We start from the raw sequence: 72,089 nt of genomic DNA on the forward strand, positions 1-72,089 counted from the left end.
ATGTATAAGTAGGGGCATAGCGAGCAGATCGAGGGATGTGATCGTTCCCCTCTATTCGACATTGATGAGGCCTCATCTGGAGTACTGTGTCCAGTTTTGGGCCCCACACTACAAGAAGGATGTGGATAAATTGGAGAGAGTCCAGCGAAGGGCAACAAAAATGATTAGGGGTCTGGAACACATGACTTCTGAGGAGAGGCTGAGGGCACTGGGATTGTTTAGTCTGCAGAAGAGAAGAATGAGGGGGGATTTGATAGCTGCTTTCAACTACCTGAGAGGTGGTTCCAGAGAGGATGGTTCTAGACTATTCTCAGTGGTAGCAGAGGACAGGACAAGGAGTAATGGTCTCAAGTTGCAGTGCGGGAGGTTTAGGTTGGATATTAGGAAAAACTTTTTCACTAGGAGGGTGGTGAAACACTGGAATGCGTTACCTAGGGAGGTGGTAGAATCTCCTTCCTTAGAAGTTTTTAAGGTCAGGCTTGACAAAGTCCTGGCTGGATGATTTAATTGGGGATTGGTCCTGCTTTGAGCAGGGGGTTGGACTAGATGACCTCCTGAGGTCCCTTCCAGCCCTGATATTCTATGATTCTATGAAATAGCGGGGTTTCCCAAGGATCTGCACTGGGACCAGTGCTGTTCAACATATTCATAAAATGATCTGGAAAAAGGGGTAAACAGTACGGTGGCAAAGTTTGCAGAAGATACAAGATTACTCAAGATAGTTAAGTCCAAAGCAGACTGCGAAGAGTTACAAAGGGATCTCACAAAACTGGGTGTCTGGGCAACCACACGGCAGGTGAAATTCAATGTTCAAAAGTGCAAAGTAAGGCACGTTGGAAACCAAAATCCCAACTATACATCCAAAATTAGCTGTTACCGCTCAAGATCTTGGAGTCAGCATAGATAGTTGTCTGAAAACATCTGCTCAGTGTGCAGGGGCAGTCAAAAAAGCTAACAGAACATTAGGACCCATTAGGAAAGGAAGAGAGAAGGCAGAAAATATCAGGATGCCACCATATAAATCCATGGTACACCACACCTTGAATACTGTGTGCAGTTCTGGTCACCATTTCTCCAAAAAGATATATTAGAATTGGAAAAGGTACAAAGAAGGGCAGCAAGAATGATTAAAAGTATGGAACAGCTTTCATATGAGGAAAGATTAAAAGACTGGGGCTGTTCATCTTGGAAAAGAAATGACTAAGGGGGGATATGATGGGGAGGTATATAAAATCATGAATGATGTGAAGAAAAAGTGTTTTTTACCCCTTTACATAACACAAGAACCAGAGGTCACCCAATGAAATTAATAAGCAGCAGGCTTAAAAACACAAATAAATGCATAGTTAACCTGTGGAACTCATTGCCAGGGGATGCTGAAAAGGCCAAAAGTACAACTGGGTTAAAAAAAGAATTAGCCCTGGTCTACACTAGGACTTTAGGTCGAATTTAGCAGCATTAAATCGATGTAAACCTGCACCCGTCCACACGATGAAGCCCTTTATTTCGACTTAAAGGGCTCTTAAAATCGATTTCCTTACTCCACCCCTGACAAGTGGATTAGCGCTTAAATCGGCTTTGCCAGGTCGAATTTGGGGTACTGTGGACACAATTCGACGGTATTGGCCTCCGGGAGCTATCCCAGAGAGCTCCATTTTGACCGCTCTGGACAGCACTCTCAACTCAGATGCACTGGCCAGGTAGACAGGAAAAGAACCGCGAACTTTTGAATCTCATTTCCTGTTTGGCCAGCGTGGCAAGCTGCAGGTGACCATGCAGAGCTCATCAGCAGAGGTGACCATGATGGAGTCTCAGAATCGCAAAAGAGCTCCAGCATGGACCGAACGGGAGGTACGGGATCTGATCGCTGTATGGGGAGAGGAATCCGTGCTATCAGAACTCCGTTCCAGTTTTCGAAATGCCAAAACCTTTGTCAAAATCTCCCAGGGCATGAAGGACAGAGGCCATAACAGGGACCCGAAGCAGTGCCGCGTGAAACTGAAGGAGCTGAGGCAAGCCTACCAGAAAACCAGAGAGGCGAACGGCCGCTCCGGGTCAGAGCCCCAAACATGCCGCTTCTATGATGAGCTGCATGCCATTTTAGGGGTTCAGCCACCACTACCCCAGCCGTGTTGTTTGACTCCTTCAATGGAGATGGAGACAATACGGAAGCAGGTTTTGGGGACGAAGAAGATGATGATGATGACGAGGTTGTAGATAGCTCACAGCAAGCAAGCGGAGAAACCGGTTTTCCCGACAGCCAGGAACTGTTTCTCACCCTGGACCTGGAGCCAGTACCCCCTGAACCCACCCAAGGCTGCCTCCTGGACCCAGCAGGTAGAGAAGGGACCTCCGGTGAGTGTACCTTTTAAAATACTATACGTGGTTTAAAAGGAAGCATGTGAAAGGATTAATTTGCCCTGGCATTCGTGGCTGTCCTGGATGTACTCCCAAAGCCTTTGCAAAAGGTTTCTGGGGAGGGCAGCCTTATTGCATCCTCCATGGTAGGACACTTTACCACTCCAGGCCAGTAGCACGTACTCAGGAATCATTGTACAACAAAGCATTGCAGTGTATGTTTGCTGGCGTTCAAGCAACATCCGTTCGTGTGTTATCCTCAGGAGAGTGATATCATTCATGGTCACCTGGTTGAAATAGGGTGCTTTTCTTCAGGGGACACTCAGAGGAGCCCATTCCTGCTGGGCTGTTTGCCTGCGGCTGAACAGAAATGTTCCCCGCTGTTAGCCACAGGGAGGGGGGAGGGTTGAGGGGGTAGCCACGCGGTGGGGGGAGGCAAAATGCGACCTTGTAACGAAAGCACATGTGCTATGTATGTAATGTTAACAGCAAGGTTTACCCTGAAAGAGTGTAGCCAGTGTTTTATAAAATGTGTCTTTTTAAATACCGCTGTCCCTTTTCTTTTCTCCACCAGCTGCATGTGTTTCAATGATCACAGGATCTTCTCCTTCCCAGAGGCTAGTGAAGATTAGAAAGAAAAAAAACGCACTCGAGATGAAATGTTCTCCGAGCTCATGCTGTGCTCCCACACTGACAGAGCACAGACGAATGCGTGGAGGCAAATAATGTCAGAGTGCAGGGAAGCACAAAATGACCAGGAGGAGAGGTGGCGGGCTGAAGAGAGTAAGTGGAGGGCTGAAGAGAGTAAGTGGCGGGCTGAAGAGAGGACTGAAGCTCGAATGTGGTGGCAGCGTGATGATTCAATGCTGAGGCTTCTGGAGGACCAAACCAGTATGCTCCAGTGTATGGTTGAGCTGCAGCAAAGGCAGCTGGAGCACAGACCGCCACTACAGCCCCTGTGTAACCAACCACCCTCCTCCCCAAGTTCCATAGCCTCCACACCCAGACGCCCAAGAACGCGGTGGGGGGGCCACCGGCCAACCAGCCACTCCACCACAGAGGATTGCCCCAAAAAAAGAAGGCTGTCATTCAATAAATTTTAAAGTTGTAAACTTTTAAAGTGCTGTGTGGCATTTTCCTTCCCTCCTCCACCACCCCTCCTGGGCTACCTTGGTAGTCATCCCCCTATTTGTGTGATGAATGAATAAAGAATGCATGAATGTGAAGCAACAATGACTTTATTGCCTCTGCAAGCGGTGATCAAAGGGAGGAGGGGAGGGTGGTTAGCTTACAGGGAAGTAGAGTGAACCAAGGGGCGGGGGGTTTCATCAAGGAGAAACAAACAGAACTTTCACACCGTAGCCTGGCCAGTCATGAAATTGGTTTTCAAAGCCTCTCTGATGCGTACCGCACCCTCCTGTGCTCTTCTAACCGCCCTGGTGTCTGCCTGCGCGTAACCAGCAGCCAGGCGATTTGCCTCAACCTCCCACCCCGCCATAAACGTCTCCCCCTTACTCTCACAGATATTGTGGAGCACACAGCAAGCAGTAATAACAGTGGGAATATTGGTTTTGCTGAGGTCTAAGCGAGTCAGTAAACTGCGCCAGCGCGCCTTTAAACGTCCAAATGCACATTCTACCACCATTCTGCACTTGCTCAGCCTGTAGTTGAACAGCTCCTGACTACTGTCCAGGCTGCCTGTGTACGGCTTCATGAGCCATGGCATTAAGGGGTAGGCTGGGTCCCCAAGGATACATATAGGCATTTCAACATCACCAACAGTTATTTTCTGGTCTGGGAATAAAGTCCCTTCCTGCAGCTTTTGAAACAGACCAGAGTTCCTGAAGATGCGAGCGTCATGTACCTTTCCCTGCTATCCCACGTTGATGTTGGTGAAACGTCCCTTGTGATCCACCAGAGCTTGCAGCACTAGTGAAAAGTACCCCTTGCGGTTTATGTACTCGCCGGCTTGGTGCTCCGGTGCCAAGATAGGGATATGGGTTCCGTCTACGGCCCCACCACAGTTAGGGAATCCCATTGCAGCAAAGCCATCCACTATGACCTGCACATTTCCCAGGGTCACTATCCTTGATATCAGCAGATCTTTGATTGCGTGGGCTACTTGCATCACAGCAGCCCCCACAGTAGATTTGCCCACTCCAAATTGATTCCCAACTGACCGGTATCTGTCTGGCGTTGCAAGCTTCCACAGGGCTATCGCCACTCACTTCTCAACTGTGAGGGCTGCTCTCATCTTCATGCTCTCATGCGCTTCAGGGCAGGGGAAAGCAAGTCACAAAGTTCCATGAAAGTGCCCTTACGCATGCGAAAGTTTCGCAGCCACTGGGAATCGTCCCAGACCTGCAACACTATGCAGTCCCACCAGTCTGTACTTGTTTCCCGAGCCCAGAATCGGCGTTCCACAGCATGAACCTGCCCCATTAGCACCATGATGCATGCATTGGCAGGGCCCATGCTTTCAGAGAAATCTGTGTCCATGTCCTGATCATTCACGTGACCGCGCTGACGTCGCCTCCTCGCCCGGTATCGCTTTGCCAGGTTCTGGTGCTGCATATACTGCTGGATAATGCGTGTGGTGTTTAATGTGCTCCTAATTGCCAAAGTGAGCTGAGCGGACTCCATGCTTGCCTTGGTATGGCGTCCGCACAGAAAAAAGGCGCGGAATGATTGTCTGCCGTTGCTCTGACAGAGGGAGGGGCGACTGACGACACGGCTTACAGGGTTGGCTTCAGGGGGCTAAAATCCACAAAGGGGGTGGCTTTACATCAAGGAGTAGTTCAGGCAGGACTTCACGGAGGGTTCCAATAAGAAATGGTGCACCTAAGTTACTGTTCTTATTGGAACAAGGAGGTTAGCCTGGCCTCTGATTGATACATGGCTAGATTTACCTCGCTGCACCTTCTCTGTGCGTGACTGCAGTGTGACCTAGAGGAATGAGTCCCCTAGACAGGGGAGGAGGCAAATGAGTACAAAACAAATCTGGTCTATTTCTTGTTTTGATCCACTCCATCTATCTTTTACATCTTTGGCTGGCAGCAGACGGTGCAGAAGGACATATTGCCTGCCTGCTCACCATAAGACGGTTCAATAGGACTGACTGCCGGACTTAAGAGAATGACCTGGTCAAGTCACTAAAAATTTAGTCCCTGCGCCCATGTCTGCCCAGGTGCTCCTGATCGACCTCACACAGGCGACCAGGAGCACCTCAGACATGACGAGGACAGCTACCAGTCGTATTGTACCGTCTGCTGCCACAAGGCAATGGGTTGCTGCTACTGTGTAGCAATGCCGTGCCACGTCTGCCAGCACCCAGGAGACATACGGTGACGGTTACCTGAGTGGGCTCCATGCTTGCCGTGGTATGGCGTCCGCACAGGTAACTCAGGAAAAAAGGCGCGAAACGATTGTCTGCCCTTGCTTTCACGGAGGGAGGGAGGGAAGGGGTGACTGACGATATGTACCCAGAACCACCCGCGACAATGTTTCAGCCCCATCAGGCATTGGGATCTCAACCCAGAATTCCAATGGGCAGCGGAGACTGCGGGAACTGTGGGATAGCTACCCACAGTGCAACGCTCCGGAAGTCGACTCTAGCCTCGGTACTGTGGAAGCACTCCGCCGAGTTAATGCACTTAATGCACTTCTGTGGGGACACACAAACTCGAATATATAAAACCGATTTCTAAAAAAACGACTTCTATAAATTCAACCTTATTCCGTAGTGTAGACATACCCTTAGATAAGTTCATGGAGGATAGGTCCATACATGGCTATTAGCCAAGATGGTCAGGGACACAACCCCATGCTCTGGGTGCTCCATAACTTCTGACTGCCAGAAGCTGGGACTGGTTTACAGGGGATGGATCACGTGATAAATTGCCCTATTCTGTTCATTCCCTCTGAAGCACCTGGCACTAGCTGCGGTCAGCAGGCAGATACTGGGCTAGATATATCATTGGTCATACCTAGCAGGACCATTATTATATTCTTATCCTACAGAGGCAACATTTCACTGGTAAGAAATCACAGAAGGAAACTGGGACCTTTGTATATTAATTATGTGGAGGTTCAATCCTTATCCTTTGACTCACACACCATGAACATGAACAATTGCCAATGATCTTTCAACATTCATCATATTGATTAGTATCATGCGTGGGCAACTCCAATGCTAATCTGTCTTGATGCAATTTGGATTTTGATTGTGTCTTTTCCTCCTTGAATGGCGTGCCAGCTTTCTTTAACCAGGATCTTAAAACTCCTGAGGAAACAGGCAGCCTTGTAGGCAGTGGTGGTGTAGTCGTGTCAGTCCCAGGGTATTAGAGAGACAAGGTGGCTGAGGTAATACCTTTCATTGGACCAACTTCTGGTGGTGAGAGAGACAAGTTTTTGAGACACACAGAGCTCTTCTTCAGGCTGAATACCCTGGCATTGCAGATTCTCACTGGCAGATGCTGCTCAGTATAGCTGGCATAACTGCTGAGTGACACAGGGCCACAAGCACAGAGTGATGGGACCACATCACCACGCAGACCTGGGGTGACCAGCAGTGGGTCCAGAGCTTTCACGGGTAGAGAGCAACAATTTTGGAGCTTTGTGAGCAGCTTTCCCCCACCCTCCAGCATAAAGACATGAGGTCACCTTTGCCCATCCAGAAGCTGGTTGCTGTAACTGTCTGGACTTGACTACCACAGACTGCCACAGGTCTGCTGCCAGTTTGGGATTGGAAAGTTGACTGTGGGTAGAGGGGTGGCAGAGGTAACCAAGGAAATCAGGATTGTGGGTTACCCTAAGGTGGCGGGTATTAAAGATATTCCAGAGGTGATTGCTGGCTTTAAAAGAATGGGGTTTCCTAACTGCAGCAGTGCTACTGATGGGATTTGTGTGCCCATAGTTTACCCTCCTCCAAGAGCACACGTGTATATAAACTGCAAAGGGCACTACTCCATTGTTGTGCAAGCACCAGGGGACCACAGAGGCAAATTTATGGACATTAATGGGGGCTGCACAGGAAAAGTTCATGATGCAAGCGTTTTCCACCACTCAGCAGGCTACATTCATGTACAGGCTCGGACACTATTCCCACCAAATGACAGACATGAACAGTGTTACTGTCCCCAGTTTTTCTGGGGAACCCTATGGTACACAGAGCCTTGGCTTATGAAACTGTATTCTGATTTCAAGGGCCCTGGCAAAAACAAAAAAGTTTAATTACACTCTCAGCTGGTGTAGAATGGTTGTTCAATGTGCTTTTGGCAGATTGAAATACATTGTTGTCTACAAACCCATTTGGATGCCAAGGTCAATGCTGTCCACGTTACCGGGGCTTGCTGTGCTCTTCACACCCTTTGTGAAGACAGAGGTGAGCCATTATCCCCTGACTGGCCCTATGACAGTGAGGGGAGGCTGGATCAGTACCCTAAGCCAGAGTGCGCAGCTACCACCATGGGAAGTGGTTACAGCAGAAATAAGGGATGCTTTGTTCTCTCACAGTAGGAACTTGCATGGCAAGCTGCGCAGCCTTTACTTGCCCTGCCCATGAGTTGGGAATGCACGGGCCACCCTGACATGGAGTTGTCCAAGCTACTGCTGGGCTGAGGGTACATTGTTGGGGCATCATGCCATGGTGTGGGAGAGGCAGGAGAGGCTGGTGCTCTTGCAGCCATGATAGAGAGCGGTTGCCGGAACAGTTCTCTGGGGAGCTCTGCCCTCCTCCCTTAGCCACCGTTCCAGCAGCTGCTTGCATGTCTTGATCACCATGCACGGCAAGTGAGGACATGATGAAAAGTGAGTTTTGTTGTGGTCGGGGGGCTAGAGCTAGGTAAAGAGAGGAATGCTCTTTGCTTTGTAATGCTCAATTTACTCCTTAACATGTTTTAGCTTTATTACCTCAAACCAGGATTGTATGAGGCAATGCACTGATAGCACTAAGCTTTCTTGAAAAGATAGCATGCTTTATTTGTAAGCAGGTCTTAAAACAGTTAGCCACTCTCAGCCTTGGGTAAGCCAGCTGCCTTTAGAAAACCACACCTCCCACAAAAGAAAACTATTTCCTGCTCTAATACCCAACACAATCCTCCAGTCACTGCATGTCCCCACGTTCTCCTTTCCCTTCTTTAGCCCTTAGTGATGGGAGGGAAAAGGTTTCCACCAGAGAGGGGAGGAAGAAGGCAAGCTGCGCAGCCTTTACTTGCCCTGCCCATGAGTTGGGAATGCACGGGCCACCCTGACATGGAGTTGTCCAAGCTACTGCTGGGCTGAGGGTACATTGTTGGGGCATCATGCCATGGTGTGGGAGAGGCAGGAGAGGCTGGTGCTCTTGCAGCCATGATAGAGAGCGGTTGCCGGAACAGTTCTCTGGGGAGCTCTGCCCTCCTCCCTTAGCCACCGTTCCAGCAGCTGCTTTGCAAGTGCCATCTCCCTCACTGAATCCCTGTCCTCCACCTGGGCAGTGAGCCTCAGCTTCTCCACCTGTCTGTCAGCCTGCCATTGTCCAAGTCTGTCACCTCTCTTTTGATACTGAACCTGGTGGTCTGCCCTCTCACGAGCATCAACCATAACTTCATCATGGGAACACTTCCTTTTGGAATGGTCTGCGAGGAATGACCAAGGCTCTGAAGAACAGCAGGCGGTATAGGGACAAGAACAGACACAGGAACAGGACAAGAACAGACCTGTCATTGTTTAAATTAGCTCTGTGGAGGAACACAGAATTAATAACGGTGGAATATCAAGGACAAAGGGTAACAGCTCTGAAGTGAACCTACACATGCTGTGAAAGGAGCCTTCAGTCCTCCCACAGCCTTGTTAGTCATAGTTACAGAAATGCAGAGGCAATGGTAAATTTAAAATGAAACCCTTAACGCCGCTTCATAAAAAAATCATAACAGATTGCCGTACGGAGGGGGTGTGTTCTACGTGCACTGCAAAAGGCTTTTTCTGCCATTTCAGGCCTTTCATGTTTTGGAAGACATAATAATTCTTGTGGTGCCCTATTGGCGCAAGATGTTATTCCAAACAGCTAAAGGGAAAGCTGCCGTGGATGCAGCAGGAGTATTCAAACACATAGTGACCAAATAGCACCTGTGCGAGTGGAGAGGACCAGGCAGTGGTACGGGGGAGGGGCCTGGAAAATCCAATCTTCCCTGCAATGTGACAAACGATCTGGAGTTCCTGCTTCAGGAAAAGTTTGCATCTATCAGCAGCCAGGATTGGGTCAGAATCCATGTGGGAATTAACATGATGCTGTGTTAGCTCACACATGGCTTTCCTTGTTACTGCTGCAAGCAAAACTCTGAAATCTGCTGCTTTACTCCATCCCTGCATGGATTATCCCTAGCTGAAATGGACTAGATTTGAAAATATAGAATACAATTTCCCAAACACACATTCAGATTACTGTTTACAGGCAAAGGCCCAGGAGGCATGATTGCAGTGTGGCAAATTTCTGATTACTGAAAGGAAAAGGACCATAGCAAATGGATACTTAACAGTTAAAATAAATACGGCTGTGTATGAAAGTTTGAAAATTCCAAGTTGCCATTTTAAATGACGTGGTAGGAGGTGGGACACCTCCATGCTGTGATACAGCCAGGGCTTACCATTTTTTTGATTGCTTTCTTAAAGCAGAAATCCCTCCCATTACTGTAATAAACTTTCATTTAGAATCATACACTTACCAGACTCTGGGGCAGCTTTTATCTCCACCAGGTTCTCTGTAGGGTTGGCAGCAGGCTGTTCCTCAAGGGTGAGGGGCTCAAATCTGTCTTCTGATTAGGGACCAAGAATTGGCTGTTGATCCTGGTCCACAGCCTGCTCTGGGACTGGTTCCATTAAAAGTCACTTCATGATCCAGGCTGCGAGCCTGCTGCTGGCTGAAAGCAATCCCCATGCTGGATTCAGGAGCCAGCAGGGCTCCATCGCACTCACCAGGTCATCATGAAGCATGGTTGGCCCTGTGCTGGGCACAGGAGGCAGTCAAAGTAATGTCATTGGTGAGTTGCCCAAGGTGAGACTTTTATCCCTGGTCTTCCTGTATTCACACTTTAGCCTCTTAATTTGATCCCTGAACTGATTACCTATCCAGAAAGTCAGCTAAAAAGCTGGCAGCTCTGCAATCTGCTGGTACTCATGGTCATTCCTGGTGCTTTTGCTGAAGTCCAGTTTTACTAGCCTCACACTACAGAGTCACCAAAATCTGTGTGTGCCTGCGTGACCAGGAAGCAGCTGACTTTGCAAAAAGTTTGATTGGATCAGTCTCCATTTGCAAAGCCTGGAGGTTCTCTGATACTGGGCTTGCAGATCAGTGAACAGAAGACAATGGATTAATGCTGATCGGAGCTGCTGCCATTCACAAAAGAGGGAAGGGGCCGGGAGGGTCCACTTGCAATAGAGCACATTGCAGATTGTTGGCCTAGAGAACGCTAAGGAAGTTGCCCTAAGGAGCTCTGGGATACATCCTGATGACTCCTGGGACCTAAGTCAAGCCAGGGCCACATCTACACTGCAAAGCAATAGGACTTGGGCCCTAGGTTCTGGCTTGACCCAAGCTCGGACCCTCCAGCCCTGCAGGGTCCTGGGAACCTGGGTTAGCACAATTGCAGGGTGGATTCAATGGGGGTTTGCCTTGAGCCGAGGCTTAAAATTGCTGTGTCAACATACCCAGAGTGCTTACCTGGGGGCGTTGCTGTGTTTACTGGATCTATGAAGATAGGTATGGTGATAATGGATTTTTGTACATAGCTCTCTGTTGGGTTTACTGTTGAAGCTGATTGTGGTGTCTAGGAAGTTGATACTGTTGGGAGAGTGTTCAAAAAGCGATCACTTTACATCTGACCTCTCAGTCTTCATCCTCAAAGAAAACCTGCATGCCACCTTCAAAAGCTGAGCCTGGAAGCTTAAATTCGTTCCTCTGTTAGACACTAAAAAAATTAATAAATCATAGACTGAATAGAGACAGTGGATTTATGGTTTATTACAGCAATTTATACCCCACTAATCCGCTTTTCGTGCTATGATTACAGGGGTAGTAACAGACCACTTTCCCTTGAATGGTCCCTTAGTTTAGCATAAGCCATTACAACAAGTACTGTGTGATCTTGTATTTAGCAGTGACACTGGGAAAGCTACTCACACCTGAAGAGCTCTGTGTAGCTCAAAAGCTTGTTTCTCTCATCAGCAGAAAGTTGGTCCAGTAAGAGATTACCTCACCCACCTTGTCTCTCAGGGAGCCTTTCAGACAACTAGACATTCCGCCATTCCAGCAACAAAATATGGATACATCACACAACAGGATGGGCTGGCTATCTTCTATTTCACCCGTTTTATGACAATACAGTTGCAAAGAACAAACTGAAGTGACAATACCTGAAGCAAGAATAGTGGGTAGAGGAAACATGTAAGTCAGATCAAATTAACCAGAACTCCAATGCATACTGAACACCCTAGACAAGGATGAAAATATTAATTACGATTACATATGAGTTCAAGTTTCATATATGATGTCCACATTTTATATACACTCTGCTCTTGAACATCCCCAGCTGTTTTACAAAATTCATAGTATTTTTCTTTACGTGCCTGCTGAATGAGGCAATTTACAGTGAGGAACGTGTAACAAAGGTGGAGAAGTGGGTTCTGTTCTGCAGAGCCCATCACCTGTATAGGACCCTTTCAAAGCTATCGATCTGATGGTGCTCAGTTGGCAATTGTGTGAAGACTTGGAGGTCTAAGTCGAGTTCCTAGTGGTCATGGTACTGCATCACAATTGTTAGGAAATGATTGAATGGATATGAAGAATTAGCTTCCCATTGACTACAAAGGTCTACAGAGAGCTCCCGCTGCCAGGGGAGACGGGGGAACGTTACATTGACATAGTTAGTCTCTATCTGCCTTGTAGATAAATAGGAAACATCAGTACGCTGTGCAATTGATGGAGTTTAATTTGTGACCCCCTGAAAATTCACTCCAGGGTTTAAAAGGAGGGCGTGTCATTTAGCAAGCCCGCCTTGTTTCTAGGGTCTCTCCAAGGCATCGCGGACGTTCTGAAGGCAGGCTTTTTTTTTTTTTTTGGCAGTGTGGTCTGGTGGACTAGAAGTCAGGAGACCTGGGTTCTGTCTCCATTTCTGACAACTGTTTGCTTTGTGACCTTGTGCAAGTCACTTCCTGCCCCAGGCCGGTATGTCTGCTTCCATTTTTATTACGGTTTCAGACTGCAAGCTCAACAGTAGAGAGACCATCTCATGTTGTAGCTGTAGAGAACCGAGTGCAATGGGGTGGTCCCAATCCCGGGTAGGGTCTCTAGCTTCTACAAGAACAGCCAACATTATGCAGCTGCTCTTTTTCTACTACTAAGATAAAAAATCTGTTTTTAAACAAAATGTACCATACATGTATTGTCCCAATCTGGAGGTACCACACAACTTTGTCCTTCTAATTAAAGTCGGAGCGAACAAGACTCTTCATAGTCTAGTTCTCTGATGCAGTTAGGCATATAATTGCAAAATTGGGCACTATTTGGAAAAGGAATCTTTTCTTCATAAGCAAATGAGTGTTTAAAAAACCACCCAGAATTTGAGACTTTAACAAAGTTTTCATTGCTGTAATAAGGCAATTAGTGGGGCAAGACTAAAATTTATTTGTTTGAATTTAGTAAGTTTAAACAGAAAAGCTTGGATTTCAATAGGGGCCCCTGTTTACAGGCATTTGTAACACTTGTTTCTCCAAACATTTGAGGATCACTGGTTCCCAGTCACAGTCTAGTGCATTATATTGAAAAGGGAGAAACCAGATGCTGTACATTCTAACTGTGTTTCAAGTCTGAGGCTTGGTGATCTAGGCAAATCCCACATCACCTGTAGGCTCACCAAATTCTTTCCATGAGTGTAAGCAATTTTTGTTTTAATCAGAGCAAAAATATGTACAGAAGTCATTGTTTTATAAACTGTACTTGAGAAAAGTCATAGGAAGATATACACTTGGTCATGTAATCCATCAGGGCTTATCCACAGTCAGTGACCGTGCAGCAGGCCAGTGTGTGAATCCAGAGCACACTATCCTGCCATGCACTAAGTGGCAGTGTGGCCCCGACTACTGCACACTAAAAGCTCCTTAGTGCACTTGGATATATGGCTATTCTAAATGTCTGGTATAATTTTAAAAGCATCAAAGTGATGAGGTTTCCACTACTTTCCTTGGGAGACAGCTCTACCTTCCAAGACAGAAGGAAAGTGACAAGCAGATTTTCCCGATTGCCAGTTTAAATGTCCTTCTACCTCATGACTCCTAAATTATAATCTCACATAATAGATACATTATATCATCTCCCAGCTGGTGTGTTTACCTTCAAATATTTGTAAACTGTTTTAAATATCTGTCCTTTTATTCACCCCTTAGCCAAGCTACATGGAGTATATTTAGTTCTTTACATCTTCTCTCAGATATCAACCCCTTCATAGTCCAATTTCATTTTTAAGTACTCTATGAAGGCCTTCCCATTTATCTTTCTAATAAGAAGGTAGCCAGAATGGTATCCAATATTCTAGACGCAGTTGCACCAGAGATAGTGGCTCTGTTACCTTTCTGTTCTGCAATGTGGTGGTTCTGGATGGATTTTTATATAGATATGTCAGGAAAATGAGCACTTTCACAACTGAACCGTAAATTCTCTGATGCAAGGAATGTCTCTTAAGTTGTGCTAGACATATATATGCACCCAAACCTGCATTTTTGTTGCTCTACCACAATGCAGACTAAAATAGGCCCTGATCCTGTAAAGGATCAAGTGAATCAATCCTCATGTATTGAAAGTTAAGAAGGTGCATAACTTTCCAGGACTGGGAGTTCACTGTCTACTATGTCCCCTACATACACCTTTGGATTTCTCTTCCTCTACTTGTATTAGCTTGCATTCCCCCCACCCCACCAAGATCATAATTTTCAGTCATATTTCTAATTTCTCTAGGACACTTTGTATGCACTGGTTTTCATAACTGATCCCAATTTAGCATCATCTGTGAATTTCACTACCATGCTAATTACTCCCGCTTCCATATGAAGTGAAAGTTCTTGCAGTATCCCACCAGTGTCCCCCCTCAGTTTAATGTACTTTTTCCCTATTACTATTGGTTTACACGTCTTCTACCACTTTCCAAACACTAGTGTAAACTTATATTTGCTAATTCCTAGAGGCCACAATCAAGATCAGGGTCATAGAGTTTGTACAGCATCTAGCACAGCTTAAGAGACATTCCTTGCATCAGAGAAGGTACAGTGCAGCTGTGAATGTGCTCCTTTTCCTGACATTGTGAAGCACATTTGCACCATCCCCATAAGCAATGAAGCATTAGGTAGAACTGTATGATGCACCATGTTACAGAGCTGGAATCCCTGCGTGGCAAGGCCTGGAGATGGGCAATAGTGACCTCACAACAAGATACTAGTCAGTGGGACAAGGAAGAAGGCTGCTCACATGCAGTTGGGATGGTAATCAGGATTCAGTCTCAGATATAAGCCCCAAGATCCTGAGCATCTGAGATCACCAAACAAAGCCCTTTTTTCCAGTAGAGGAATCTGTCCTGGCGTTCTGGCCAGATTTCAATGTTGCCTATCTGAACCTCCAATCCAGCTTCATAAAAGAATTGTTACTATGAGTCGGGTGAAAAGCTGGGCCTTACATTTCCTTCTGCTTTAAATTTCATTTGTAATCTGAAGCGACTCCTGCAAGAGGCTTTGTGGTGTTCTCTATTTATTACTTCTCACTCCATAAGCAATGTCTATTTACAAATAAAGTTGTGTGGGTTTTTTTGTTTGTTTTTTGTACTTAGCTGCCAACCTTGCACATACTCCCTGGGATCTGAAAGTCAAACATTCACTCTCACGCATCATCCACAGTTATCCTAACCCAAATAAGGTGTCTGTCATTCAGGTGAAACTGACATGCGTGCTGGTGAGATTGCCCGGAAGCCCTTCATTTTATTTGTGAAGGCAGGAATCATTTGCCTTTTTAAACCCGCTTTCCCTCTGCCTGCCCCTTTTTGACTTAAGAAATATACTGTCTCTTTTGATTATTGGGACAAGCAGGGAGTTCATCCAGTTTCCTTGGATGCTTAGAGGAATATTTTTAGGATAGTAGAGGATTGGCATTGGAGTAGGTCACAGGCAATGAGACTGGTTCTTCCCCTTCTGGAGAGCAGATCTGTAGCATGATGCACTAAGCACATGGCAGTTCTGAACCTGGATACCACTAGGCAGTGCACGGAGACATTACTGTTCCCTACTATTCTTGTGCTGGCCAACAGCTATGAGAGTCTCATCAGAATTTACAGTCATATAAAACAATGGCCATTTAGTTTACAGCACACCAGTGGGAAGTTTAAAAGGATACTTGGAGAGTTTTTGTAGGAGGAAAGGAGAGTGGTGATTGAAATCACTCCATTTTGTGGGAAATGAGCCATTAGATACAGTGCCAAGGGTAATAAAATTTATCCCCCACCTTGCTTGATTTTCAGTTGAAAGACATTAAGGGCCCAGATCCTCAGCTGATGTAAATCAAAGTGAATGGCCCTAAATCCTCTCTGCTAACTTCCTTTCAGAGATGAGGGGCTAATGCTCAAATATTACTGATTAGACCTATTAGGGACACACTACCTATAAATATATCCCCCTCTCCCCAACAGATGCAGAGATGTAAGTCAATGCAGTGCTGAGCATATTATGATCTCCTCCTCCCCCCATTCCCACTTTTGGGGGTTATTTTAACATTTGCAAGCCTCTGTGATCTAGCTTCCTAAAGGAACTTTCTTTTCCTCTTAATCATTAGAGCTGTCCAAATAATATCCACCAAATACATTTGTGTCTGAGAGGGTTGCAGGGTGGGGCAGATTAAAAAAATCACATTTTAAAAAAAACTGAATTTCAAAATGTTCAGCTATCTCTACAGGCGGTCAAAAACCAGGGGCAGTGTGGGGGATGGGTGGTGCTGATGTTTCATCATGTGTTTTTGTTGTATTAATGTCAAAGCTTGAAATTAATTCCCACTGCAGACCTAATACACCAATATACTTCCTACATGTAAGTCAGGAGTTTCTCCAGCCAGTGGAGACCCATTTGCGTAAAACCAGCATAAAAGGAGAAACGTTCTCCCGTGGCCAACTAAGCCAGCAGCTCCGGCCCTGTTCCTCCCTGCGAATGGGAGAGATGATGCTTGCTGCTATTTAGATTCTCTGCGTTATCACACCTAGAGAATAACTCTTCTCCTTGCAGAAAGGAAGTCAATCTGCAGAGCCACCTTCACTCTGAAGCTGAAAATATTTATAGATCTAGCTTCTGAAGAAGAGTCTGCAGCAGACATTGAAAAATGGTTAATGCCAGTTGGTAACAAACAAGGTTGCCAATGGTTTCTAAGGATGCTCTTTGCAGCACACAGTAGGCTAAAATAAATTGATCAGTTTGTAAGGATCTTCTGAAGTCTCTCTCCAACACTGGGGCCAAATTCTCTGATGGTGCAAACACACTTCCAATGTACAGCTGGATTGGATTAATATTACCTGTGACTATTGTTGCAGCGTTTCCCTTTTGATTCATTCAATTTCAAAGATAGCTCAGATAATTAAGTCTTGCTGACCCCAGAACTTATAGGATCAGGGTACAGTCCAAAGCAGGTTATTGACTTGGGGTAGCATCCATGGATACATTATTGCTAGCAGCCAGATGTGCAATTGCTCATTTTTTAAAATGGACGTATTCTCCAAATACTAGAGATCTGGCGAAATAAGGTATGGGAAATCCAGATGTAGATTTCATAATCCTCAGTTCTAGAATTTGAGCAAGATAAGTACACAGATGACAAGTTGACTGAACAAATGTGTCCTGTAAAGTTAACATGTTATTCATAACACTTGATAGTACTTTTATGGAAAGTTCATGAGTGTTAATGATAAAAAAAGTTTTAAAAAAATCAGTTCCTTTGAGTGGACATTGGTTCTTCGCAAAGAATTGAGATATTAAAGAACTCTCAGGTCTATTTTTAAAAAGTTTATTCTATGACTATGGAGTAAAATCTTTACTCCATATTATTTAATAGTCTGACCTTAAAACAGGGCGACCTTAAAACAGCTAACTTACTTTCTTTTGGACCTGTGAGATTATTTCCATTAGTTCTAGATTTCACCCAGAACCTTTAGCACAAGATACAGACCTCTAGCATTTGAGCTAATGGTAATCCCATTAGCTGGAAGCAGTAACTGGCAGTTATGTTCTGTAGCTGATTTACAGAAAGGAATGCATGACTTGCAATTTTGTTACAAGTATTTCTATAGTAAGCCATAATGTCTCCCGAACTTCTATCACAGCTATGGTATTTTAAATTTTTAAACCTGCCCTAAGCTATTGTATAAATCAGGTTGAGAAACCAACATTTGACGTTAAACCCCCAATACAATACATTCAGCATTCTGTAGTTACGTCTATCAGCAGCATCAAAACTGACGGATAAACCAGGGATTGATTCAAAAGGTAGGATTGTGTGCCTTTCAGAATCACCATTCTATCTGAGATCGCTTTCATACCCCCCCTTACTTCTTTACACGCCTACTCAGTTAGCTATCCGGTCCTAATAGGAACCAACCTTTTGGGGATTGCTCTAAGTCAACCCATTGGGTGTTACACCGACACAGAGCTGCACAAAAATCTTCTGAAGAAAGTTTTTTGGGGGGGCATTAAAAACTCAGATTCAGCACCACTGAAACATTTCATGAATTCATGCCAATTTGGCAAAATTGACAAATTTAGGATTGGCATCAAACCAAAAAGCTTAAGCACCAAGCTCAAGATACATGTTTTAATTACACATTCTATGGATTTAGGTGTATCATTTGGTAAAGAGTTTACACAGGTTCCCCCCCCCCCCAAAAAAAAAAAAGCCATAAACAAGCCTAGAAGAAGGCCTTTGGGCAGAAAACAAAAAGTTAATTTGATGTACTATGCCTTTTCCCGAGTTCCTCCCACTGCCTACCCCTGGCTATAAGGTGCACACATTGTTAATGTCTCAAACCAGTCATGAGCAAAGTGGAGTAGAAGAAAATATTTAATCATAAAAATATGAATGATAATTAGGAATTTGTTAAGAATGCTTTATTAGATGCGCCAAACTCCCATAATTCTGCAGTTATGCAAGACGACTTTTCATTAAAACCCATCATGTTTAAGAAGGGATGTGAAAGAAGCAATAAAATTAAAACATAACATGTAACAAATGAAAAAAACCAAAGAGGCTGATAGCAATGAGTACAAGTCAGCAACTAGGAAATGCAGACAATTGACAAAGAAAAGCTAGAAGTATCAGTCAAGAGTCTCCAGCCAATTGAGTTAAAAACAATAAAGAAATTTTAATACACATCATGAACAAATGAAATCCTAGCAATGGTTTTGGTCAATAATAGACAAGGATAGTGAAATTATCAATTGTAATGCAGTAAAAGCAGAAGTATTCAGTAAATTTTTGTTTCATTCAGAAAGATGTATTCATATCTAACAGATATAATGAAACTTTCTATGCTTCAGCATCTAGGGAGGATGCTAAACCGCAACTGTTATAGTTCAATAGTTTTAAATCTGCAGGACTGGATAACTTGCACCCAAGAGTACTAAAAGAATTGGCCAAGGAAATATCTGAACCATTAATGTTGATTTTTAACCAATCCTGGAACATTGGGACAGCTCAAGGACTGGAGAAAAGCTCGTATTTCACCAATATTTAAAAGTGGTAAGTGGAATGACTTAAGCAATGATATATTAATTAGCCTAAAATTGACCCAAGGCAAAATCATGGAAAGGCTTATATTGGACTCAGTCAAAAAAAGAATTAAAGGACCATGTCAGACTCACCATCCTGGAGGCTCCCTTTCATGCCAAGACCTGTCTCCTCCTTCAGGCTTCTGTGTGGTAACTTGGTTACTCCAGAAGGGGGAGTAGATCCAAGTGTGACCGGGCCAAAGTCCAAACCAAATAAGGCCCCACAAAGCAAACAGGATACATTCAAGCTCTTCCAACCCACCTGGTCTCATCTTCAGCTGCACTTTCCAAAGTAAACACAACAGAATAAATTCTACAACCTTTCTTGGGCTCAGTTCTCTACAGACTCTTCACCCCATATCTGGGCTCTGCAGAGTTCTTTCCTGTTCTTTTTATAGAGCACTCTTAGGGCTCTCCCCTTGGACACTCACCTCCCAGGGTTGCCAACCCTCAGGGCTTCTTCCCTGGAGTTCTTCCCCTGTCTCCCTCTTCCCAGGCTAGATTCTTATCCCATCTGTCTGGCTGGGTTTTTCCCTTTTCCAAGGCCTGCCTCAGAGCCTTTTCTTTTCCCTCCCCCATGCTGCCTTCAGGGCCAGCCACAAATTGAAAACCAGACACCTGGCAATCCTATCAGAACTCCCGGTCAAAAAGGGACCCCAGCAGCTCTGGTTAGCACTGCCAACCAAGCTGTTAAAGGTCCGGTCAGCGGCGCGGTGGGGCTAAGGCAGGTTCCCTGCCTGCCGTGACTCCACAAGGCTCCCTGAAGCAGTGGCATGTCCCCCCTCTGGCTACTACATGAGGGGGCAGCCAGGGGACTCCGCATGCTCCCCTGCCCCAAGCGCCGGCCCTGCAGTTCCCATTGTCTGGAAACCACAGACAATGGGAGCTGCAGGGGTGGTGCCGGCAAACAGGGCAGCATGCAGAGCCACCTGGCTGTGCCTCAGCATAGGAGCTGGAGACGGGACATGTTGCTGCTTCCAGGAGCTCCTTGAGGTAAGCGCCTCCTGGAGCCTGCATCACTGACCCAACTGACTCCATGCCCCAACCCCCTGCCCCAGCTCTGATCCCCCTCACGCCCTCAAAACCTCTCAGTCCCAGCCCAGAGCACCCTCCTGCACCTGAAACCCCTCATCCCCAGCCCCACCCCAGAGTCTGCATCCCCAGCAAGAGCCCTCACACCTCCACCCCATGCCCCAACCCTCTGCCCCAGCCCTGATCCCTCTCCCGCCCTCCAAACCCCTCCGTCCCAGCCTGTAGCACCCTTCTGCACCCCAAGCCCCTCAAGCCCAGCCCCACCCTAATGCCCGCACCCCCAGCCAGAGCCCTCACACCTCTTCCCCATGCCCCAACACTTTGCCCCAGCCCTGATCCCCCTCCCTCCCTCCCTCCAAACCCCTCGGTCCCAGCCCAGATCACCCTCCTGCACCCCAAACCCCTCATCCCCAGCCCCACCCCAGAGCCTGCATCCCCAGCAAAAGCCCTCACACCTCCCCCACATGCCCCAACCCTCTGCCCCAGCCCTGATCCCCCTCCCGCCCTCTGAACCCCTCAGTTCCAGCCTGGAGCACCCTCCTGCACCCCGTATCCCTCATCCCTGGCCCCACCCCAAGCCCACCCCCCCAGGTGGAGGCCTCACACCCCAACCCCCTGCCCCAGCCCCAAGCCCCCTCCCGCACCCTGAACCCCTCATTTCTGGCCCCACCCCAGAACCCACGCCCCCAGCCCAGAGCCCATATCTCTTCCCACACCCCAAGCCCCTGCCTCAGCCCGGAGCCCCTTCCCATACTCCAAACCCCTTGGCTCCATCCCTCAGCCTGGAGCCCCCTCCTGCACCCCAAACCCCTCATCCCTGTCCCCACCTCACAGCCCGCATCCCCAGCCAGAGCCCTCACCTGCTCCCGCACCACAAACTCCTGAGCCAGCCCAGTGAAAAGGAGCAGCTAAGTGAGGGTGGCGAGAGCGAGCAACAGAGGGAGGGGGGATGGAGTGAGCCGAGGTAGGGCCTCAGATGCAGGGCAGGGCAACGATGTTTGGTTTTGTGCGAGTAAAAAGTTGGCAATCCTAGGCACAGGAAACACCCTCCCTCGGCCTAGCTACCTGTCAGATGAGCCCTCTCTTGAAGCTCTCCTTCAGCAAAACTCTGTTCAGGTTTTAGGGAAATCACAACTGATTGCCCCAAACCACATAATCCCCGGCTGATAAGAATTGACTGTGGGAGCTGATCCATCACAGGCATGGTTGAGCCCAACTGCCCTTTGAGGGCCAGTGGGCCTGACACCTCCCACCTCAAGAATATTGCCCTGCCCTAGGAGAAGGGCAGGGTCCAGATCAGTGCAGTCAGTCCCTTTCCAGGAAGGCCTGACACAACTCCCCGGGTACCTCTTTGCTATGGCAATTAGGCCCCTCGCATTCATACCCTCCAGTGACACATAGCTTCCTTTTCCACTCATGCCAGGTGCTGCCATAACCGCAGAGTTGGTCTTTTCCTCAGTGCTTACCCAGCTTCACCCTGGTTAGTCTTAGCAGTAGCAATCCCCTTCTCCCAGTTTCTTCAGCCACCTGCCAGCGAGGTCTGCTGAGTAGCTGTATGGGGCACCACCATCATCACCACTTCCATTTTGCATGCCACTGCTGCTTGTGTGGCCTTGTCCCCACCCCTCGTGAGTTACCCCAGGTTTGCCTAACCCAGAGGCTCCAGCCATTCTGCTCAGTTCATTTTCTTGAAATGGCACTGCCTTTTCAAGTGCCCTGCTCGCCCACAAACTGTGTCACCTCACCCCTACTGTGGCACTAGGCAGAAAATCACCAAGGGCCTCTGCACTTGTGTTTGTGCCCCGATTCCCAGAGCACCTTTACCCCTTACACGTCCAGCTCTCCAGCAGACATGACACACCAGCAGCCAAGCCTTAGGCCTTCTAGTGTCCACACACCTCTTTCCCTCTTCATACCAGGCCACTGATCGTTATCTGCAGGATCTCCAGCAAATGTCGCTGCTACCCCGCTGCTGCCAATCACCCCGACAGAGCCAGCTGTGCCTCCAGCTGCCTTAATAGGTTCCCTACCAGTTGCAGGAGAGCCTGGGTCTGCTTCTAGTCCTCCATCCACCAGCCTGGGAAGTCAGACATCTCAAAGCCAAAGAAGGCCTTGGCTGCATCTCACCAAAGAATCTCAAAAGCTCACAGCCAGTCTCACTCTCCCCTTCTTCTCAAGGGTCTATCATCATGCCCACTGTTTCTGCCACATGAAACAGACTCACCATCCCCTCTCACAAGCTCTGCAGAATTCTCCCATTCCTCTTACAGATGTAAGGGGACGGTTGCCCCCTTACTAACATTCAGTGGGGGTGTTTTAGTTGCTAGCTCCCAGTACTAAAAGGGGGAAGGGTCGATGGGGAATCAGCACCCTGTGGCTGACAGTCCCCAGGAACAATGGGGAGAGGCCAATGCTCCAGGTCAGCCTGAATGACAGGGCGGGCAGGCTAATCAGGGAGTCAGGAGGCCAGGGAGGTTCCTTCCTCCGTGTGAGCTGGACTTGCCTGGGTCAGACAGAGCGGGGCCCAGCTAAGGAGAGAAGCAGGGGCCCAAGCTGAGCTGAGGAGCAGAGCCGTGCCAGATCCAGAGAGAGCAGATCCTGTCCTGGGAGCAGAGCTGAAGCCCCAAAGCCAGAGGCACAGCCCAGAGAGAGCAGACTTGCCCTGGGAGCAGAGCTGCAGCAACCAGAGCCCGAGGGGCCAGAGAAGCAGCCCAGGGAGCTGAAGGCAGAGCAGCAGCAGCCCGGCAGAGACCGAGTGGTGCAGCTGGGGCGGGAGCCGTCTGGAGCTGGGTGCGGTGAGCAGCTGGGGAGAGCGAGGGGGACCCTGGGCAGCGGGCCCAGCACAGGGAGACGCCTCAGCCAAGGGGCTCTGCAGGCCAGGCTTGGATCGTAACCCCGACAGGGCGGGGGCGACACAGGGAAGAAGGGTCCTGCCACTTCGAGCCTGAGAGCGTGTGGCCACCACCAGAGCAAGCGTCCAACCCACAGCATCCCTGCAGCACAGCCAGGGCCTGAGCAGGGGCCTGGGACTTACAAGGAGCAGACTGTGAACTGCCCGGACGTTCCAGAGACACTGTTTGTGATGTTCCCTGCCACTGAGCGGGGTGATGTGTTTCCTTTAACCTTTCCCATTTTCCCTTATTCTTTTTAAAATTAATTGTTGATTAAATAACGTGCATTTGCTTTAACTTGTACGTAATGGTCAGTGGGTCAGAGAAGTGCCCAGTGCAGAGAGTACCCCGGAGTGGGGACACCCTAGCCCCTGTCCTAGGTGACCACAGCAGGGTTGGGGGTCGAGCCCCCCAGGAATCCTGGGCCCAGCCTTGTTGGGGTTACGAGGACTCTGCCAGACAGGAGAGTGGAAGGGGAGTCCTCAAAGGCAGGAAGGCCACTGGGTAAAGGAAGTGGGAGCGAGGACTCAGATCCTTTCGCTAGCCCACTTCACCGGGGTAATGCAGAAGCCAGGAAAGTTCCCCACAATAGCGGGACTATTCCCCCGCTTACACAGAGGTAGCTGCTTCATCAGAGGCATGTCTCAACCCAACTTCCCTTAAAGGACTAACCTGCCTCTGGCAGATAGTAGCATTCAACATGGTTTTATGGAAAATTGGTCTTGTCAAACAAACTTGCTCTCATTTATTGATAAGATCACAGGTTTGGTTCATAAAGGGAACTGTGTTAACATAACATACATAGACTTCGGTAAGGCATTTGACATAGTCCTGCATGATATTCTGATAAAAAATATATTGTTATACAAAGTCAGTCTAGCCCATATTTAATGGATTAAAACCTGACTAACTGACAGATCTCAAAAAAAGTACTTGTAAATGTGGAATTATTATCTGATGGGGGTGTCTTTAATGGCGTCCTGCAGGGATCTGTTGTTGACCCTATCCTGTTCAATGTCTATATCAATGATTTGGTAGAAGATATGAAATAATTATTGGGTGAGGTTCTCTGGTTGTTTATACAGGAAGTCAGACTTGCTGATCATACTGGTCCCTTCTGGCCAGAAAAAAATCTATGAATCTCTAAATTTATATTCTTTTGTTATAGTGTGCTGGTTCACAAGAGTAATATAAGTTGTTGTTTTTTTGTTCCCTCTTTTCAGGTTTCCTAATTTTGTACCAATACAAACCTCAAAGCAATTTATAAGCCCCAAAAATTCCAACTTCACACGCCGTTGTGTGATAAGTACTCATCTCCACTTTACGGGTGGGGAAAATGAGGGAGATGGCGTGTCTTCCTGAAAGTGATACCGCAAGACAGAGCTCAGAACAGAACCCAGGTTTCCTCATCGGCCACGCAAACCATGGACAAAAAGGAAGTGGTAGTGTTCCCTGTTCCTACAAGGTGAGCTAAGGTGATGTGGTTTTGTGTGTGTGAAGCAGCAACATCACTATGTATTCCTATGGTTTGTAATCTTCTATAATGGTTTTATGATGTTGACATTCTTTTCAGGGGTATGTGGGTAAGTATGAACATTTCCTGGTTGTCTAATGTTTGGGAGGCATCCTCAAGTACCAATGTTCCTGAAGGGCGTAGGAAGCGGACGGTCTTTGTGAGGCAGCACCCATAACGCCATCTTAACGCAATCTTTTCTAAGTGTGCATGCTGTGTCTGAAACAGGAAGCGGGATCTCACTGCATCCGGAAAGGAGTAAATAATAAGACCACCTAGTTCTTATAGCATGCTTGTCATCAGTAGATCTCAAAGTGAAACTGAGTCACAGGGAAGGGAAAAGACTTGTTCAGTGTCATCTAGCAGACTAGTGGCAGAGCCAAGAATTAATTCCAGGTTTCCTGAGTCCTAGTCCTGGGCCCTATCCACTAGACCACACTGCCTTCTTAAGAGCAGCAGGAGACTATTGCTACCTCAAGTCAGTAGAGGAGTGAGCGCTCTCTGCTGCTGTTAGCAGAGAAGGGGGAGTTGCCTTTTCCTCATTCCTCGTTACTTTAATCCCTGGCAGCGTTCACATTCTTAGCTTCTGCTGCCAGGCTCACAGGGAAAAGAGAGAGCAGTGGGACCCAGTGAGTGAAGCAGGCCTGTTTAATGGCTGTTCCTCAAGGGTTCACTTGAAATTGTCAGCTCGGAAAACAAATCCAGTGTTTATTTGAAAACTGGGCTCTAGGCAACAGCTTTAACGAACGCTGCCTTTGCCAAAAGCTGTTGTTTTGGTTTTGTTTTTCGTTCTGTAGAGATGTGTTTCAGACATGGTTTGGACACAGCCAGCTTAGGGTTTGCCATGCTGTGGCTTTGGAGCATTGAGGTGCGCCAGGCCGGGTGAGGTGGCTACGCTGCAGCATCGTGCGATATGCAGGACCCTCTCTGTGCTTGGTGGAGTCCCAGAAGGGAACTGGACTGGAACAAGGAGGCTGCAGAACAAGACTGCGTCTGCTCTGGTGAGGGGAACAATTGGCTTATGAGGAAGTAAAGAGGCAAAATAAAGCACTGGACTCATTCTTTATTATTACATGGGACTGAATTAAGTGGGGGCTTACTAGGCCTGTCATTGTATTCAGTCTCTGTCAGAAATGCAGCCAAATACAGACCAAAAATGATGAGAGAAAGCAGGGGAAGTGGAGTCCATGCTGCCAGCTCTGCTGGTGCTGGTTCTGGCATTCACTTCAAAACACAGGCTGCGGAGAAGCTTCATTTCCCCTCGTTTGCAGCATGCGGTGATGGGGCAGTGGGAGGTCAATGTATCAGTGTACTCCCCCACTGAGCCTCACTGCTCTTCCAGCGGAGCTCAGTGAAAACCATGCTGTCTCATGCTGGTTCACAGCAGCGAACGCCTGTGCGGTAATCAGACTCATGCTATTTGCTAAATAACTATCAGGACCTGATGACTCATGACTGCTGGGTTCTTCCCCCCCTCCCCCTTTTTTTTTTTAAGCTTTCTTAACCTAGGAGGTTTAAAAAACACAGCCAACTAACTGGAGTAGGAAACTCAGCTGAGCTGCCAATTCTCCTTAGCAGGCAGGGTTTCTGTTTGCCACAAGTTTGGAGCTTTGTAACAAAAAAGAACAAACCACTCTTGTCCTTGTGCTAAGAAGGTGCAGCTCTCTTCCGCTCGCTTACCAGAGCGTCCCACTTAATGGCTGTTTCCCACAAATTCATCACGGTCCAGCTTGTTTGCCGTCACATTCTGCCGTGCTCAGTAGCATCTTTCTCTCTGTCCAAGCTCGGGCACTCTTCAGCATGAGGAAGTGACGCTGAATCTGCTCCTCAGTGATTTCACTTTTAATGACAACTGAAAGTCATGGCTTTCCTTCTCCAGGCAGAACTCCATGCCAAGGACTCCTGGCATTTCAATATTAGATTTAACTACACAGTATGCAGTGATTCACCACCACAATCCATCTGCTAATAAACCTGCCCTGGCCACTCCATCCTTCTTTTCTTCACACCTGCTCTCTCTCTTTTTTCATTACTCAGACCCTTCCCTTCTGCCAGAGGGTGTTGTGAAGGCTAAGTCTATAACAGGGTTAAAAAAGAACTAGATAAATTCATGGAGGATAGGTCCATCAGTTGGGCAGGGATGGTGTCCCTAGCCTCTGTTTGCCAGAAGCTGGGAATGGGTGACAGGGGATGGATCACTTGATGATTCCCTGTTCTGTTCATTCCCTCTGGGGCACCTGGCATTGGCCTATGTCGGAAGACAGGATACTGGGCGAGATGGACCTTAGATCTGACCCAGGATGGCCGTTCCTATGTATGTATGATTTATTTTACAGTAGCACATTGAAACCCCAGCCAAGATCGGGGTCCCACTGTTCTAGATGCGGCACAAACATCAAGTAAAAGAGAGTCCCTGCCCCGAAGAGCTTACAGCCTCATGCACACAAGACAGACACACAGTGGGAGAAAAGAAGCATCTGTTATCTGCACGTCTCAGATTCAAAAACAGCCCTCAGAACATAAGCCAATCCCTCGGCGTGTAGGTGTATCAGTTATTTAATAGGGCCAGATTCTCAGGCCCAGATGCCAAGGGCAGGATCTATCAAGTATGGCAGAGCTAGAGGTAAAAAACCAAACAAACCTGCTTCTTTTCCTCTCTTTCCTACTGAAAGATAGGAGAGGACAGATCATGGAAAAAACCCGGAAGAGAGGGGAATCACAGCTTTGATGATTCGTCTTTTCCCATCAGATACCTGGGCTGTGCCCCATACTGGTGGGAAGATTTGGAAATCCATAAATGGCCCATAAACTGCTGCATGACTTCAGTTTGTCCTGCCCAATAAGCCCTCATTTCACCAACCAGTGAAGAGGCGGGGGTGGGGTGGGGAGGTCTCTGAGGAAACTGAGTTCCCCCTCCCCCAGGAGCAGCAGAGTGGAGGGAATTTTGCAGGAGAGTAAGGGAGAACTGAGATACTTGTGATCCCTTTAACCCTGGAAGGTGGCAGAGCCTGGCCCCAAGTTCTTTGATTCAGTGACTTTTCCCTAGACAGTCGACAGGGTGTATAGAGACCAGTTACACATGCACAGAAGTGCAGTTTGAGGTGGTTCTGCTAGGGTGGGTGTGATGTTATGCCCCCATATTCTTCATAGAAATATTGTTATGATATAAATATGGCATAACTACGATATGTTTTAGGCAATGTGGGTCATGTGAGGTCTCATTGGAAAGGTTATGATTTTCTGAATGTAATCATCCAATTTGTATGCATGTATCATTTCTGTATCTGAAGTTAAGAATATTGATTATGTAACAATTACAAAGGTGTGTCTACTTGGGGAACGCCCACCAGACAGTATGCAATCAGCCTGGATGGGCCATTAGGAAACACAATGGGTCTTTGAAGATGCTGATCTCCCATCTTCCTGGGGTTCCTTCCTGTGGACGCTGCTTTAATACTGCAAGATCATGTGATGATGTCACCTGGTACGAAATACTCAACAGATTGAGAGAAGTGATTATTCCCCTCTATTTGGCACTGGTGAGGCCACATCTGGAATATTGCGTCCAGTTTTGGGCCCCCCACTACAGAAAGGATTTGGACAAATTGGAGAGAGTCCAAAGGAGGGCAACAAAAGTGATTAGGGGGCTGGGACACATGACTTACGAGGAGAGGCTGAGGGAACTGGGGTTATTTAGTCTGCAGAAGAGAAGAATGAGGGGGGATTTGATAGCAGCCTTCAACTACCTGAAGGGGGGGTTCCAAAGAGGATGGAGCTAGGCTGTTCTCAGTGGTGGCAGAAGACAGAATGAGAAACAATGGTCTCAAGTTGCAGTGAGGGAGCTTTAGGTTGGATATTAGGAAACACTATTTCACTAGGAGGGTGGTGAAGCACTGGAATGGGTTACCTAGGGAGGCGGTGGAATCTCCATCCTTAGAGGTTTTTAAGGCCCAGTTTGACAAATCCCTGGCTGGGATGATTTAGTTGGGGTTGGTCCTGCTTTGACTTTGGGACTCCAGCATATCTGGTGGCACCCCGATAAGGGGGGCCCAACCTGTCACAGTGGGATTGTCCAAAGTGTGCAGCACTGGCTGAACACTGCTCCCATTGTAGTTAAAAGTAAAACACCATTGATTTCAGTGGAGGAGAGTTAGACCAATGCTGGGGTTTTTTTTTGAAAATCCCTTTGTCCTTTCCTTATTCAAGGTAGATGTAACAAACTGAGAAAGTCCTCTTTCTGCCTGACAGTTTTCACCATCACAGGCTATGACAAATCTCAGTCTAGATGTTTGCATCCACTTCCAAAGACATCTGCCTGTGACTCTAGCATCAAAAGAACAGATGGATCTGGAAATAATTGGGTTGATTTATTTATCCCCAAATTCTAGTACGAACATGATCCCAAGTTGCACTTTTATTTTAAAACATTGCCAGCATGTTATAGCATGATATCCTGTTTTATAGCAATCATGCAACAAATTCAGGGTTTACAATCCTGCTGGGGTTACAGTCCTGCCAAGCCCTAGCTAAACATTCTAAATGACATCAATCCCTAAACAAAGTGCTGAAGATGATCAAGCCAGTCTGGATCAGTGACAATTCTCCTTCTGCCTCTCTGGATCTTTGCCCAAATCTTCCACCAAACCTGTTTAGAGGTTTGGAAAAGTTCTCTGAATGTTGGGACCAGAAGCAAAAAGTGCTAATGTGCTGTAAGCGACACTGTTCTCAGAATATTTCTGGCTCAAACAGAAGCCGGAAGTAATTGCATTCTCATGAGAGTCATGAGCATTCCAGCTTCGTTTTTCAGACCCAGGAGGCACCAGTAAACTTGGATCATCACGTAAAATTTTGGGTTCTTATCCAGGTTGAACTTCAATACCTTTTTGAGGTCTTCTGGTCTGCAAAATGCAATCCTAAAAAAAGAAAGTAGCTGAATGATATATATTTCTCACAGGCTTTGGGATATTTATCCAGCACAAAGCTAATATGTTTAGGCATTATAATAATAATAATAATTAATTAATAATGCACTGGAGACTGGTTAATGTTCTTCCGCTCTCTCCCTGTGATCCAGTCCCACGATCATATGTGCCTCAGCAGATGCCACTGCCCTGTCATTGTCGTCATCAAATAAATGTTACAACAATTGGAAAGAACAAAGAAAGAGAAAAGTTGTTCGGTCAGTGACGTCTCTGGGTTTGCAAATTCCCAAATATTTTTAAAACACAGTCTGTTTCTAATTCCTTCAGAGCTTTCAACTGGTTTCACTCACTAGCTGAACTAATACAAATACCAACTTGGCACAACCCAACATGATGTAAATCAAGAGAGACGACTTAAGCAACACAATTTAAATGAAAACACACTTGATCAGATATTTGCTGTCCCTTTGGATGAAGAGCGTTTGAGTTAAATGGATCTCGTCAGAACTGGCAAAGGGGAGGATGACTCTTTCCCACTCCAGATGCCTATAGGCCTTATCCAAAAGTCACTGAAGTTGGCGGTCTTTCCATTTACTTCAATGGACTTCAGATAGGGTCTTTGCATTTAGATTTCTTTTGGGGAACACATACAGCTGATGTTGAATGGAGCTTGATGGACACTGCCAAAAATATCTGTGAACATTCATTTGAATAAAACCTGTTAATTTCCTTTGCTGGTATTTATGAGCCGAGCTGGTCAAAAATCGGTGCAGGAGGGAGAATTTCAGAAAAAAATGTGATTTGTCAGCAGAAATTGGAATACCAAAATATTTCAGCCTAAAGCAGAAATATTTTGACTGAAAATCAAAATATTTTGATTTGGAAATGCTGCCACAGTGCGTCCTTGGAGCTGTCGTCCCGTCGCCTCACTCTCCTATTCTCTGCCATGGGCCGGGCTCCCTGGTTGGAGGATCTCTCTCATGATAAACCACGACCGTTTGTCTCTTGGGAAGGGTGTCAGAAGTCAAGGCCGCAGCAGAACTAGCCTCCAGGCAGCCTCATCAGTGCAGCCAGCCTGTGGCAGGCAGACTGCCTGCTTAGCCACACAACCTGGTTGGCTGCAGAGGCCAGCCCGGTGGCTCTTATGCCAGGAGCAGCAGCAGCTCGCTGGCTTATCAGTGCCCATGCCCACCACTGTGCCTGCTCGGGTGCTACCTTGTTCCTGCTGCTCCTGCCTGGCATCCAGCCTTGCCTCTGCCCTGCCCCAGCCTTGAATCCCTCCTGGCCTGCTCACTCCAGTTTCTGACCTCCAGTTTGACCTTCCTCTCTCCTGACAAAACGAGAGGTTCATCATGGGACTCCCTAGCCAAGTTTCCTACTGATGATAAAGGAGAATGGCTGATAAAGGAGATTGGGGGCATGAAGAAACTGAGCTACAATCCCATGAGGCCCCATGGCAGTTCTAAATTGAAATATTTTGGGTTTGGGGCACTCAATTTTTCAACAAATAAAATTGAAATTGTCAGCAGAAAGCAGGCACCTTTTGTGAACGAAAATGTTTAGTCAAAAAAACGGTTGAAAAGCAGTTTTGACAGAAAATTTTTGACCCGCCTGATTTGTGAACTTTTCTAGTGATTTTTCATAAACAATCATGTTATGGGGTCACAGCATACAGAGAGAAGTTAGATAAAATATAAATACTCTTGCTGCAATGTATCACTATTTTATTTCTTAGAGTTCAGAACGATGACACACAAGAACAGAGAGAGACAAAGCTGGCTGCTCCCTGAGGCAGTGAGGCACACCTTAAGCTAGTTCTTTCCAGGGTGACTGTTGCTCTCGGACATTTTGCTGCAGAGTAGAACCAGGAAACACCCTCAGTCTTCAAGTGATAGCTTGCAAATTCAATGAAATGTTCAACACGCCATAGTTCACAGAAGGGATTTTTCATGGTCATTTTTTGTTCCACATGAATGTTCATGGAATGTGTGTTTCGTGCTGGATATGGTCCCTATGTCATCTTGGAATATCTTTGATCTTCCGCCTGTTCTAAAAGTTTCACTCATCCAGCCAAGGTCAGAAACAGTAACACCATGTGACCAATCGCACGGCATTAATAATGATTAACTAATTGTGAAAGAGAGTGTAAAACTGAATAGCTCACACGTGGCCCATAATTTGAAATATGGCCCCAAAATATTCATCCAACAGTCTGGAATAACGAACACATCTGTTAAAACTGGCATGTTTGCACATATTTGAACAGAGAAAAAAAACTAAATGTATTGAATAAATTACTGGGTGAAAATAATTTACCTATTTCCAATTCTAGTTTAATTGTGCACAAACTTGATTTCAGATGAGGATAAAAATCCGGTTTGGCATATTCTCCTCCTCCTGCTTTATCCAAGCGAACTAGATGTTGCAGAGACTAAGTAGCTATTTTTCTCTCAGGCGTGACTGTGCCCCTTTTTCAGGTAGGATTTGAAATGGTTTCTGCTTGCTAGCCTTGAGGGGTGACCTCTCAGGCACTGAATGAGAAGGTGAACTCAGAGAGTTCATTCAACCTCACAGAGTTTCAGCTTCTGTAGGAATGCACTCAACTTCTGCTTTTCCAAAGAAGTGGGAACTGGAGGAAGGTGGTTGTTTGTGAACTTCTTATAACTTTCTGAGCAGAGCCAAAATGTCCTGCTTTTGTTTTCACAGAAAAATATTTTCACAAAATTTTCACTTTCAAAAAAGGTCATTGTTGTAGGGAAAAAAATTGATGGAAAAGATTTGAAGAGCTGTCCCTCAACTCTTTAAATTGTGCACAGAAATAGCATTTGTGTATTCTGAATGGGCAGTTAGATATTGAACTGTTCAATTTGTTTGCATAATTTTTTCTCCATTTAAATCATATTTTTTTGCTTGTTTCAAAATGTTGGTACCTAAAGCTGAGTGCCCAACCTTAATTCTCGAATATTGGAAGATAAAGTTGAGGACATTTTAAAATGTTGATCCGATGTGAACGAATGCTAGATACCATGGTGAAATAAATCATTCTTGAAGGAATTATAGTGGTTTGAAGAATGAGTGTAAAACAGCAGACAATTTTCAAATGATTTATTTTCCCCATGAAAAATTTTGCTGAAAACAAAAACTTACTTCTTCAAACTTCTTCAAAATGTTTTGTTTTGTTGAAAAACTGAGCTCCCCACAAAATTTCAACATAAATAGACTTTTTCATGAAAATGTCCCTTGTTCAAAAAGGCATTTTCCAAAGAAAAAAATTCAGCAGAAAAATTTAAACCAATGTTAGCTGTACTGTAACACTTCATGGAGTGTTGTACAATATTACACCCCCACCCCGTGGAAGATGAGGAGATCTGGTGTACAGTCCCTGGCCTATATCTTGCTCTCGATTTTCTCATAATTAATTATATTATTAATTATTTTATTTATTTGTATTTCAGTAGTGCCCAGGAGACCTATCACAGACTATGACCCCTTTGTGCAAGCGCTGTATGGACACAGAACCAAAAGACAGTCTCCAACCTCAAAAAACATAGAATCTAAGGAATCCTTTCATTGTGACTAAGCCCTGTATGAATCCACACAAAATGTTTTGAATTTCTTTTACTCTAATCTGTTCTCAGATTCCACGTAATTATTTCATTTATTTTTCAGAACAAAACTAAGTGACAAGATTTTAGCCTTCACTTGTGACCCTACAACAGCAAAGCATTTTGTGTGTGTGTGTGTGTGTGTGTGTGAGTGAGTGAGTGAGAGAGAGAGTATAGTGAGGAAACACATTGCACTTTCAATTTTTAAAGAGATTTATAAAAAAGAGATTGTCAAAGTTATGAAAAATATTTTGCCTCTATCCTATCAAAGTAAGGGGACTGTAAGATCCAAAGGTACATATGTAAATGCTTCTACAACATTTATTTCAATTGTCATGCAATGAAATAACTCTTCCGTAATAGCATTCAAACTTCATGCCAACATGCTATACTTCAAGGCAAAGGATTTATAATCCCATTGGTATTCAGTTTTAACTGCGTGTTATACAGATCTCATTTTATTGCATAATACCCAGCGTGAAACTTTGATAATGACTTTGTTCTGAATATTCTTTGCCTACATATTCCTCTTCAGCATTATGGGTTCAATCCTCAGCTGTGTTCAGCTCCTGCCCCTGATTCTGGAGCTGGCTGGGGGGCCAGCCCCCAACCCAAGATAGAATAGCCACAGGGCCGCTTTAACGGATGTCAGCTGGAGAGGTTCCTTTTGGAGTGTTCCATAATCCCAGGATTCCCAGAATGCAGTGCACTCCTTCCTGGAACAGCCTGCAAGCATAGGAGAGAGTGGGATAAAGCTGACTAGGTCACCAAGATGTTCCATGGCAGGGGAATCCACAGTGGCCCCTTTAGGGCAGCATTAAATCCCCTTTCCACTGCTGGAATGGTGCAAAAGGATTTTAGGGAGGGCCAAGGATCTGGTCCAACGTTTTCCATGGTACACATACAATAAAACAGACTCTGTGCTAGTATAAAATATCTTTGACCATAACTGCTTGTAGGTCTTCAGGAAAACTACACCCCTCCTGTACATTGCAGGATTTTAGTTTAATTTATTCTCTCATATACTACCTTGACAATCAGAATAATTAATAATGATCCAGTTGATAATACACCTTGCGTCCTCAGGCACCTCATAAAATGTTATAAACTATAGACCTGCTCCAGTTGCCTTGTAGGTCCCAATAGGAGCGGATCAGATTTCTTTTTTCCCCATGAAAATTTTAGATGTTTTCAGAGAAAATTAGAATACTGAAAAATGTTTTTGATTGGGAGATATTGCCGTGGCACATCCTGGGAGGGTTCGTTCGTGTGCCTCATCCTCTCTCATCCTCCTCTGCAGGCTGGCCCCTCGGCTTGCACATCAGCCCACACAGTCGGCTGGAGCAGAACTTTGTGTTTCCTATTGTAAATTGATACAGCTCTCCTGAAATAGGCCAATGGAGACATGCCCATGTATAACCGCTAGGGCTCTGTCCCCAGGACTTCCTCAGCTGTGTGAGGCAGGTTCATCTGAACAGAAACCTGAGGTCAGCCACGGTGAGCCCATAATTAATTAATTCATTTGCTGATCTGACAAGAGCATAGCAATGAAACCCTATCACAGCAATTAAGATGCATGCCCTACTTTGCTCATATGTAATCATTACCCAAGCACTGATTTTTTTTCATAATCTAAACTCTGATAAAAATCTCTAAAACCTCACTTCAGTAATGAACCAACTCTTAACAATGGGCCAGAATAGCTTTTTCATCATTTAATTACACCACAGTCATTATGTTGTAAACTGAGTTGCAGAAAGCTGTTGGGACTTGCAAATGTCATCGCTGTTTACTTGTTTGCCAGTATCATTACTGTGGCACTAGAAGAAGACCATATGGCTACAATTTTCAAAGGGCCCTAATTATTATTAATTGATTATGTATATTATCATAGTGCAGAGGCGCCCGAGCCCTGGGCCAGGTTCCCCTTGTGCCAGGAGGTGTACAAACATAGAACCAAAAGATGGTCCTGCCCTGGAGAGCTGACAATTTAAGTATAAAACAAGAGACAACAGCCATATACAGACCAACAACAGGAGCACAAAGAAATGATGAGACAATCTAAGTCACACTGTTAGGTAGTTGTCTTGGTACACCAGGGGCCTAATCACTGTCAAGTTTTCTGTAAGCATCATGGCAAAGGCATGGAGGGATTGGAAAGAGGATAATGAGGTAGTTTTGCAGATGCTTATGGGGAGCTCCTCCCTAGTTAGATGCTGAACCCCCAGTCAATTGCACCTAACCCCCCTAGGGTATTTTCACAAATCCCAGCCCATAACATCTACAGGCTCCTCTCCATTCATTTTCATTGCAATTTCTTATTTTTCATGTGCACAGATTCCTCCTGACCGCATGGGCCATCTCGGCTATTTTTACAAACAGCAATTATAAATTCATCTGGTTCCCATTACCACAAAATGTTACCTTACTTTAAACCATTTTGCAAATGAGTAGATATGGGGTTGGGGGAGGAGGAGGGAAATTATGTCAAATTTAAATGGCAATTTGAAGAGCTCAAATTATTTGTGTCGGTGGCACAGCCGGTCTCAGTGACTATGCTTTAAAATAAGATAGAGCTGCATGAAGGACTGATTAAAAACATTCGCACAATCTATTCATCGCTTTCTAAAATTGCAGTGCTTAGGATAGGAAGGGTGGTCTGGTGGGCGGGATAGTGCATGGATAGACTCAGGAGGACTGGATTCAATTTCTATCTCTTAGGCATTGGTCCTCTCCCTGTTGCAATACCTAGCCTCTATGCAGACTCCCATCCAGCACAATCCTCAGCCCAGTGCTAGCTCAACATACAATGCATGGGGAGAGTCAAGAATCTAAGAAAGGGATCCTCAGAAGTCAGTGAGCTGGGAAGGGAGTCACCAAATCAAGGCAGGAGTGAAGTACCTAGGAGGGGGATGGGAAAAAGTGAGGGTTGCCTAAGCTACTGTCTCCTTATGCCTGGCTGACAGGCCAGAGATAGACAGCTCCGTCCACTTGGGCTCCTCAGCTGCAAACTCTTTCCTGGAGTTAGGTACCTCACCTAGGTCAGCCACTAATGTCGTACATGCCCTAGCAACCAGTATCATTTCTCTACCTCCTGCTCATGCTTGATACCGCTCTCATTCTCGCCCTGCGTTTCCCTGTGCCCCCCACTGGCTCTTGTTTGGGTGCCTTGCTGCCTCCTCTCCTGTCACAGGCTGCCTCCAGCCCTCCTGCTGCGGGGCCTGGCAGATAGCAGATCTTCACTGTGCTCAGATTGGGCCCTGCTGATGAGCTGGGCATTCTCCTGCCTAGTTCCAGAATCCTGCTTTGGGGCCCCCGGAGCTTTGTCCTCAGCTAAGGCTCCAAACTGCCCAGGAGCTATGGGGCAGCATCAGGGCTGAGGCGGCGTGGTGACTGCCACGTGGCAGAAACGTCAGCACCTTCGGGGTGAGGAGACAACTGAGCAGCAGTTTTGAAAAAGTCAGTGGTTCCTAAGTGGTGGGCTTGGTGCTTAAAGAGCCAGAGAGGTGCCTAAATATCTTTGAGAATCTGGGCCAAATTTCCTGGGTGACCTTGGGCAAGTCACGTCATCTACCCTGTGCTCCTGTGGGGAGAAGAGCACTCTCCTACCTCGCCAGGGTGTGGTGAAGATGAGACTCCATTATTGATTACGCGCTACGGTGATGAAGGCCATGTGCATACCTAGATAAGATATCTACATTGCTATTCGATTGACTTTCTCCTTAGCCCATCCGTGCTGTCGGAAAGAGCTGCAGCTTTTACCGAACAAATGCTTCACTTTCATGCTCATTTCATGCTGATCAAAGTTGCTGGGTTACCTGCCCTCAAGACTGGAATCATTCCTGCGCCCACCGAACAGGTACATCACACAAGGGGCAGCGCTGCCCTCGCACCCAGGGTGTCCTGGCAATGGGCTTTGCCACTGCCCTTCAGGGAGCGCCTGTAAGAGCAAGAGGCCTCACATGAAATTGGATTAGTTCCAGATCATAATTGCCGCTTTCCTCAGCTAGCTTCTTGGGGCTTGATTCTACAACCCTTAGTCACGCTGAGCTGGGCCTTGCGCTGCAGAATAACCCCATAGAAACCAGTAGGATTATATGTGGATTACAGTGCTATGCGTTGTGAGCACGGGTGGCATACACAGGTGAAATTCCTCGCTCTGTTACCCAAGTGTAAACCAGGAACTCCATTGACTTCATTGACACCTCTTACATGAGTAAGTGCTAGTCAGGGTGAGTCAGGGCTGTAGAATGAGGCACTAAACCAGCTGAATGATGTGGGACGCTGTGTTGGAAAGAACCGTGCCTCTTCGGCTGGCATCAGAGGGAAGGAGTCACAACATCCGTCCCTTCACTCCCCCCCCGCCCTGGTATATTTTGACTCAATCAGTATATCGATGATCTCAGATATTAACAGAAAAAGGGTGAACACGAGGCAATCTATAGTCAGAGCCTGATGTAGGGCCAGCTTGTGGCCTGTGCACTGCAGCGGGGTGAGGAGAAGTCACTCAGTAGTTGAAGCCCCAGGATTCAGCCCAAACGCCTCCTGAATTCTCCAGGGGTGGGCACGCTGGAGATACAGCCCCACCACCACCTCACCAGCAAGGAGCTGCACCCCACTGGATTCTGGAAAGCCTCAATGCAGAGGTGCATGCGGGGAAGGGGGGAGAGGGGGAAGCATTACTTTTGCTCTCCTACCCCTGCACACTGAGAGAGGCCCACCAGGATCTGCTCCTTATTTGGTTGTTTCTCTTTGGATAGTAACAGTGATGCTACATCTGTGTGTGTGTGTGTGAAAGAGAGCAGAGAGCTTGGGAGAGAGAGGCATTCAGACTGTCTGCTGATGCAGACAAAGCTAACCACTATGGAGCAGAACCTAGGGCATTTTTAAGCAGAGTTTTTCATTACCACGATCCAGAGCTTCAGGATTCCTTCCAGTAAATGATGCCAAGAGAAGCACATCTTCCTGTCTGGGTAGGCAGAGCTGTTCTTTACATCATTCATGCACGAGCAGTGGAAGCCAGAAGCTGAGTATAGTGTCATGATGTGTTTGAAAGTTTTAAGCACATAGGAAGTGCCAATGGGTGACAGCTGTTTTGAGCTTTAGGTTGCAAAATTCTGATCTGAATTCCAACACCTGAACCTTTGAGATCCAAATTTGGGGGGTTCAAACCTGCATGTGTGTCCTTGTCACTTATCCAAGTGGTCTGAGTTCTGTAAAAGACACTCTTGCTGAACTAAAAAGAACAGGAGGACTGTGACGATGTGACGCAGCAGGGAGGGGGGAGTGTTGACCTGGGAATGTGCCCTGGGGACGGGAGACCTGAGAGCCTGTCACCTGAGCCAGGAGGGGGAGGGGGAGGTGACACCTCTGCCCAGGAATGTGGACGGAGGCTGCAGCAGGGAACCTGCTGGGTGGGTTTAGTTTTCAGTTTGGGGCTGGGTGGAGGAACACAGGGAACCCCAGGGCTGGGGTCTAAGCTCCCTGCTCCCCCAGAAGGACTTCACTGAGGGGTCCTGGGTGTACCCACAAGCTCTGTTTTGGACTGTGTTCCTGTTGTCCAATAAACCTTCTGTTTTACTGGCTGGCTGAGAGTCTCAGTGAATCCCAGGAAGAGGGGTGCAGGGCCTGGACTCCCCCACACTCCGTGACAAGGACTTGTGGCACCTTAGAGACTAACAAATTTATTTGAGCATAAGCTTTCATGAGCTACAGCTCACTTCATCGGATGCGTACAGTGGAAAATACAGTGGGGAGATTTATATACACAGAGAGCATGAAACAATGGGTGTTACCATACAGACTGTAACGAGAGTGATCACTTAAGGTGAGCTATTACCAGTAGGAGAGCGGGTGGGGGGGGGAGAGATTTTCGTAGTGATAATCAAGGTGGGCCATTTCCAGCAGTTGACAAGAACGTCTGAGGAACAGTGGGGGTGGGGGGGGGAGGGATAAACATGGGGAAATAGTTTTACTTTGTGTAATGACCCATCCACTCCCAGTCTCTATTCAAGCCTAAGTTAATTGTATCCAGTTTGCAAATTAATTCCAATTCAGCAGTCTCTCCTTGGAGTCTGTTTTTGAAGTTTTTTTGTTGAAGAATTGCCACTTTTAGGTCTGTAATCGAGTGACCAGAGAGATTGAAGTGTTCTCTGACTGGCTTTTGAATGTTATAATTCTTGATGTCTGATTTGTGTCCATTTATTCTTTTACGTAGAGACTGTCCAGTTTGATCAATGTACAGAACCACTAACCCAGGAACCTATTCTTGCAACAAAGCCTGTTGCCAACTGTGTCCACATATCTATTCAGGGGACACCATCATAGGGCCTAATCACATCAGCCACACTATCAGAGGCTCGTTCACCTGCGCATCTGCCAATGGGATATATGCCATCATGTGCCAGTAATGCCCCTCTGCCATGTACATTAGGGGAGCTTTCACCACTACACAGATGAGAGAGAGCAAATTTCATCCCCTGCTGCTAATTGTTTTTCCATAGCAAACAGTGTCATTTGCAGGAGGAGGTGTCAAGGGGCAGATGTGGACAATTCACTATGTCTGTGGATGTCTCATGTTTCTAAGCTAAGCAGGGCAACTCTTCAAATGTAAAGAAAATAGTTGTTACTTCCCTGTATTTCACTGTCAGAACAAGTGAACAGAAAATCCTGATGCAAAGAGGTGTCTCTAACATGGAGATTTACAGTACCTGCTGCAGCCATGCCGAGTGAACAGTCTTAGGCCAAATCCTTCCTCCGTCTCAGTCAATGAAGTAGGCAGATGCTCAGCTGGTGCAAATTGGCAAAGGTTCCATCAACTTCACTACAGCTGTGCCAATTTACACCAGAGGGGTCGTCACCCAGTGCTCTCCCTAAACCCCAAACAGAGCCAAAGCACTGAGTAGATGAGGGGGAAACGGCAATGCCAGTAGAAGCCCCACTACAACCTCCACAAGCCAAACACGTGGACAGCTAACAAGTTGCTCCATCAGCCTCACCATTGGAACTTGGGAGCTCCTTGCTCTTCCTTACGTGGCATTCACAAGCTTTGGGACAGTTTAAGTGTGATCACTCTGGGTGATCACTGTGTAATACAGAATTACAGCCCCTGCGGTCTGGGGACTGAGCAGGCTGTTTCTGCTCCACGCTCTTGGAGGCACACAGAGCCTCAACAGGGGACAGAGAGAAACAGCCAGGTGGTGGTTCTACCCCCTTATGCACCAGCCCCCAGAGGGGCATAGCAGCACAGGGCATGGGCAACCTCCATTGGCTGTGCCTAATTGCCCAAAGCAACCCTCAGACCGCAGGGTTTGTGACGTCCTTCAAGAACAGTGCTGCTAGGAAAAGTGCCATTGTGGGGGATCATGTTTGTTGTCTCCCTGAGATCACCATAGAAAATGTGCTCAGTAGGACAAGCAAAAAGATTCCCTCCTTCAAGCACAGTTTAGGTTCGAATGGTCAAACCTAGGCATTTTCCATCTTACCCGGCGCATCGTCCATAGCAATAAATGCCTGCAAGACAGATTTGCCTCTCCGTTACACCTGCGGAGCCTCACTGTTGTCAAACTGTGCCCTTTTCAACACTTGTGCAACTTCACTGACATGGCTAGGTGTGCGTAAGTGCATGTGCTGGAATAAAAAGTCTGCTCTCTCTGAGCTGTGTGGACTCTGCTGGACTAATAGGAAAGAAAACTTATTTGAGTCTTCACCCAATGCACAATTAACCGGGGGAACTCTTTGCCAGTGGATGTTGTGAAGGCCAAGACTATAATAGGGTTAAAAAAAGAACTAGATAAATTCATGGTCCATCAATGGCTGTTAGCCAGGATGGGCAGGGATGGTGTCGCTAGCCTCTGTTTGCCAGAAGCAGGGAATGGGTGACAAGGAATGGACCACTTGATGATTCCCTGTTCTGTTCATTCCCTCTGAAGCACCTGGCACTGGCCACTGTCAGAAGACAGGATACTGGGCTAGATGGACCTTTGGTCTGACTTAGTATGGCCCTTTTATGAGTCACTTAACAGATACAAATCTGAATACACGCAGAACAGTTTTACAGTCACTTTTCAGAGAAGAAAAGCACTTTCTGCAGTCAAATGTCCATCCTATTACCTGTATGTAATGGAACCATATGTATGTTTAAATGTGCATCTCCCCCAGTTATTGCAGACTGCCTCTGATCCCCAATATTTGTCCTTTTCTCTTGCAGTTGATTGGTTTTCTGATTTGTTTCTGCTTTGTTTTTAAATGCAACAGTGTATTTGTTTTAGCCCAACTCAAGAACAGGAACATTGTGAGTGCAGCCAGGCTTGATCCCTGAGGTCAGCTCAGAACCATGTGAGACAATTGTCACAATTCAGGGAAACTGCACCTGTTTTCTCCGTCTGTGGTCCACCAAGGGCACCCACTCTGAGGCCCAGGCTCCTCAGCCCCCACCTCTCTTAGACAGAAGCCCATGACTCTCTCCCGCCTGACTGGAGTATTTCCAGGCTTCACAGTTTCCTCCTACACTGTGATATTCTCTGCAGGTCAGCCTACCTAAGCAGGCCTGTTTTGCCTTCTCCTCTGAGGCTACACACAGGATAATTGCCCACAGTTAGAAGATATCACACAGTTTTTACTAAGCAAGCACATTTGTTCTTAAGGTGAAAGCATTACAGAGAAAACATATTACAAAAGAACTATAAAATTCAGGCCTCTCTTTACATAAGGTCCTGTCCATTTGCTGGAGCAGAAAGCAGGCCCTGGGTCGGTTTAAACTTTGGCTGCATCAAGTCCATTCTTTGTCTGTTGGTTCTCTAGCGAATCCAGCTTGGACCAGTATATGCATATCTTTCCAGATGGGCGTACCTCTTGGGAGGTTTTACAACCTGAGTGCATTTGCCTAATGACCCCTCACTGTTCTTGGTTCCTGGAGAGTTGTGGTCCCTTTTCCCCCCATGGAATTACATATAATCCCTGGTCTATAATGAAACATAAACTTAATTCGGTAAGGTTTGTCCAGGACATTGCAGAACACTGCCATATGTCTTAATAAATATTGTGGCTTACAAATTATTGCTCCTGAAAGGAGCCAGATTAAACACATTGTAGTCTGTAGCCTTTTATCCACAGAGCAGGTAAAGCATGAAGAACAGTAGGATTAAGCATCTTTCCACGTGCCTCCTCTCAGGTCTGGAGAGACCATCTATGGTAGAGACTGGCTCATGCTTCATGTCTGTTCGGTTCTTGGCCTCTGTTGATGCTTGTCAATGTCATGGTGGGAATTGGTAAAATCAATGGAGAGATCTACTTGTTACACTTGTAAGGGTTTACAAAATAGAGAGGCATATACATAGAAGGGCCAGATCCTCAGCTGGTGCAAATCAGCAAAACGTCACGGAAATCAGCATTTTGCACCAGCTCTGGGTCTGGTCTATTGAACAGCCCAGCTTCCTCCACCAATGGCTCCATCGATCTCATCCTGAGTGAGGGTGTCAGAATCTGGCCCCAAAATTATAAGACCTCCTTGAAAATCTAATTTTCATCAAAAACTCAAAATTCTGAAAAGTTCAACCAGCTCTAAAAATTTGGAATCTAGAGTAAGAGGAGATTGGAAACTCAGGCAGATCTACTTCACCCAGAAGCTAATAAACATGTGGAATGAATTACTTAGGAAGGTGATTAAAGCCAAGAGTATAAATAAGTTCAAGAGGCATCTAGATTTGTTTCTTGAGAAGAAAGAGACTGAAGGGCATAGTGGAAAAACAGGAAGCTGGGATTATGGTCAACCAAAGGAATGGAGGAGGCAGATGGGGCCAGATGGCTGTTTCCTCTTCTCAACATTTGCTTTTAAAATTTTTGATTTTCCTTAATGAGCATGGAACATATCACATATCGTCTGGTGGTCATTTGGTACATTGGGTTTTACCTGTACATTTTACAAACGTTGAAACTATACCGATAGACCCTTTGTGACACATGGCCAGAAAGGGTTAAACATCCTGCAAAATAAATAACCCTCAAAAGATATGTGGGGAGATAATGTTTTTGTTTTTGTGTATTTACATACATAGAGTAGGATCGACAAAGTCAACAGTCCCTTGTTTATGCTGTATTCTGATAATTCAGAGGTCAAAAGAACATCCTATCATTTAAATGAATTGTAAACACGGGATATTGCTGTATTCATCTCTCTTTGAAATGTATAGCAAATAATCTGTGAATGGTGGAGGAACAAACAAATTGCCTTATATTAATTCTATAGCTAAGTACTGGTGATGTACCTCCTTCAAAGTTATCCTAATTATCCTTTTGTTCCCGGAGGAACTCCCAACTTGTCCAAGAGGACATGAAATTATATAAAAGATCCTTGGGTCCTGATTCTGTCATCTCAGATCTGCTTAGACTTCATCAGGGGAAGTTTGAGTCACAAGACTGAGGTCCCAGTTATGCTGGTACGCCCTGAATATGAGATTTGGACATTGGACTATAACCTATGAACTATTTCTGAAAGAACTCTTTGCAACTACAAAGCTCACCATCTCTGCTATGAATCTGCACCTCAATGAATTGAACTCATGTCTGTATGTCTATTGATCTTTGAACCAGACTCCCTCTCTCTTGTTTTTTAATAAACTTTAGTTTAGTTAATAAGAGTTGGCTGTAGTGTGTATTTGGGTAAGTCTGGAACATTCAATAACCTGGGAGGTGAGGTTTCCGATCCTTTGGAATTGGTAGAACCTTTTCTTTTATATGATGAAATAAGATGTTCAGAAATCAACATATTTGATTTAGGTACCTGGATGGAGGCCTGAGGCTGGATCACTTTAAGGGAACTGTGTTGTTTGGACTTCTGAGTAACCAGGAAGGTAATAAAGAAGCTGCTTTATGCTGGCTTAGTAAATCAAAGTACTGGAATATCCACTAGCTCTATGGGGATTGTCTGCCCCATTCTTTGCAGTTCACCCTAATTGAGTGACCACAGCTGGCCCCTACTGGGACCCCGATCACGCCTTATAGAGGATGTAGCAGGGAGGGGAGGAAAAAGCCTTCAAAAGAAAAAAAAATAAACCCTCAAAGGGCCCTGGAGCTTTAGAGATTCTCCTCGCACATGGAAGGATGGCCTTGTTAGGCAGATACAGGCAGCACATGAAAGCAACGTATAAACCCAGTGACTAACTAAAGCTGACTCTGGTTATTTCTCAGTTCTGCACTTGGCTCGTGGCCAGTGGACTGTCAAATGCCTTTCTGTATTCTGTCACTTTTTTTTTCGGATTTCTGAAAATAAGAGAGACATTCAGAATGTTGATTGGCAACCGGCAAAAGAAAAGGGTTACTTTTTACTCAGTTTCTTTTCATCACGGGGGGAACAAGATACTCCAATCAGACTCTGGAAAATTAAATTAGATCAGAAGTTTTGCATCACTCTTGCACATTTTAATATGTAATTAAAGTGAGGCTAAGTCTGAATAAGTCCCCCCAAAAAACTGTTTCATAATGTGTTGGGAAATTATTGATTAACCATAGTTATACTTATTTGCATTTCTAACGGTGATGGGCTATTTACTTTGAATGACTTGAACCATCATCCAGATTTCTGAGGGGCCAGTTAGACTAATTTCTGCTAGAATGTTTCCTAGGGAAGAGGGTGGTTGTTCTGAGCCCAGATTTCTTTAGGATTAAGGATTTAATCTATTGCATCCAAGTATCAAATTCTGTTATTACTAGTGTATTATCATTACATAATCTGACCCCACATACACCAGTTTTACACTAGTGAAATTCCATTGACTTCAGTGGTTCAATCCTTGTTTTATACTGGGGCTCAGAACTAGACCCATATTTTTAAATATTTGCTTATTCAAAGATGGGGATTTATCCCCGTTATGAGAAATTACTTTTGAAGAGATATCAACAATTTATTGAAATGAAACAGCTTTTGGAGCAGGGACAGAAATTCAAGGGTTCTGATTCTTCACAGCCTTACATCGCGTGCAGTCAAGTGTACCCATGCAAAGTTGGAGTAAAATGCCTCAAAGTAAGAACAGTACTGTTAGATGTCCAGTTGCACAGCTCTAAATGATAGAAATTCTGTTTTGCAAAATATTTCGAGTTTTTGAAGTTTGGCTTTGTTCCAACTTTTGTTTTGGATCGATTAAAAATTGGTTTTGACAAAATTAGAACATCTTGACTTAAAAAAAATGAAATGAAAAGTAGTTTCAAAATGAAAAATCAAAATATTTTGTTCCAAAAGTGGGAACTATTTTTAATTTTTCTGCAAAACTGACAATTTCACAAAGCACTTTGATTTCAGTGGAACTGCATTTTCCTGTAGAAAACCATTGCATCAAAGTTTTTCTAACCAGCCCTAATGATGACACCAAATGGAAGGCAAAGGAGAATCAGACCCATTGAATGCACAGTAGGCTCGTTTCTCACCTCACTTATGCCAGTGTAAGGCAGGAATAGTTTCACTGAAGTCAGTGGTGACTGACAGTGTAAAACAAGTATAAATAGATCTGGATGAAGTTTTTCTTTCCAAGTTTTTTAAAACTGGAAACTTTCACAAAAAGCTTTTATTTTAATATCTTTATTGAAAGCAGAAATTTGGGAGAGTTGGCCCCCCATTTCTTTTCGTTTTTCACTCCCTGTCTTCTCTCCACCCCACCCCTCATTTTACCACAATGAAATAGATGCAAATGACGCTGGGGATTTTTCTTTCATTCTACATCTTATTTTTGTTGCTCTGTAGATATTTTAAATTTCTGCAGTGTTGGAAAACTTCCAGAGTGGTAAAGGGAAAAACAAAACACTGTGGATGAAATCCTGACCCCACTGAAACCAATGACAAAATTCCCATTGATTCCAGTAGCGCTTGGATTTCATCCTGTAACTTTGCCAAAGCTGGGGAAGAGCTGAAAAGCTAGCGTGGGTAAAGGAAAAAGTGGAGGAAAGACACCTGGGGCATCATTCATTGTATTGCTTTCAGTGGCAAAAGGAGGGGAAAAGTTAAACTGATTTTTTTCAAAAAGCATGTCACAATTTTTTTTTTTTAATTCTCTTGACCAGAACCCCACCTAGTCTCTAAATCAACACACCGCCACTGAATTCAATGGAGCTACACTATCTGCGGGGCTGGTCCTCTGGATCCTTGCAATACATGCCTTTGGGATCTCTGACCACTGGAAGTTCTGGGTCCAGTTTTCCTTTCTCTTACCCTATCTCTACACCAGTGTCATTCCACTGACTTTAAGAGCGTTGTTCCTGTTTTACACCAATGTAAGGGGTGGAGAATTGAGTGCTTGGAGAAAAAACAGATCTACCCAGCTACACAGTAAGAGATTAATTTATGGTTTGAGATTTACACTAATTTTTATTTCAAACCCTCCCAGTGATGGCTCTGCTGTACAGCTCGCGTCAGATGCTCTGTGCTGTGGGTGCGTTAGCTGGTGCATACTTTCTCCAAGAGCACGTGCTTTAGATAGCAAATGTGGGACAGCCTGAACCTTCTACTTAGGCTATTTATGCCTCCTAACAAGTGCTGCCTTTGTTCCTTTGGACTGAATGGGGCCCCAAAGGGCAGAATATACAATAATGCTCTTCCCAGTGGTGCTGCATGCTCGTAAGATGCGGTTGCTGTTTATGTCAGGTCAGCCCATGACAATAAAGAAATAGGGTTCTGTTGACATCAGAAGTTAAATAAGAGGCCTGTTATTTTCACAGCACCTCAGTATTGTGCTGAATGTCTCTCGCCAGGCTGCACTGCACCTCACCGCAGTATGCTCAGGGGAAGATTTTTAAAGAAAATGTAGAAAATACCAGATCCTCAGCTGGTATAAATCAGCATAGATCTGTTGTGACCCACATTCAACACAGATGTCCTCTGGATTCTCCACACCCTGCTAATTTTCCCTCTAGTTCCCCCTGTTTTGGGGTAACTAGAAATGCAGATGTTATTTTTCAGCTTTCATTTAAAAATAATCAGGTAGAGACCATGGTGATCAGTACCTTAGACTGAGAGAGAGAGAGGTCCCTTTTCCTTGCTCAGATAGCCTTGGAAACACACTGTTGTAAAATAACTACTACGGGTGAAAGGACGAACAGAACAATACTACTTCTGACCACGTCAGCTACATTTCCACATTCTGCTTCTAATATCTGGCATTGCTTTCAAGATGTCTTTATCACCATCCATAACACTGTTCGTACTGGAACAGAGGCCGAGGGAGGTTGTGCAAGCTCCTTCACTGGAGGTTTTCAGAAGGAGGCTGGATAATGGCAGGGTGGATAAAAGTCAATGTTTTCTTTAAAAAAATCAAAAAATCAGATTTTTTTTATTTAAAACAGATTTTTTTGATAAAATGCTTTTTGAGGAAAAACCTATCTAAAGATAGTTTTAATTAAGATACATTATAGCTCAAAGATATCTCATCATGGAATAGGGATTATAAATTCTAATTCTATAGTCTGAGACAATATATTCATGTAATGTTTAAAAAAAGTTTTATAAATGAGTTCCAATAGTTCATGGATTAGGGACCCAATCTGATGGGGTTCCAAGGGGCTTCTGCATAGATTATTTAGGTTAATCTTCCTATCTACCCAATGGGACGCAGTGCTCAGTCTAGAAGATACCATCAGAGATGCTTAGTTTTGCAGTTCTCAAACTGTGGATTTGTGTCTCCAGAGATAACAGGCTTGTTAACAGCAAAAATGTTTATAAAGAAATAAATAAATAATATATAGAGGTGAGAAATAACAGACCTCAACCCTATTGTCCCTCTGCAAATTTGTGTACACAAAGTCAATCCCTTACCTCTCTCTAAAAGTGCAAAGTTTCAAAAAGTTCAATGAATAGAAGACCGTTGGGGGCGGAATAGATCTGGACAAGGTGAAGTCTGGAGATAAATGTGAGAAGGGAGGGATAGGCAGTCGAAACAAAAGTGAAACTGTTTGAGCAGCATGTTACAGAAGCCTTGAGGTCTTTCTGAGTGTAGCCTTCATTGATTTGACCTCTACCATACCATTCTCTCACTGAAAGGGAAAACCTATAATGGCAGCAGGCCGCAAAAGAGACCCAGTTTTGGAATAAGAACCATTCAAGAAATATATGTTTGCTGATGATGTTTGAAAGAAAGTCACACCAGTGAATCATAGAATCATAGAAGATTAGGGTTGGAAGAGACCTCATGAGGTTATCTAGTCCAATCTCCTGCTCAAAGCAGGACCAACACCGACTAAATCATCCAAGCCAAAGCTTTGTCAAGCTGGGCCTTAAAAACCTCTAGGGATGGAGATTCCACCACCTCCCTAAGTAACCCCCCATTCCAGTGCTTCACCACCCTCCTAGTGAAAAAGTTTTTCCTAATATCCAACCTAAACCTCCCCGACTGCAACTTGAGACCATTGCTCCTTGTTCTGTCATCTGCTACCACCGAGAACAGTCTAGAGCCATCCTCTAGACTGTTGGCAGCCGGTATCAAGTGGAGTGCCCCAAGGGTCAGTCCTGGGGCCGGTTTTGTTCAATATCTTCATAAATGATCTGGAGGATGGTGTGGATTGCACCCTCAGCAAGTTTGCAGATGACACTAAACTGGGAGGAGAGGCAGATACGCTGGAGGGTAGGGATAGGATACAGAGGGACCTAGACAAATTGGAGGATTGGACCAAAAGAAATCTGATGAGGTTCAACAAGGACAAGTGCGGAGTCCTGCACTTAGGACGGAAGAATCCAATGCACCGCTACAGACTAGGGACCGAATGGCTAGGCAGCAGTTCTACAGAAAAGGACCTAGGGGTTACAGTGGACGAGAAGCTGGATATGAGTCAACAGTGTGCCCTTGTTGCCAGGAAGGCCAATGGCATTTTGGGATGTATAAGTAGGGGCATTGCCAGCAGATCGAGGGACATGATCGTTTCCCTCTATTCAATACTGGTGAGGCCTCATCTGGAGTACTGTGTCCAGTTTTGGGCCCCACACTACAAGAAGGATGTGGAAAAATTGGAAAGAGTCCAGCAGAGGGCAACAAAAATGATTAGGGGACTGGAATACATGAGTTATGAGGAGAGGCTGAGGGAACTAGGGATGTTTAGTCTACGGAAGAGAAGAATGAGGGAGGATTTGATAGGTGCTTTCAACTACCTGAAAGGGGGTTCCAAAGAGGATGGCTCTAGACTGTTCTCAGTGGTAGCAGATGACAAAACAAGGAGTAATGGTCTCAAGTTGCAGTGGAAAATCAGTTTCCAGTCTCAAGTTGCAGTGGGGGAGGTTTAGGTTGGATATTAGGAAAACCTTTTTCACTAGGAGGGTGGTGAAACACTGGAATGCGTTACCTAGGGAGGTGGTGGAATCTCCTTCCTTAGAAGTTTTTAAGGTCAGGTTTGACAAAGCCCTGGCTGGGATGATTTAATTGGGGATCGGTCCTGCTTTGAGCAGGGGTTTGGACTAGATGACCTCCTGAGGTCCCTTCCAACCCTGATATTCTATGATTCTATGATTCTCTTTGGAACCCCCTTTCAGGTAGTTGAAAGCAGCTATCAAATCCCCCATCATTCTTCTCTTCTGCACACTAAATAATCCCAGTTCCCTCAGCCTCTTCTCATAAATCATGTGCTCCAGCCCCCTAATCATTTTTGTTGCCCTCCGCTGGACTCTTTCCAATTTTTCCACATCCTTCTTGTAGTGTGCGGCCTAAAACTGGACACAGTACTCCAGATGAGGCCTCACCAGTGCCGAATAGAAGGGAATGATCATGTCCCTCCATCTGCTGGCAATGCTCCTACTTATACAGCCCAAAATGCTGTTAGCCTTCTTGGCAACAAGGGCACACTGTTGACTCATATCCAGCTTCTCGTCCACTGTAACTCCTAGGTCCTTTTCTGCAGAACTGCTGCCTCGCCATTTGGTCCCTAGTCTGTAGCGGTGCATGGGATTCTTCCTTCCTAAGTGCAGGACTCTGCATTTGTCCTTGTTGAACTGCATCAGATTTCTTTGGCCCAACCCTCTAATTTGTCTAGTTCCCTCTGTATCCTATCCCTACCTTCCAGCATATCTACCACTACTCCCAGCTTAGTGTCATCTGCAAACTTGCTGAGGGTGCAATCCACGCCATCCTCCAGATCATTAATGAAGATATTGAACAAAACCGGCCCCAGGACTGACCCCTGGGGCACTCCACTTGATACCTGCTGCCAGCTAGACATGGAGCTGTTGATCACTACCCATTGAGCCCAATTATCTAGCCAGCTTTCTATCCACCTTACAGTCCATTCATCCAGCCCATACTTCTTTAACTTGCTGGCAAGAATACCATGGGAGACTGTATCAAATGCTTTGCTAAAGTCAAGGAATATCACATCCACTGCTTTCCCCTCATCCTCAGAGCCAGTTATCTCATCATAGAAGGCAATTAGGTTAGTCAGGCATGACTTGCCCTTGGTGAATCCATGCTGACTGTTCCTGATCACTTTCCTCTCTTCTAAGTGATTCAAAATGGATTCCTTGAGGACCTGCTCCATGATTTTTCCAGGGACTGAGGTGAGGCTGACTGGCCTGTAGTTCCCCGGATCCTCCTTCTTCCCTTTTTTAAAGATGGGCACTACATTAGCCTTTTTCCAGTCGTCCGGGACTTCCCCCGATCACCATGAGTTTTCAAAGATAATGGCCAATGGCTCTGCAATCACATCCGCCAACTCCTTTAGCACCCTCGGATGCAGCGCATCCAGCCCCATGGACTTGTGCTCATCCAGCTTTTCTAAATAGTCCCGAACCACTTGTCTCTCCACAGAGCGCTGGTCACCTCCTCCCCATGCTGTGCTGCCCAGAGCAGTAGTCTGGGAGCTGACCTTGTTCGTGAAGACAGAGGCAAAAAAAGCACTGAGTACATTAGCTTTTTCCACATCCTCTGTCCATAGGTTGCCTCCCCCATTCAGTAAGGGGCCCACACCTTCCTGGACCTTCTTCTTGTTGCTAACATACCTGTAGAAACCCTTGTTGTTACCCTTCATATCCCTTCATATCCCTTGCTAGCTGCAACTCCAGGTGTGATTTGGCCTTCCTGATTTCACTCCTGCATGCCTGAGCAATATTTTTATACTCTTCCCTGGTCATTTGTCCAATCTGCCACTTCTTGTGAGCTTCTTTTTTGTGTTTAAAATCAGCAAGGATTTCACTGTGAAGCCAAGCTGGTCGCCTGCCATATTTACTATTCTTTCTACACATCGGGATGGTTTGTCCCTGCAACCTCAATAAAGTTTTTTTAAAATACAGCCAGCTCTCCTGGACTCCTTTCCCCCTCATGTTATTCTCCCAGGGGATCCTGCCCATCAGTTCCTTAAGGGAGTCAACGTCTGCTTTTCTGAAGTCCAGGGTCCGTATTCTGTTGCTCTCCTTTCTTCCCTGTGTCAGGATCCTGAACTCGACCATCTCATGGTCACTGCCTCCCAGGTTCCCATCCTCTTTTGCTTCCCCTACTAATTCTTCCTGGTTTGTGAGCAGCAGATCAAGAAGAGCTCTGCCCCAGTTGGTTCCTCCAGCACTTGCACCAGGAAATTGTCCTCTACACTTTCCAAAAACTTCCTGGATTGTCTGTGCACCGCTGTATTGCTCTCCCAGCAGATATCAGGGTGATTGAAGTCTCCCATGAGAACCAGGGCCTGCAATCTAGTAACTTCCGTGAGTTCCCAGAAGAAAGCCTCGTCCACCTCATCCCCCTGGTCCGGTGGTCTATAGCAGACTCCCACCATGACATCACCTGTATTGCTCACACTTCTAAACTTAATCCAGAGACACTCAGGTTTTTCTGCAGTTTCATACTTGAGCTCTGAGCAGTCATACTGCTCCCTCACATACAGTGCAACTCCCCCACCTTTTCTGCCCTGCCTGTCCTTCCTGAACAGTTTATATCTATCCATGACAGTACTCCAAGTCTCCGTTATTCCAATCACATCATAATTCTTTGACTGTGCCAGGACTTCCAATTCTCCCTGCTTGTTTCCCACGCTTCTTGCATTTGTGTATAGGCACTTAAGATAACTCGATGTTTGTCCTGCTTTCTCAATATGAGGCAGGATCCTCCCCTCTTGCGCTCTCCTGCTCGTGTTTCCTCCTGGTATCCCAGTTCCCCACTTACCTCAGGGCTTTGGTCTCCTTCCCCCGGTGAACCTAGTTTAAAGTCCTCCTCACTAGGTGGAGTCCGTCTCTGCCTAGCACTCCTCCTTCTTGGAACACCATCCCATGGTCAAAGAATCGAAAGCCTTCTCTCCAGCACCACCTGCGTAGCCATTCGTTGACTTCTACCATTCGACGGTCTCTACCCAGGCCTTTTCCTTCCACAGGGAGGAGGTACGCTAAGGACTGCATTAGGGGGGCTGTGTTGGTGAGTATCTGAGTGTCTGTTGCGGGGACAGTTTGTCAGTTTGACCATGTGCTTCATATAATCTCAGGGTTGGAAGGGACCTCAGGAGGTCACCTAGTCCAACCTGCTGCTCAAAGCAGGAACAATCCCCAATTTTTGCCCCAGATCCCTAAATGGCTCCCTCATGGATTGAACTCACAACCCTGCGTTTAGCAGGCGAATGCTCAAACCACTAGCTATCCCTCCCCATCCCTGTTTGAAAAGTGTGGATTGGAAGTGCGTTGTTCCCTTGAGTGGGCCTGACTTTTATAAAAAGGCAGCAAGTTGTGAGGCAAACAGCAGAGAGGCTAACAGAGGGAGTTTGACTGGGAGTTTACCTGGGGAGAGCCCACTGAGGCTTTCAACTTGCAGGCTTCTCTGAGTAGTTTCTGAAACAGCTGAGGAAGCTCTTAGAAGGAAGGTAATATGGATGGTGAGTGATCAGCTGTTGTGACCTGCACAGGATGTGCCATGTTTGTCTTTCTTTCCCAGGACAGAAGCAACTTTGTCTGTACAAAGTGCAAGCTGGTCTCCATATTGGAAGAAAAGGTTCAAGGTCTGGAGAAACAAGCACCAGAGGGGCAGCCGTGTTAGTCTGGCTCTGTAAAAGCAGCAAAGAGTCCTGTGGCACCTTATAGACTAACAGACATATTGGAGCATAAGCTTTTGTGGGTGAATACCCACTTCGTCGGATACATGTAGTGGAAGTTTCCAGAGGCAGGTATAAATATGCAAGCAAGACTCAGACCTAGGGCTAGTGAGGTTAGTGCAAACAGGGAAGATGAGGCCCTCTTCTAGCAGTTGAGGTGTGAACACCAAAGGAGGAGAAACGGCTTTTGTCATTGGTGAGCCTGTCACAGTCTTTGTTTAGTCCTGAGCTGATGGTGTCAAATTTGCAAATGAACTGAAGCTCAGCAGTTTCTCTTCGAAGTCTGGTCCTGAAGGTTTTTTGCTGCAGGATGGCTGCCTTTAAATCTGCTATTGTGTGTCCAGGGAGGTTGAAGTGTTCTCCTACAGGTTTTTGTATATTGCCATTCCTAATATCTGATTTGGGTCCATTTATCCTTTTACATAGGGACTGTGCAGTTTGGCCGACGTACATAGCAGAGGGGCATTGCTGGCACATGGTGGCTTATATTACATTGGTGGACGTGCTGGTGAATGAACCAGTGATGGTGTGGCTGATCTGGTTAGGTCCTGTGATGGTGTCGCTGGTGTAGATATGTGGGCAGAGTTGGCATCGAGGTTTGTTGCATGGATTGGTTCCTGAGTTAGAGTTACTATGGTGTGGTGTGTAGTTGCTGGTGAGAATATGCTTCAGGTTGGCGGGTTGTCTGTGGGCGAGGACTGGCCTGCCTCCCAAGGCCTGTGAAAGTGGAGGATCGCTGTCCAGGATGGGTTGTAGATCACTGATGATGCGTTGGAGAGGTTTTAGCTGAGGACTGTATGTGATAGCCAGTGGAGTTCTGTTGGTTTCTTTCCTGGGCTTGTCTTGCAGCAGGAGGCTTCTGGGTACACATGTGGCTCTGCTGATCTGTTTCCTTATTTCCTTGTGTGGGTATCGTAGTTTTGAGAATGCTTGGTGAGTATCTTGTAGGTGTTGGTCTCTGTCTGAGGGGTTGGAGCAAATGCGGTTGTACCTCAGTGCTTGGCTGTAGACAATGGATTGTGTGGTGTGTCCGGGGTGGAAGCTGGAGGCATGAAGGTAGGCATAGCGGTCGGTGGGTTTTTGGTATAGGGTGGTGTTAAAGTGACCGTCACTTATTTGCACCGTGGTGTCTAGGAAGTGGACCTCCCGCATAGAGTGGTCCAGGCTGAGGTTGATGGTGGGGTGGAAGCTGTTGAAATCGTGGTGGAATTCTTCCAGAGTTTCCTTCCCATGGGTCCAGATGATGAAGATGTCATCAATGTAGTGTAGGTAGAGAAGGGGCATGAGTGGATGAGAGCTGAGGAAGTGTTGTTCCAGGTCAGCCATAAAAATGTTGGCATATTGTGGGACCATGCGGGTGACCATAGCGTTGCCACTGGTCTGGAGGTATATATTGTCACCAAATTTGAAATAATTGTGCATGAGGATAAAGTTACAGAGCTCAGCAACCAGTTGTGCTGTCACATCATCAGGGATACTGTTCCTGACAGCTTGTATTCCATCTGTGTGTGGGATGTTTGTGTAGAGAGCCTCTATATCCATGGTGGCTAGGATGGTGTTTTCTGGAAGATCACCAATGCATTGTAGTTTTCTCAGGAAATCAGTGGTGTCACGGAGATAGCTGGGAGTGCTGGTGGCATAGGGTCTGAGCAGAGAGTCCACATATCCGGACAGTCTTTCAGTGAGCGTGCCAATGCCCGAGATGATGGGGCATCCAGGATTTCCAGGTTTGTGGATTTTGGGTAGTAGATAGAATACCCCGGTCGGGGCTCTAAGGGTATGTTGATTTGTTCCTGGGTTAGTGTAGGGAGTGTCCTGAGTAGATGGTGCAGTTTCTTACTGTATTCCTCAGTGGGATCTGAGGAAAGTGGCCTGTGGAATTTGGTATTGGAGAGTTGTCTGGCAGCCTCCTTTTGGTAGTCAGACCTGTTCATGATGACAACAGCACCTGCTTTATCAGCCTCTTTGATTATAACGTCGGGGTTGTTTCTGAGGCTGTGGATGGCGTTGCGTTCTGCACGACTTAGGTTATGAGGCAAATGATGTTGTTTTTCCACAATTTCTGCCTGTGCACGTCGGCGGAAGCATCCTCTGTATCGGTCCAGACTGTCATTTTGACCGTCAGGAGGAGTCCATGTGGAGTTCTTCTTGTGCTGTTGGTGGGAGGGTATCTGTGTATCAGTGTGCTGTTCAGTGTTATCTTGAAAGTATTCTTTGAATCGGAGACAGCGACAGTAGGCTTCCAGATCACTGCAGAACTGCATCATGTTTGTGGGGGTGGTGGGGCAGAAAGAGAGTCCCCGAGATAGGACAAACTCTTCTGCTGGGCTGAGTGTGTAGCTGGATAGATTGACAATATTGCTGGGTGAGTTGGGGTACCACTGTTGTGGCCCCATGTGCCCTACGTTGCATAAGAGAAGATTTCCTTGACAGACATCAGAATATGCTTCTGTGGGCACAACATTCTGAAGAATCAGAGCAGGCTGCGCAGTGGGGACAGAAGGACAGTGAAGAAAATTGGCAGCATGTGACCTCCAGAAGAAGAAAGAGGAGCATTCATGTACCAGCAATGCAGATACAGGTAAGCAACAGTTTTCATGTTCTCTCCACAGATACTAATGCAGAGAGTGGATTAGATGATACATCTGAGGGAAGAAGCAGAAGGAAACTCTGCCCTGGCTGGGATGATTTAACTGGGAATTGGTCCTGCTTCGAGCAGGGGGTTGGACTAGATGACCTTTTGGGGTCCCTTCCAACCCTGATATTCTATTATTCTATGATTCTATGATTCCACCGACTGGAAGGCATGAGATGCACTGTCCTAGGGATGGGGGTTCCACAACTGCTGCTCCCAAGAGAAGGAGGTGGGTGGTGGTGGTCGGGGACTTTCTCCTAATGGGGACTGAGTCATCTATCTGCCGTCCTGACTGCGAAAACCAAGAAGCCTGCTGCTTGCCAGGAGCTAGGATTCACGATGTGATGGAGAGACTGCTGAGACTCATCAAGCCCTCGGATCGCTACCGCTTCCTGCTTCTCCACGTGGGCACCAGTGAATTGGTGGAAGTCACTTAAACACTTGGATTCAGAGACTGATGAAATGATAATCTCACTTTTAAAAGCAGTAGCTTCTTCTGCCGGAGTAGAAAGAATATTTTCTTTCTTTGGACTAATTCATTCCAAATTGAGAAATCGTTTGGGACCTGAAAAAGCAGGAAAGCTTGTTTTTCTTTTTCAGATTATGAACAAACAGGAAAATGAAGGTGAAGATGACTGAGTTAGCTGCAGAAGACAATAGTTAAGTTTCTCTTGTTGACCTGGCTGACATAGTAGATTTAATTTTTTTTTAAATATCTCATTTAACTATTTTAGTTAAAAACAATTTTAACAGAAACAAACCTGATTTTAAAAAACTTGAATGTTTAACTAAATTCAAAAATTCATATGCTTGTTTTGTTAAAATATTATGTTTGCCGTGGAAGAAAAAAATCCAGAATACATAACGTTGTTGTTTTAGTTAAATAAAACAATTTAAATGTCTGTCTGGTGATGTTCTCCTCCTAAGCCAGCATGGCAAGAAAATCCTCTAAATATGAATGATTAACCTGTTGAAATGGAGATAGTTCACCTCCCAATGACTTCATAAATATCTGCTTCAACTACCTTTGGTAAATGAAATAACCAATCATTCATTTTCTGATATAGCTGTAAAACTAATCTGAAAATTTTTCAAAATAAATCACTTTAAAAATATATAGTGTGTACCTTCTAAGGGTATGTCTACACTACGAAATTAGGTCGAATTTATAGAAGTCGGTTTTGTAGAAAGCATTTTTATACAGTTCATTGTGTGTGTCCCCACACAAATGCTCTAAGTGCATGTAGTCGGCGGAGTGTGTCCACAGCACCGAGGCAACCGTCGACTTCCGGAGCATTGCACTGTGGGTGGCTATCCCACAATTCCCGCAGTCTCCGCTGCCCATTGGAATTCTGGGTAGAAATCCCAGTGCCTGATGGGGCTAAAACATTGTCATGGGTGATTCTGGGTACATATCGTCAGGCCCCCATTCCCTCCCTCCTTCCGTGAAAGCAACTGCAGACAATCGTTTTGCGCCCTTTTTCTTGAGTTACCTGTGCAGACGCCATACCACAGCAAGCATGGAGCCTGCTCAGCTAACCGCCACTGTATGTCTCCTGGGTGCTGGCAGACGCGGTACTGCATTGCTACACAGCAGCAGCAACCCATTGCCTTGTGGCAGCAGACAGTGCAGTATGACTGGTAGCCGTCATCGACGTAGTCCAGGGTGCTCTTTTAACCGACCTCAATGAAGTCAGGGGTGCCTGGGCAAACATGGGAGTGACTCAGCCAGGTCATTTCCCTTTTAAGTTTCGTCTCATGGCGATTGAGTCCTACCAGCAGTGCACTGTTTTTTAATCAGCAGCCAGCAGAAGATGATGGCCAGCAGTCATACTGCACCGTCTTCTGCCGAGCACCCATGAGATGACAATGGCTAGCAGTCGTACTGCACAGTCTGCTGCCAGCAAGATGTATAAAGATAGATGAAGTGGATCAAAACAAGAAATAGACCAGATTTGTTTTGTATTCATTTTCTCCTCCCTCCCTCTGTGAAATCAACGGCCTGCTAAACCCAGTTTTGAGTTCTATCCTTGAGGTTTTGAGTTCTATCCTTGAGGGGGCCATTCTGTTTCTCGCAAAGCCACCCCCTTTGTTGATTTTAATTCCCCGTAAGCCAACCCTGTAAGCCATGTCGTCAGTCGCCCCTCCCTCCATCAGGGCAACGGCAGACAATCGTTCCGCACCTTTTTTCTGTGCAGATGCCACACCATGGCAAGCATGGAGCCCGCTCAGATCACTTTGGCAATTAGGAGCACATTAAACACCATGCACATTATCCAGCAGTATATGCAGCACCAGAACCTGGCAAAGTGAAACCAGGCGAGTAGACGACTTCAGCGCAGTGATGAGAGTGATGAGGACCTGGACACAGACTTCTCTCAAAGCACGGGCCCTGGCAATATGGGCATCATGGTGCTAATGGGGCAGGTTCATGCTGTGGAACGCCGATTCTGGGCTCGGGAAACAAGCACAGACTGGTGGGACCGCATAGTGTTGCAGGTCTGGGATGATTCCCAGTGGCTGGGAAACTTTCGCATGCGTAAGGGCACTTCCATGGAACTTTGTGACTTGCTTTCCCCTGCCCTGAAGCACATGAATACCAAGATGAGAGCAGCCCTCACAGTTGAGAAGTGAGTGGCGATAGCCCTGTGGAAGCTTGCAACGCCAGACAGCTACCGGTCAGTTGGGAATCAATTTGGAGTGAGCAAATCTACTGTGGGGGCTGCTGTGATGCAAGTAGCCCACGCAATCAAAGATCTGCTGCTATCAAGGGTAGTGACCCTGGGAAATGTGCAGGTCATAGTGGATGGCTTTGCTGCAATGGGATTCCCTAACTGTGGTGGGGCCATAGACGGAACCCATATCCCTATCTTGGCATCGGAGCACCAAGCCGGCGAGTACATAAACCGCAAGGGGTACTTTTCAATAGTGCTGCAAGCACTGGTGGATCACAAGGGACATTTCACCAACATCAAAGTGGGATGGCCGGGAAAGGTACATGACGCTCACATCTTCAGGAACTCTGGTCTGTTTCAAAAGCTGCAGGAAGGGACTTTATTCCCAGACCAGAAAATAACCATTGGGGATGTTGAAATGCCTATAGTTATCCTTGGGGACCCAGCCTACCTCTTAATGCCATGGCTCATGAAGCCATACACAGGCAGCCTGGACAGTAGTCAGGAGCTGTTCATCTACAGGCTGAGCAAGTGCAGAATGGTGGTAGAATGTGCATTTGGACATTTAAAAGCGCGCTGGCGCAGTTTACTGACTCGTTTAGACTTCAGCGGAACCAATATTCCCACTGTTATTACTGCTTGCTGTGCGCTCCACAACATCTGTGAGGGTAAGGGGGAGACGTTTATGGCGAGGTGGGAGGTTGAGGCAAATCGCCTGGCTGCTGGTTTCGCACAGCCAGACACCAGGGTGGTTAGAAGAGCACAGGAGGGTGCGGTGCCCATCAGAGAAGCTTTGAAAACCAGTTTCATGACTGGCCAGGCTACGGTGTGAAAGTTCTGTTTGTTTCTCCTTGATGAACCCCCCCACCTTGGTTCACTTTACTTCCCTGTAAGCTAACCACCCTCCCCTCCTCCCTTCGAGCACCACTTGCAGAGGCAATAAAGTCATTGTTGCTTCACATTCATGCATTCTTTATTCATTCATCACACAAATAGGGGGATAACTACCAAGGTAGCCCAGGAGGGGTGGTGGAGGAGAGAAGCACCAGGAGGGGTGGTGAAGGAGGGAAGGACAAGGCCACACAGCACTTTAAAAGTTTAAAACTTTAAAACTTATTGAATGCCAGCCTTCTGTTGCTTGGGCAATCCTCTGGGTGGAGTGGCTGGGTAGCCGGAGGCCCCCCCACCATGTTCTTGGGCGTCTGGGTGAGGAGGCTATGGAACTTGGGGAGGAGGCGGTTGGTTAGACAGGGGCTGTAGCGGCAGTCTGTGCTTCAGCTGCCTTTCCTGCAGCTCAACCATACGCTGGAGCATATTAGTTTGATCCTCCAGCAGCCTGAGCATTGAATCCTGCTTCCTCTCCTCATGCTGCTGCCACCTATCATCTTCAGCCCGCCACTTGCTTTCTTCAGCCCGACACCTCTCCTCCCGGTCATTTTGTGCTTTCCTGCACTCTGACATTGTCTGCCTCCATGCATTTGTCTGTGCTCTGTCAGTGTGGGCGGACAGCATGAGCTCAGAGAACATTTCATCGCAAGTGCATTTTTTTCGCCTTCTAATCTTCGCTAGCCTCTGGGAAAGAGAAGATCCTGTGATCCTTGAAACACATGCAGCTGGTGGAGAAAAGAAAAGGGACAGTGGTATTTAAAAAGACACATTTTATAGAACAATGGGTACACTCTTTCACGGTAAACCTTGCTGTTTACATTACATACACAGTACATGTGCTTTCGTTCCAAGGTCGCATTTTGCCTCCCCCCAGCGTGTGGCTAGACCCTCCTACCTCCCCCCTCGCCATGGCTAACAGTGGGGAACATTTCTGTTCAGCTACAGGCAAACAGCCCAACAGGAATGGGCACCTCTGAATGTCCCCTTAAGAAAAGCACCCTATTTCAACCAGGTGGCCATGAATGATATCACTCTCCTGAGGATAACACAGAGAGATAAAGAACGGATGTTGTTTGAACGCCAGCAAACATACACTGCAATGCTTTGTTGTACAATGATTCCCGAGTACGTGCTACTGGCCTGGAGTGGTAAAGTGTCCTACCATGGAGGATGCAATAAGGCTGCCCTCCCCAGAAACCTTTTGCAAAGGCTTTGGGAGTACATCCAGGACAGCCACAAATGCCAGGGCAAATTAATCCTTTCACATGCTTCCTTTTAAACCATGTATAGTATTTTAAAAGGTACACTCACCAGAGGTCCCTTCTCCGCCTGCTGGGTCCAGGAGGCAGCCTTGGGTGGGTTCGGAGGGTACTGGCTCCAGGTCCAGGGTGAGAAACAGTTCCTGGCTGTCGGGAAAACTGGTTTCTCCGCTTGCTTTCTGTGAGCTATCTACAACCTCATCATCATCATCTTCCTCATCCCCAAAACCTGCTTCCATGTTGCCTCCATCTCCACTGAAGGAGTCAAACAACACGGCTGGGGTAGTGGTGGCTGAACCCCCTAAAATGGCATGCAGCTCATCACAGAAGCGGCATGTTTTGGGCTCTGCCCCGGAATGGCCGTTCGCCTCTCTGGTTTTCTGGTAGGCTTGCCTCAGCTCCTTAAGTTTCATGCAGCACTGCTTCGGGTCCCTGTTATGGCCTCTGTCCTTCCTGCCCTGGGAAATTTTGACAAATGTTTTGGCATTTCGAAAACTGGAACGGAGTTCTGATAGCACGGATTCCTCTGCCCATACAGCGATCAGATCCCGTACCTCCCATTCGGTCCATGCTGGAGCTCTTTTGCGATTCTGGGACTCTGTCATGGTCACCTCTGCTGGTGAGCTCTGCATGGTCACCTCTGCTGATGACTCTGCATGGTCTTCTGCAGCTTGCCACACTGGCCAAACAGGAAATGAGATTCAAAAGTTCGCGGTTCTTTTTCTATCTACCTGGCCAGTGCATCTGAGTTGAGAGTGCTGTCCAGAGCGGTCAAAATGGAGCACTCTGGGATAGCTCCCGGAGGCCAATACCATATAATTGTGTCCACAGTACCCCAAATTCGACCTGGCAAGGCCGATTTCAGCGCTAATCCCCTTGTCGGGGGTGGAGTAAGGAAATCGATTTTAAGAGCCCTTTAAGTCGAAAAAAAGGGCTTCATCGTGTGGATGGGTGCAGGGTTAAATCGATTTAATGCTGCTAAATTCGACCTCAACTCCTAGTGTAGACCAAGGCTAAAAATGAAACCTATATCTATCTCGGAGTTGTGAAGAATATGTCTTAAGGTTATAACAACCAACAAGAATGCACTTTAATGTTGAAATCCATGATTAAATTGAGTCTTCCTGACTGGTGATCATGATTTAAATCAAATCCACCCTGGATAATGGAGTGGACAGTACGCTTATACTTTATACAACTTGCAGATGACACCAGGATGGGAGGGGTTTCAAGCACTGTGGAGGACAGGATTAGAATTCAGAATTACCGTAACCAATTGGAGAGTTTGGTCTTAAACTGACAATATGAAATTCAATAAAGACAAATGTAAAGCACTGAACTTAAGAAGGAAAATCAAATGCACAAACTACAAAATGGGGAATAACTGGCTAGGTGGTAGTACTGCAGAAAAGGATCGGGGGTTTAGTGGATCAGAAATTAAATATGAGTCAACAATGTGATGCAGTTGCAAAAATGGCTAATGTTCTGGGGTGTATTTACAGAAATGTCATATGTGAGACATGGGAGGAAATTATCCAGCTGTATTCAGCCTTGGTGAGGCATCACCTGGAGTACTGTGTCAAGTTCTGGGTGCCACACTTTAAGAAGGATGTGGAAAAATTGGACAGACTCCATAGATCCGGTTCTCTAAACCTTTTATCATTTTTGTTGCTCTCCTCTGAGGAAAGGTTAAAGAATCTGGGCATGTCTAGTCTTGAGAAAAGACGAATGATAATATTCACATATGTTAAGGGCTGTTATAAGGAGGATGGTGACCAACTATTCTCCATGTCCATTGGATGGAGGACAAGTAGTAACAGGCTTAATCTTCAGCAAGGGAGATTTAGGTTAGAGATTAGGGAAAACTTTCCAACAATAAAGGAACTGGCATAGCCTTCCAAGGGAGGTTGTGGAATCTCCATCAATGGAGGTTTCTGATAACAGGTTGGACAAATACCTATCAGGGATGATCTCGGTTTATTTGGTTCTGCTTCAGCTCAGTGGGCTGGGCTAGATGACCTCTCAAGGACCCTTCCAGTCCTACTTCTCTATGATTCTATGATACAGAATGCTAATTTTACTGAACCATATATTTAGAGTCCAAATATCCCTTCCCACTGAAAATATATACCAGCTTGATGAAGATCAAATGACAGCTTCTGTGTGTGAGCACAGAAGTGTCAAAGAGCTAAATATTTGCGTGTTCACACTCTCCAGCCCATCGTCTTTCTTCAGAGATTGCTGCTCAAAACAGCCTGCTGAAGCTAACCCTTAAAGGATGATCAGAGACGTTTGCCAAACAGGGATGCTTGAGTGTATTCCAGTGTTCTTCAGGTGTGTAAACCTGTAGCAACAGCACAGCATTAGACTCAGATGCAGACAATATGCGGGGTGTGTCAAAGCCAGGCAAGTCCATTATTTTGTCGCTAGAATTATATTTTGTATTTAGTTATATGGTTTCCAAAGAATGGGCCACATCCTCAGCTGCTATAAATCAGCTGAAACCAATTTATACAGCTGAGGCTTTGGCCCAAAGGTTTTTCAACCCACCAAATGAAGAAAAAGCACACATCAAAAGACTCATCTCCTGAAGAGAGTAACCCCAGAGAAAGCCAGTCAGCGTGGGTGTCTTTTTCCTTTTGCACACTTTAGTCAATCTATCTTCCAGACCTCACTTCAGTCCATGCTGCAGTAATAACCAAGCCCATCAAGGAGGAGGGCAAATATTCGCCATGCGACAGCTGTTTTCTCTTCCATGGTGCTTCCAGCACCTACTAGCTTTAGTGGTCACAGTCTTTTCTACAGTGATTGAATCACTCGTTATGAATAATATTTGTTATGAAGTAAACTCCTATTTCTATTCATGACTCCTGCACAAAGTGATCTTTCTATCAGTCTATTACTTATTCACTGACTAGTCTGGGGAAACAGTTTTCATCCTGTGGGTTGTCTGTGAACTGTTCATGATAATATTAGTAGCTCTTATATAGCAGTTTTCACCTGTAGATCTCAAAACACTTCACAAAGGAGCTCAGCATCATTATCCCCACTTTACAGATGGGGAAACTGAGGTGCAGAGAGGTGACATGACTTGCTCAAAGTTGTCCAATAGTAGAGGCATGAATAGAACCCACTGCTTCTAATTCCCAGGCCAGTACATGAGGCATTGGACCATTTTACCTCCTATTATGTGTGGAACATGATTTGCCACCTAAGCAGCTTGATACGATGTCTACTGTCTGATTGGATGACAGCTGCGACTTTTTAAACTAAAGAATAACAAATGATTTAACGCAAGTTCCAAAGAACAGATGAATAAACGTTCAGATGAATATTCATTTATGAAACTTTCAAGAGTCACAAACGTTTTCACAAATTCGCAGTGATGTTGTTAATTTTTTGTAAAGCTTTTTTGGGTTTTGTTTTGAACAACCTCTCCTTCTCTCCCCTTCCCCCACCCTCCGCCCCAAAACACAGGGTTTTGGTGGTTTGTTTTTTTCCAAATTTTGATGTATTGTAAAAATCATGTTCGATCAAAAAGTGGTTTAACGGAAGAGATTTGACCAGGATGATGAAATAGTAATGAACAACAAATGTGAGAACAGATAATTTGACATGACAAATAATGGCAAACCACACTGTGGCGTTTATTTAAGAAAATGTGTTTTCAACCAGTCTTAATCTTGACAGCTGAGGCCTCTTCCAAACCAGGCTCTCTGTCCCAGATCCCTAAATGCTCCCCTCAAGGATTGAACTCACAACCCTGGGTTTAGCAGGCCAATGCTCAAACCACTGAGCTGTATCCACCTAGCAATGATGCCAGCATGGTTCACGCTACTTTAAATGGTCATATTATTCCAGCACTTTGGCAGTTATTATCTCTGTAGGAGCATGCCTGTACCACAGCCGTCACTAAATGCGCCAGTTTTTCAAAAGTGGTTGCTGTGGTCCACGCTCAAGTTTTTAGAAGTGATTTTGGGTTCCTATCTAGACGAATCATAAAGGGGCTTGATTTTCAGGAAGTGCTGAGCCCCCCTCTGTCTGAAAATAAGATTCCCATATGGTGTCTCAGGTGAGGCACCCCAAATCACTAGTCATTTCCAAAAACTTTGGCTTCAAAGCCCAGTATACAATGGGCTAAGTGTAAAACCTGGGATGAATTTTTTTTGGAACAAACTCTCCTTTGCGGTTCCAAAGTTCTGGCCAGGAATCCAGAGCAGAAATTCCCAGGACATCACAATGACATCAATGATAAGTCACAGAGAGGGCAACAACCTCAAACTATTTTCAAGAGGCAAAAAAAAGTCACTTTTGTTTTTCTGCAGTGGCTTGTTTAATCTGCTTTTATCATAAAAACGGCCATACTGGGTCAGACCAATGGTCCATCTATGCCAATATCCCATCTTCTGACAGTAGCCATTGCCAGATACTTCAAAGGGAATGAAAAGAATAGACAATCATTGGGTGATCCATCCTGCATTGTCCACTCCCAGCTTCTGGCAGGGAGAGGGTAGGGACACCCAGACCATGGGGTTTTATCCCTGGCTATCTTGGATGACAGCAATTGGTGGGCCCATCCTCCACAAACTTATCTAGTTTTTTTTCCCTCTTCTTATAGTTTTGGCCTTCACAACAGCCCCTGGCAAGGAGTTCCACAGGCTGACTGTGCATTGTATGAAGAAGAACTTCCTTTTGTTTATTTCAAACCTGCTGCTTCTTAATTTCATTGCATGATTGCTGGTTCCAGTGTTACGTGAAGGAGTAAATAATACTTTCTCATTCACAAAAAGAAAAGGAGTACTTGTGGCACCTTAGAGACTAACCAATTTATTTGAGCATAAGCTTTCGTGAGCTACAGCTCACTTCATTGGATGCATACTGTGGAAAATACAGAAGATGTTTTTATACACGCTGACCATGAAAAAATGGGTGTTTGTAGTGATAAACACCCATTTTTTCATGGTTTGTGTGTATAAAAAGATCTTCTGTACTTTCCACAGTATGCATCCGATGAAGTGAGCTGTAGCTCACGAAAGCTTATGCTCAAATAAATTGGTTAGTCTCTAAGGTGCCACAAGTCCTCCTTTTCTTTTTGCGAATACAGACTATCACGGCTGTTACTCTGAAACTTTCTTATTCACTTTCTCCACACCATTCATGATTTTATAAAGGTCTATCATATCCCTCCTTAGTCATCTCTTTTCCAAGCTGAAAGGTCCAATCTTTTTAATCTCTTCTCCTGTTCCATACCCTTAATCATTTTTGCCCTTCTCTGTACTTTTTCCATTTCCAATATATTGTTTCTGAGATGGGGCAACCAGAATTGCGTGCAGTATTCAAGCTATGGACTTACCATGGAGTTATAAAGTGGCATTATGATGTTTACTGTCTTAGTATCTATCCCTTTCCTAAGGGTTCCTAACATTCTGTTCGCTTTTTTGACTGCCACTGCACATTGTGGATAGTTCTCGGAAAATATCCTCTCAATGTCATAGCACACAATAGGAATTATGTTCCCATCTCTGCAGTACAACAGCCGATACATAGCATCAGGTATTATCAAGTGCTTTAGCTTCAGTTCAGCACATAACCTTTAAAAGCTGTTTGCCGCTTTATGTGTTCCTCCACTCGAACATTGTTTCTTAATTAGTATCATCTGCTTGCTTTCTCTCTTACACCTGCCTCTCCTTCTATAAGCCACATGACTGTGATTGTTCTTTTGCTTTCAGTTCTGACAACACCCAACATTAAAGATGGTGCTAATAAAAGCTTACAATGGTGCTCAGAATCATTTCCTTTTCAAAATGGTGTGTACAACAAAACAGCAAAAAGAACAGGAGGACTTGTGGCACCTTAGAGACTAACACATTTATTTGAGCATACGCTTTCGTGGGCTACAGCTCACTTCATCGGATGCATAGAAGGGAACATATAGTAAGAAGATATATACATACATACAGAGAACATGAAAAGGTGGAGTAAGAGGCTAATTAATTAAGATGAGCTATTATCAGCAGGAGAAAAAAACTTTTGTGGTGATAATCAAGACGGCCCATTTAGACAGTTGACAAGCAGGTGTGAGGATACTTAACATGGGGAAATAGCAGTCCTTTTTCCAGGAGCACCATCTCTTCTGGCTACCTTATTAACTCTTCCCAGTGCAGGGTTGTCCTCTAATCATTAATTGTGGTTATTACACACACACACACACACACAACTATGTGATGTCTACAAATGTCATGTTAGTTCCATGATTTTTGGGGGGTGGGTTTACTTAGAAACTTTCTTTCCAGAATGCCTTTCAAGATCTGGCCCTTAACAGGTAAGCCTTAAAGTGGCTATCATTTTCTTTTCTAGGGGTTGAGTATTAACTCCTGTCAGATTTTCTTCCTATTTCCCCTATGTCATTGTTAAAGAGAAGCCACATTCTACTTTTCCTCCAGTGACCCCTGTTGGGTATGCAGTCCTCATATTTTGATTTTTTATTATACATTTTGCGTAACTTTTATTATATTCTGTACTTTATCAGACAGTATTAATCTTGCAAACAACCTTTGGTAAGCAGCCTACAAAAGACTCTTTAGAGTCTACTAAAATATTCCTTTGTTTTACAGCTACTTACTTATACTCTAGTCACATTTGAAAAGTTCTGATAGAATATCCTAATTTTATTAGAATTCTTTGCTTCATCTTTCCTTTATGTATATTTCACCTTTCCAATGGGTGCTGAATTTTGGCCAGGTTTGCAGGATGGAAGAGATCTGCTTAATAGACCAGCCAATTAACTAAAGATCTGCAAATCTTCCAAGGATGTTAATAGGCAAGGAAAAATCAAAGAGAAAGCTGTAAATGTAAACAAGCTATCCCTCTTTGAAAGGGACAGATTTAGGATCCAAGAAATTATTGTGCAAAAAATTAGTGGGTCATTCCCAAAACATGGAAAATACCCTGAAGCATCAGCTTCATGAGGAGTCACGTAATATTTGAACAACTCTCCTTTGCCATGAAGCCTAGAAAAAACTTAACAGTTAGTCTGTTGAGACCACAGTCTATCATGCTGACCAGTATTATGTCATTGTTTCCTTGTATTCCTCAATCGGTCTGTATCTATCTCTTGTCTTAAGCTCCTTGGCGTAGGGACCATGTTTTTGTTCTGTGTTTGTACAGAACCTATCACAATGGGGTCCTGGTCCCTGATGAGGACTGCTAGGTGCTACAGCAATACAAATAAATAACAATCATGTTAGCTTTGAGAGGGATTTTCAGAAGTGCTCAGCATTGGCCTAATTGTTTCTGTTGACATAATCTGGGATTTCCTTGCTTTTGGTGGGAGCCAATGTTAGGTCAACATCAAATCCTTTAAAAAATCCCACCCTTAGTTTTATTTTAGATATGTTAAAGTTCAATATTGCTAGAGAAGCAAATCAAGGGCAAAAAGTTAAAGTGAGCTGAATTTCCATCTGTAATAATTCATTCTTCTTGGTAGCTATTCTCAAAGCAGAACAAGGAAGAATGTATGTCATTGCTATTCATTATTATTAATAACAAACCTATCATTCAATCGATCAAAAAATAGATCTACTCTGATTAGGGATGGATGTGCCTTAAATGTTTGGCAATTCATTCTGAATGATCATCCAAAAGTTCAGATGTCTCGCTGAATCTAAGCCAAACCTCTTGAGTCCTTAAAACTAGTTTGGAAATCTCACAAGATTTCCAGCATGGCACCTCCTGCATATACTCTGTGACAAAATCTGTCAAAACAGCTTCTCATTCAGCTTTTTAGAGCTATGAAAGCATGTTCTCAACACAGCCCCAAACACTAAAAGAAAATCGCCTGGTTTGAAGTTTTGTTAAAAACTTGCAACTCAGACCAGGTTTGTTGAGAGGTTCACTGGGGTTCATGAATCCTCGAGGATGTTTTAGGCAAACCTTGGCTAAGTTCTGAGGGAACCCAAGGTGAATGATGGTTTTGCATCAACTTCCTGCAGGGAGCGTGGTTTGCATGGCATTGTGCAAAATTAAGTGAAGCTCCAGAGAGGCAACTAAACTTCAGCTTCAGATTTTTTATTTGTGCAAACCCATATCGATTGCTAGGGAAAGCGTCATTCTGGGGATGCAAACTCAGGTGGCTTGAAACCAAAGAAAACAGTCACAGAACCCCCGGCAAAGCAAAACCATTTAATTTCTCCCAGCTAGGTTTAGTCAGAGCTTTTGTATTTAGACTTCAGTTCAAACCCATCCCTAGTTTTGCTAAGTCTGCTTCCAAACAGAACAAAGAGGTGAAGAGACAAGGAAAGATGAAGCAAGCAATTAAATAAATTAAAATGGAAACTAAACAATTTTTTGTTTGTTTTTAGATTGGGAGAAAGTTTGAGTTTATTCCTGTTCTTTGGCAAAGTGATCCACCCAGCCCTAACCCAAGCCACCCAGCTGTACTCATACAGTGCAAGACCCAATCAATATTGTAATAGAGATATCACACCATTTAGGGACAAGTCATGTAATCTACACACAGCTCTGTGCAGGGAATAGTATGGAGTATTGAGGAGTGACCTGGGACAGAACACTTCAAGGAGCACAATCGCTGCTAGAGCCGGTTGATACTCTTGGAGTAGAATAGCTCAATTCAGCATGACAGCAGCTAGGGATCTGCCCCCCAAACTGCTCTTCTGAACCTCCTACTGCACAGGGGAATGGCGGAGGAGGTTACTTGGATGGTGCATACTCACCTTGGGGTAGATCAGAATCTGGCCCTTTAAAGAGGAAAACTGCCATGAAAAGAAATTCTGAAAGAAAGAAGAAGGGCAGAATTCCTCCTCCTCCTTCACACCATTTGGAAAAATAAAACAAAGTAAAAATAAACTGAGCAGGCAGAGATCCTGCATCCAAGCTTTCTTTAAAGACAGCCTGTGTCTGAACCATCCCTACTCTGTATGATAATCTGACTTTTTCATTTCCAATTAACTTGGAGAGTGGAAACATCTTGGTGGAGTACATTCAAATGAGCTGCCACAGGATATTCTTTATCATCCCCATGAAAAGACCTCTCCATTTCAGTCAGACATTGTTTGAGTTGGCAGCTGGCAATACCCACATAAACCAATCCACAGGGGTATTTTAAGATGTGCATGACACTGCTCACAGTGCATGAGATAAAATCCCTAATGTGGAAGGCTTTGCCAGAGAGAAGATGATAAAAAACATCTGTCTGTGTAAGTGTTACTGCACTGAGCACACTTATGGCTGAAAAATAGCCTCTTTGATAGAGGGTTATTGCATGGGAAGAGAGGGGGGCTATATGTAAATAAGTAAGACTTTAGGAACAGATTCTCAAGAGTGCTGAACATCCAGCAGCTCTCATTGAAAGGAGTAGGAGCTTTTGAGTGCTCAGCACCTCTGAAAAGTTGGACCTAGGTGCCGTAGCAGGAGCTCGATTGGAAAAATCTGACGACTTATTGATGTACCTAGATGGGAACAGAGCACTTTTGAAAAATTTGACCCTGAAAGTTTAGCTTTTGAAATTACATATTCTTTTTACTATTCATCTTTCAAATTCAGGTGACTGAGTGCTCACCGTGCCCAAATAATGCATTTCCTAGCCCAATGTTTTAGTGGGGTTTCCTCCCAAATCTGACAATGGCAAAATAAAACCTCCTAGGGTGGGTTAAATGCCCCTGCATTCCTGTTTTTGCAATGGTTCTCTCTGCATGTCGCTTGTCAGTAAACGTATTGACATTTTATTCTTTGTTTCTAGGCCCGCTTCAAAGCTCCTTGGAGTCCCTGGGAAGGTTCCCCTTGAATCAGCCCCTCTTTATCCTTGTATTATGTATAGCATCCTTATAGAGAAAGGACATATAAAAAGCATTACTGTACTAGTTATTAGCCCAAAACCTTTTCCTAGTGTTGATTTACCATTACAGTTGTCTTGCACACTATTCCATTTCACATGAGCATTTGTTATAAGAAAAGAAATATCAATTTACAGTGTATATTCATAACCCAGGAGACAGAGCTTGATTCTCCTCTCAATTGCAGCTGTGTACATTGAGAGTAGCTCTACTGAAGTCAGTGGAATTGCACAAGACAATGTCAGATGAATTACACCCACATATTGTAGCTGCCTTTCTGCATAAATCTGCAGCAGTATATTATTGTTTCCACCAAAAGTTTCACGGTGCAGGTGGAGCAGCTGGACAGATACTGGAAAGCTACACAGCCTAAAAATGGATGATAAGCTGTGAAGAAGCATCTGAGCTTGTGGATTCTTAGCTCAGCTGAACGGAAGAACATTTTTTGTGATTAAAATAACACTTATGGGTCTAAGTAAGTGGTTCGTCATGCATGGAAGCTATCTGTAGGAACAGTGAAATAATGATAACAAATATACAACATAGCTTGATTCTGTTTCATTTGTTGGATAGTATTGTTAGTAATTATTAGTATTATTGTAAAGCCTAGGAGCCCCAGATAACGACCATAATCCCCACTGTGGTCGGTAATGTACAAACATAGAACAAAAAGATGGTCCCTGCCCCCCACCGTTTACAGTCTAAGTATAAGACAAGAGAAACAGATAGATACGGTACAGACAGACCAAGAGGAAACAATGAAACAATATGGTTAGCTGATAGGAAGTGGTCTCAGCCTACCAGCAGGCTAGTCAGTGTCAAGGTTTTTGTGGATGGAATAACCTTCCTAGAAAAAGGCCCATTGGTTCAATGGGAACAGTTTTTGGTTTTCCCCTAAAAGAGCCCGATGCAAAACTTTCAAGTGCTTGGCAGCCACAGTCAGCGCCAGGTTTCCAGAAGAACTCAGCTCCCAAGAACTTGCACTTTGACATTTGAGGCCAGGCTTTCAAAAGAGCTCAGCACATGCCAATTAAACATATTTCTAGCCAATTAAATATATTTCTACACAAGCTGACCCAATAAAAGACACACTGGAACAAATACAGCATTGTAAATCAGATTAGTTTAAGCTGTCCCTGTAGAAGAGAGACTCCCCAGCCAGCAGAGAATCACAGAATCATAGACGATTAGGACTGGAAGAGACCTCAGAAGGACATCTAGCCCAGTCCCCTGCTCAAAGCAGGACCAACACCAACTAAATCATCCCAGCCAGGGCTTTGTCAAGCCAGACCTTAAAAACCTCTAAGGATGGAGATTCCGCCACCTCCCTAAGTAACCCATTCCAGTGTTTCACCACCCTCCTAGTGAAAAAGTTTTTCCTAATATCCAACCTAAATCTCCCCCACTGCAACTTGAGACCATTACTCCTTGTTCTGTCATCTGCTACCACGGAGTCTAGATCCATCCTCTTTGGAACCCCCCTTCAGGTAGTTGAAGGCTGCTATCAATCCCCCCGGCCCGCACACTCTTCTCTTCTGCAGACTAAATTAGCCCAGTTCCCTCAGCCTCTCCTCATAAGCCATGTGCCCCAGCCCTCTAATCATTTTCATTCCCCTCCACTGG

This window comes from Natator depressus, chromosome 5 (genome assembly GCF_965152275.1).
Source record: "Natator depressus isolate rNatDep1 chromosome 5, rNatDep2.hap1, whole genome shotgun sequence".
In the NCBI taxonomy this organism is placed as follows: domain Eukaryota; kingdom Metazoa; phylum Chordata; order Testudines; family Cheloniidae; genus Natator; species Natator depressus.